This window comes from Coregonus lavaretus (genome assembly GCF_964263955.1).
Source record: "Coregonus lavaretus genome assembly, chromosome: 4".
Lineage (NCBI taxonomy): Eukaryota > Metazoa > Chordata > Actinopteri > Salmoniformes > Salmonidae > Coregonus > Coregonus lavaretus.
The window spans coordinates 49,407,286-49,479,374 of record NC_139991.1 but is presented as its reverse complement, the minus strand read 5'-3'; the positions used below and the strand labels follow the sequence as shown (position 1 = coordinate 49,479,374).

The window sequence follows — 72,089 nt, the reverse complement described above, 5'->3', positions numbered from 1 at the left end:
CTCTGACATGCATTGTCAACTGTGGGACCTTATATAGACAGATGAGTGCCTTTCAAAATTATGTCCAATGAATTGAATTTACCACAGGTGGACTCCAAACAAGTTGTAGAAACATCTCAAGGATGTTCAGTGGAAACAGGATGCACCTTAGCTCAATTTCGAGTCTCATAGCAATGGGTCTGAATACTTATGTATGGGCCCATAAATGACAAACACTAGCAAATCAGTTCCAAGTGATTTTTATTTTGGAAATCTGTTCCACAGTATTTCCACACATAATATATAATATATATTCAGTCATAATACATTTCTAAAAACCAGTTTTCGCTTGATCATTATGAGGTATTGTGTGTAGATTGATGAGGAAAACAATTAATTGAATCCATTTTAGAATAAGGCTGTAACGTAACAATATATGGAAAAATAAATATTATGCGTGGGAATACTGTGGAACAGATTTCCAAAATAAAAATCTATTGGAAATTATTTGCTAGGGTTTTTAGTCTTTTATGGGCCCCTACTTTTTTTCATGGGCCTAATAATAAAGACGTAATTTAATAGTAAAAATGAATTACCATTTCATGTGGCATGAACACAAACAGCCATGATGCTTTAATCTGATTGTCAAACAAATCACTTCAAAAGTAGGCTACTTGTTTATGTTTGTCCACTCCAAAATAATCCAAGCAGTGCAATGCATGTACACTCGTGCCATTTGATGAATGAATGGAAATAGACATCTATTTACAAAACACCAAAACATATGCCTAATGACATTCGGCTATTAGGCCTACATTAATTGATGCGTCTTGCTGACAAATTGACCTTTTTTGTAGCCTGAAAAGTCGGGACAACTGAAATGGGGCTCAAACTGTCTCGGGGAAAATAGGATGGTCACCCTAACATGCACAGTCAATTTACTAGACTAGGCTACAATGTGATACCATGAACTTTAAAAAGGCCTACCGGTAGCCAGTGATGTAGTGGTAAAATAAATAGGTGGGTAAACTCTGATTGCCGGTCGCGGTGAAAAAAGTAACGCTCCCTATACTTTCAATGCATTTTATTGAAAAAGGTGAGTAAACTGCGTTTAGTTGCATTTACCCTCCACTAGGCCTATACCACTGACAGTAGCCTCCCCTCTCAGCCGAGGTAATTTTCCAACACATGAACAAATCAGAACGGGTAGCCTACATTCAATATGATACAAGAGTTGAAGCAAAACATGTTTAAAGGTGGTTTACATCCTAGTTCATGAGTTGTCCATAATTCATGAATTGAATGCTTGGAGTCTTCACAGATCGTGTGACATAAAACACAACCTTTCTTTCCTTACATTAATTATAATTATGACAGTGTTATTTGTAATTATTAAGCATTTAACAATTGAATTAGAATGTTGAACTTAAACCCTTTATGATTCCTGGATTTTGGAGATATCGGAAAAAGCACTGTAAGTTTAACTATGCCTACGTAACATTTAATTATGTTTCGCCATGAAAACAGTTCTCATGGGCACACAAATGCAAAATAATGTAGGGGTATGCCATTGCAAAATCAAATGCTTCTTATCAAAATAGTCAACTTATAGGCCTACTGTCATTCATGTTGGATGGATTCCGTGGCATGTATTCATGGATGCTAAAGAAAGCCATGCTTCCCCAAATATTTGACCAACACAAAAATAGAAGTTATAAAATAATGTATCTTTTGTCTTTTTATTTTCATAATTTTCCTTCAATTCGAAAGTGGCTGAATCTCACTGGAGAAATCATCCGAGAGAGGGAAACAGCGTCCCTCTGTTTCAGATATGTGTATCGGATTCTGTCTGAAACAAAATTGTATGACATGTCCCACCGTAGCATTTGATTGATTGATGCCAGCAAGTATTTGGCCTCCCTTGATAAAAATGTGTATAAAATAATTAGCCAATCAGCATTGAGCTGAGCTCAACTGTGGGTTGTCCTGGCGCAGCAAAACGCCCCCCAAGGAAGGCCAGTTTTGGATTTGGCTTCACACCAATCAAATCACATCCTAAGTAAAACGTCATCATTGTCAGAAAAACTTGTACGTTTCTAGTCTGCTTGTGTTGATGTCCTGCAGTAGCTAGCTTGCTAAATCGACCCTTTCCTAAGCCATGTATGGAGATGGGGATTTAGACTTGTGGTTTTGACTTAATTGTCTGTACAGGCCAATGATTATAAAGGTGATTCTGATCTAACCATGAATGTATATATTGTGCCACTGGCCTGAGAGACTGAAGTTCAATATGTAGCCTAGTAGGCTCATGTTACTAGCTAGCTAACTTAACTGGTTCATTTTTGCCCATGCGAGGAAGTTAGGTTAGCAAGCATTTTAGCTAGGTAGCATATGACAACAAAAACTAAAAGCGTACTGTATGACAGAGCCATAGACCGTTTTGCCAACATAAAAGAGAGGAGGATGGCATTGGCGCTCAACTAGTCTACAAGTAGGGTGAGTAAAAAATTAAAAATTAAACCTTGTGCACACACACACAGACAGAAATCAGTACCATGGACAGTCACATGATATTTAACAACACTAAATTGTTTTTGGTATCTTTAAGTTTGTTTTCAGTGTATTAAACTAAGCATTTTTTTTTTTTTTTTTTTTTTGGGGGGGGGATGGATCAGCATAATATTGCAGATAGATTGTATCTTCTATCAATGTAATTGTCTGCATCACTTCCAATCCCCCATGTTTTTTATATATATACTCCCCTTTATTACTTTTCAACCCCGCCATCCTTTCCCTACTTGGAGTAAATTAGTGAACAACAATGCCCAGGCCTCTACTTCCGGTCTATACTTACTATCTACACCTTATGGACACAGTTAATTTTACAATAATTCTATTATATATATATATATATATATATATATATATATATATAATTATTATTTATTTTTTTGCTCCTGAACTTCTCCTACTCTCAACCTCTCCGATCATTTTCATGATGTCCATCCGGTTTTCTTCTATATGCCATATCTTTCTAACTGTGCTCTTTCCCAAAAGCTCCCAACATACAACCTATATACTTATTATGGACACAGTATGCTTACATTATTAGCTATCTTTGTTATTATTTGTTATTAGTCCCATCCTTCAACTCTACTCAATACATCCCATCTATCTCTTAACACCATCCATATAGGATTTCTATGTGCCATATATATTTCAACCGTACTGTGATGTTTTACAAAAGTTCTGAACCTTTCTATTCTCATTGCTTCTACAGAAGCAAATACAGTGGGGAAAAAAAGTATTTAGTCAGCCACCAATTGTGCAAGTTCTCCCACTTAAAAAGATGAGAGAGGCCTGTAATTTTCATCATAGGTACACGTCAACTATGACAGACAAAATGAGAAAAAAAATATCCAGAAAATCACATTGTAGGATTTTTAATGAATGTATATGCAAATTATGGTGGAAAATAAGTATTTGGTCAATAACAAAAGTTTCTCAATATATATACAATATACCCTTTGTTGGCAATGACACAGGTCAAACGTTTTCTGTAAGTCTTCACAAGGTTTTCACACACTGTTGCTGGTATTTTGGCCCATTCCTCCATGCAGATCTCCTCTAGAGCAGTGATGTTTTGGGGCTGTCGCTGGGCAACACAGACTTTCAACTCCCTCCAAAGATTTTCTATGGGGTTGAGATCTGGAGACTGGCTAGGCCACTCCAGGACCTTGAAATGCTTCTTACGAAGCCACTCCTTCGTTGCCCGGGCGGTGTGTTTGGGATCATTGTCATGCTGAAAGACCCAGCCACGTTTCATCTTCAATGCCCTTGCTGATGGAAGGAGGTTTTCACTCAAAATCCCACGATACATGGCCCCATTCATTCTTTCCTTTACACAGATCAGTCGTCCTGGTCCCTTTGCAGAAAAACAGCCCCAAAGCAGAATGTTTCCACCCCCATGCTTCACAGTAGGTATGGTGTTCTTTGGATGCAACTCAGCATTCTTTGTCCTCCAAACACGACGAGTTGAGTTTTTACCAAAAAGTTATATTTTGGTTTCATCTGACCATATGACATTCTCCCAATCCTCTTCTTATCAGTGGTCTTGTATGTCTTCCATTTCCTAATAATTGCTCCCACAGTTGATTTCTTCAAACCAAGCTGCTTACCTATTGCAGATTCAGTCTTCCCAGCCTGGTGCAGGTCTACAATTTTGTTTCTGGTGTCCTTTGACAGCTCTTTGGTCTTGGCCATAGTGGAGTTTGGAGTGTGACTGTTTGAGGTTGTGGACAGGTGTCTTTTATACTGATAACAAGTTCAAACAGGTGCCATTAATACAGGTAACGAGTGGAGGACAGAGGAGCCTCTTAAAGAAGAAGTTACAGGTCTGTGAGAGCCAGAAATCTTGCTTGTTTGTAGGTGACCAAATACTTATTTTCCACCATAATTTGCAAATAAATTCATTAAAAATCCTACAATGTGATTTTCTGGATTTTTTTTTCTCAATTTGTCTGTCATAGTTGACGTGTACCTATGATGAAAATTACAGGCCTCTCTCATCTTTTTAAGTGGGAGAACTTGCACAATTGGTGGCTGACTAAATACTTTTTTCCCCCACTGTATAACCTTGTTGATTTGATGTTTCAATGTTTAAGTTGAAATGGTGCTGGAATAGCGGAGGCAGTGCTCCTGTTGTCTTTGTGCTGACTTGCGGTAACTCCGTGGTTCTAAATCAGTAGTTGTTTATTAAACTGTCGAAAACATGCTTGACCATGCTGCAGGTCATATACTATAACTGTTTGCTACATGCAATATTTGCTTTGTGGACTTCACCGAACAGATGTTGTTGTCTGGTTTTGTGATGAAACAAACGTATGTGTAGTTGAATTTGTTGTCACAGCCTTATTGTATATCACGGTGGCGTTTGAACGAATGGGTTATAGAGCAAACAACGCAATTATTACAACAGCAGGCTTTTTTTACTGGCTTGGCTTCCTTAGTGATTTTACTAGCTGTAGACTAGTTGTCTAGTGATATTGGCAACCATCATCAGCTGATCCAGGAAAGAAAACAAATATTGATAGAAAATAATAAAGCTAAATAAATAGTCTAATTCTTCTGGCCACGGACAGCACAGAGAACGCCAATATCTGCGCGCACCTGAAAAACAAAGCAATGAGCGCTCTAAACAGCTGACTGACAAAAGCAAACAATGATAAATCAATGGATAAATCTCATGCATTGGAATAAAGGCTATTTTTATCAAGGGTGCATGGCAAACAAATGGCGAAAATCTATGGTTTTAAGGAGCTCAGCTGAGGCCAAATTCAGCACTACTGAGTGGACAGGGAGACGGTTTGTGCAGCCACGTAGAAATACATGTTTTAAACCATGACAGAGGTGGGGGTGTTCGTTTCATTTGGAAGGTGTTATTTTCATATTTACCACTGTAAAATATATTCACCACTGCATTTTAAACAAATAGGATAATTGTTAAATAAGCATTATTTAGAGACTACCCCAAAGTTTGACTTTCATTTAAGGGAGCTAATGTCTCATTCAGAGAAGCTGAGCCCCCTCTTGCTCCCCCATAATTCGCACCCTGGTGGACGCCATAAATCAAAATGGCTTGCATTGAGCGGTAGTCCTGATTTTCACAGACACAGGAGTATGTCTCTTCTGTCTGTGTGAAGCAGGATGTCACTCCCACCATTTCATCTGCTCATGCGACTGTCCAACTCCTGGCTGAACCCTATGTCACAGCCACTACCATAATGTGTCTGGAATCTTTACATCATAACGCAGCAGAAGAGAGTGGTTTCGTCACTGTAGCACATTCAGAGATCGATTTATAGCCAGTAATCTAAAATAATTCATACACTTTGTTTGTCATAGCTGGACAAGATTAATATGAGATGAAAGGTGAGTTCCTAATGAGTTCATGAAGCCAAGCTAGAGCTCTGAGATATTCACCGTGATGGGGGCAGACGTTTTGATCAAGAGAGACCTTTAGAAAATATTCACATTTTCTCTAACCCTAAATATACAAATACGTATTTTACAGTTATAAGGAAGGTGAAATCTTATAGTTAGTCATTTTATAAACTGATTATTATATTTAGCCTTATTCATACAGTTTTGTTGAATAGGAAATACAATATTAAAATATTTAATTTTCATATTTTTATCATATTTGTACTGTGTACTTGAGCTTGTGTCCTCAAAAGTGACAGCACCTCAGCAATTTATTTAAAAAATACCAGAAAGGTGAGATTTTAGCCTTTCTTGGAGTATGCAGCATTACTAGTTATTGTTTATGGCCCTCTCATGATAAATAATTACTTTTGGGGATTACGTAGATTACATTTTCGATTACATTTAGTTACATTTAAGAGGTTTTAAAGGATTACCCCAACCCCAGTTATGGGTATGCGTGTGTGTTTGTGTGCGCACACTTCTTGTATTTGTGGGCATGCATGCATCTGTGTTTGTACACGTGCATGCACGTGCGTTCGTCTGTATACTGTTTGTACACAAGCTCAAAGTGAGTAAACAACCTTGTCTGCACTAGAGTGCCTCAGGGTGTGAAAGTATTGGGGAGAGGCAGCTTAGCCAGCAGGGGAAGTAGCGGCAGCCATGCTTACATCTAGCTTATAGAATCTAAAGTGGCCTGGAGGATTGCCAGGCTACGCACGTCAGGATCAATCATATATTTGATAACCCCCTCCCCAGACCACTGCTTGGAAATGTAGAGCTACTGTACAGTTTGAAAAGAATTGGTTGGATACCTTTGATCTTGCAGGACTCTCTGCTCCACTGCTTTTGATTCGTGAAAGTGCGAAGTGCTCTCCCAAAACAACATGAAGCATCTTGATTGATTACCTCTATAAAGCCTGTTCAGAACAAACTGAGTCAGATGTTTACAGCATTTCCAGACACTTATACTGCACTTAGTGTTCATATGCACCCCAGTAAGTTACTTACTGAGACTCCAGCAGAAGTAGGATCTCTGACATCATCTCTCTTCTTGGTACGTCTCAGCGGCAAAACATCCCCTGACATCTTCAGTTGAGAGAAGTGATGGGATTTATTTGGAATCTGCTATCCACTTTTACTTTAGCTAATTCCACTCACTCAGTTGTATAGCTAGTTTGTTTGTTTGCGTTGGTGTGGACTAGCTTGCTAGCATTCACGCCAGGCTGGTCATTAGCTTCACAGTTGTACTAGCTACAGATGACAGAGGCGTCATGCCCATAGGGGGCACAGGGGCACGTGCCCCCTCAGATTTATAAAATAATATTTTTCAATGTTCTTTTTTTATTTTTTGCTGTTGTTTCTCTGTAATACTACTAGCCACCTAGCAATTTTATGAAGTTGCGTTTAACTAGCCCAAAGGTTCCCAATCTCCCCATGACTAGCTAGCAAGAAGCCATTTCAGGCTATCAATCATGTTAGAGTAGCTAGCTTGTCTAACTACAGTGCATTCAAAAAGTATTCATACCCCTTTAATTCATCTACCAGTGTCCGTTGGAAATCAGACTGAACCAGGTTTTCCTCTAGGATTTTGCCTGTACTTAGCTCTTTTACGTTTATTTTTATCCTAAAAAAAACTCCCTAGTCCTTGCCGCTGACAAGCATACACAGCCACTACCACGTTTGAAAATATGAAGAGAAGTACTCAGTGATGTGTTGTGCTGGATTTGCCACAAACCTCACGCTTTGTATTCAGGACATAAAGTTAATTTCTTTGCCACATTTTTTGAAGTTTTACGTTAGTGCCTTGTTGCAAACAGGATGCATGTTTTGGAATATTAGTATTCTGTACAGGCTTTCTTCTTTTCATTCCGTAATTTAGGTTAGTATTGTGGAGTAACTAGAATGTTGATCCAGCCTCAGTTTTCTCCTATAACAGCCATTAAACTTAAAGTCACCATTGGCCTCATGGTGAAATCCCTGAGCGGTTTCCTTCCTCTCTGAGAGGAAGTGTAATAATAACTCACCCTGCTCAAAGGGATATTCAAAATCTGCTTTTTTATTTTTACCCATCTACCAATAGGTGCCTTTCTTTGCAAGGCATTGGAAAACCTCCCTGGTCTTTGTTGTTGAATCTGTGTTTGAAATTCACTGCTCGACTGAGGGACCTTACAGATAATTCTATGTGTGGGGTACAGAGATGAGATAGTCAAAATCATGTTAAACACCATTTTTGCACACAGTGAGTCCATGCAACTTATTATGTGACTTGTTGAGAATATTTTTACTCCTGCACTTATTTAGGCTTGCCATAACAAAAAGGGTTGACTCAACACATTTTAGTTTTCATTTTGTATTAATTTGTAAAAATAAAAATCTAAAACCAAATTCCATTTTGACATTATGGGGTATTGTGTGTAGGCCAGTGACAAAAAAAAACTTCATTTAATCCATTTTAAATTCAAGCTGTAACACAACAAAATGTGGAAAAAGTCAAGGGGTGTGAATACTTTCTGAAGGCACTGTATCTTAGCTGGCTGGCAAGGTTGGCAAAAAAAAGAAAAGTTTAGCAGAGATGCAGAGAAGCATATTTATTTCTTTAAAATTAAAAAACACCATTCAGGAGGATACAGACAGCTCAAGAGGTATGCTTAGATACAGTATGTGGAACAATATACATTTGTTTGTTTTTTACATAGAATTAAGCATAATGATTATGGCTTTAGATTACAGGAAAAAGCTGTTTCAGGTGTTTGAAAAATGCGAGCACCCCTCCAGACCATCAATCAGCCATCCTCATGTACTTTGTGCCCCCTCAGATTTTTGGGGTGCATGACGCCCCTGTATAGCTGGCTAGCTAATTTCAGCCGGTAGCTGCTTACCGCTATTGTGCAAAACGGCACACAAAGTTTGTAATTTCCTAAGGGAAACTGAAAAATTACATGAGCCGAACATCTCTCTTCGAAGATGAATATTTGATATCCAACTTCTAGCTTCACATAACAAACATTTACGGGTGAAATATCCCCTACCTGGGCTGTATTCATTAGGAAACAAATGTAAGCAAACGGGTCAAACCTCTCTTTCCCTCCACCCCTTCGCCTTCCTCGCAGGTGAGTGACATCACTGAATAAAAATGTGAAAATGCCCAAAACAGGATCGTTGCTTTTCAAGCCAGTAAGAGCAAAAAGTTGGCAGAATGGAGAAGAAGTCTCATGAATTGCTGTGTGTCTCCCTAAATTGTGGGGGTTTATTTAACAACATAAGCATTGAAATGGACAGTAAGCAACCTAACATTGTAGCTAGCTAGCTAACTGCCCGCTCCATGTAGTTTACAGTTAGCGAGCTAGCTAAATCAGAATTGAAATTAGTATTAGTTCATTAAAAGTCACCCTGATAATTTTAGCAACAAATCCAGCAAAACCTAGACGCTTCAAAGACAACACTGGAACATGCATGAAATCCAATAAACTTTTCCCCAGGTCAAGTATGAATGTGATTAGCCCTCTCCCATGGTGAGGAGATAATTGCAGTATATCACCCTTCTACACCTTTACTAAAATATATAATATGAATTTACATTGTATTTATGTTTTCCACCACAGCTCATGCAATCTGTTGAGAGAAACGCATTCAAATCAAATCAAATGTTATTTGTCACCTGCGGTAATACAACGTGTAGATTTTACCTTCAAATGCTTATTTACAAGTCCTTCCCAACGATGCAGAGTTAAACATACGTAAAATACAAATATTAACACGAGGAATAAAAAAAAAAATGAATGAAGCTACACTGAACATGCCCCCTGCCCTTTCCCATGTTAAATGAGCTGAAATAAAAGATCCCATACATTTTCCATAGGCACAAAAAAATTACGTTTTTCTCATTCTGTGGACACATTTGTTTATATCCCTGTTAGTGAGCATTTCTCCTTTGCCAAGATAATCCATCCACCTGACAGGTGTGGCATATCAAGAAGCTGATCAAACAGTGTGATATATTACACAGGTGCCCCTTGTGCTGGGGACAGTAAAAGGCCACTCTAAAATGTGCAGTTTTGTCACACAACACAATGCCACAGATGTCTCAAGTTTTGGGGAGCGTGCAAAGGGCAAACAATGCCACCCCACCCCACCCCACCCCACCCCCAGGTGGTAAGGATAGGTAACAACACATCTGCCACGCTGATCCTCAACACAGGGGCCCCTCAGGGGTGCATGCTCAGTCCCCTCCTGTACTCCCTGTTCACCCATGACCCACTGCATGGCCAGGCACGACACCAACACCATCATTAAGTTTGCCGACGACACAACAGTGGTAGGCCAACAGTCGAGAGAATCCTGACTGGTTGCATCACCGCCTGGTATGGCAACTCCTCGGCCTACGACCGCAAGGCACTACAGAGGGTAGTGCGTGTGGCCCAGTACATCACTGGGGCAAAGCTTCCTGCCATCCAGGACCTCTATACCAGGCGGTGTCAGAGGAAGGCCCTAAAAATGGTCAAAGACTCCAGCCACTGTTCTCTCTGCTACCGCATGGCAAGTGGTACCGGAGCGCCAATTCCAGGTCCAAAAGGTTTCTTAACAGCTTCTACCCCCAAGCCATCAGACTCCTGAACAGCCAATCAAATGGCTACCCGGACTATTTGCTGCTACACTGTTTATTATCCATGCATAGTCACTTTAACTCTACCCACATGTACATATTACCTCAATTATCTTGACTATCCAGTGCCCCCGCACATTGACTCTGTACCGGTACCCCCTGTATATAGCCCCCCTACTGTTATTTTATTTTACTGCTGCTCTTTAATTTTTTTTTTTTTTTGCTTATCTATTTTTTACTGCATTGTTGTTGAAGGCTTGTAAGTAAGCATTTCACTGTAAGGTATACACCTGTTGTATTCGGCGCATGTGGCAAATAAAATTTGATTTGATTAAAGTGACTAGGCATCAGGATGTAAAATAAAGAACAGAGTAGAAGCAGAATATGATGAGTGTGAAAGCTATTCGCTGGTGCAAGTGGGGACAATTCAGGCTGAGGTGTAAGTTTAACACATCCCCATGTGCTACATTCACCCCTCAAACTTACTCAACAGTGAAAAGCTAGCTATTTGCTGGAGCAAGAGGGGACACTTCAGGCTGAGGAGTAAGTGTCACACTGCCTGGTATAGAGGTTCTGGATGGCAGTGAGCACGGCCCCAGTGATGTACTGGGCTGAACGCACTAACCTCTGTAGTGCCTTGTGTTCAGATGCCAAGCAGTTTCCATACCAAGCGGTGATGCGTCAAGATGCTCTTAATTGGGCAGCTGTAGACATTTTTGAGGATCTGAGGGACAATGCAGAATCATTTTTGCCTCCTGAGGGGGAAGAGGCATTGTCATTCCCTCTTTACGAATGAGTTGGTGTGTGTGGACCATGATAATTCCTTAGTGATGTGCACACCAAGGAACTTGAAGGTCTCGACCTGTTCCACTACAACCCCGTCGATGTGGATGGGGTCTGCTTGGTCCTTTGAAAGGTTGTTCAATGCTCACATCAACATCATCATCAGACACCCTGGACCCACTCCAATTTGCATACCGCCCCAACAGATCCACAGATGGTCCTCCATTTCAATGGTCCATCTGTGGATCTGTTGGGGCGGTATGCAAATTGGAGTGGGTCCAGGGTGTCTGATGATGGTGTTGATGTGAGCATTGACCAACCTTTCAAAGCATTTCATGGCTACAGATGTGAGTGCTACGGGGCTATAGTCATTTAGACAGGTTACCTTGGCATCCTTGGGCACTGGGATTATGGTGGTCTGCTTGAAACAAGGTATTACAGACTGGGTCAGGGAGAGGAAGAAAATATCAGTGAAGACACTTGCCAGCTGGTCAGCGCATGCTCTGAGTATGCGTCCTGGTAATCCGTCTGGTCCTACAGCCTTGCGAGTGTTAACCTGTTAAAATGTCTTACTCACATCGGCCACGGAACACACAGTCATCTGGAACAACAGGGGCTTTCATGCAAGACTCAGTGTTGTTTTCCTCAAAGCGCGCATAAAAGGCATTTAGCTCGTTTGGGAGTTCTGTGTCACTGGTGTAATAGGATTGCACCTTCCTCCTATATTGTCCTTTTTCAAGTTTGATTGATCGTCGGAGTTCAAAGCAGGCTTTTTTGAATGAGTCTATGTTCGTTCTTGTAAGCGGAAGCTCTAGCCTTTAGCCCAGCATGGATACTGCCTTTAGTCCATGGTTTTTGGTTTGGATACATTCGCATAGTCACTTTGGGGACGACGACGTCATCTTTGCACTTATTGATGAAGCTCTTGACTGATGTGGTAAACTCCTCAATGCTATCGTATGAATCCCAGAACATATCCCAGTCTGTACTAGCAACACAGTCTTGTAGCCTCGCGTCTTCTCAATATGATATTGGTAACAGAACATTTCAAGAGAAATCTTGGGAACTTCTCTACTTTTGGACTATGTTTCCAACCTTTATACACAGCTTTGTCAACTGTACATGTTTTTCTCACTAAATAGTAGGTGATGTGTGTCTGTCCATGACATCACATTGTAACCCCAAGGGTTGGGGAATAACTGATTACTGTAATGTGATCTGATTACAAAAAAACTAACTGTAATACATTACGTTAGCAGCAAAAATATTGTAACATGGTTAGAAATACTTTTGAAAACTAGATGATTACTTCTTCGATTAATTTTAAATTCAGAAAGGATGTTTGTGAAAAAATACATTATGAAACCTTTGTTTTCTCAATGACATTCAATTCAGCATTGAAAACAGACACAAGCTTTAGTTTGTTCCACCCGAGCTAGCGACCACAAGTCTGAAACCACTATGATGACACACCAATTACTGATTACAATTTTGGACAGGTAACTAGTAACTGTTACATTTTAGAAAGTCACCTACCCAACCCTGGTAACCCCTGACAACAACATCCATTGATGAACATCCTGTACTGTTTCCTCATGCATTCCTCTCCATGTTGTCGTCTTCAGAGACCCACTGGAAGATACTGGCACATGGGACAATCTGGCAGCATCTGGTGGTTGTCAGGGAAAACTGCATTCATACAGTTTCCGCTGAAATAAAATATTTTATACTCAGTAATAGCCATCTTTATTTGACCCTTTCTTTATTGACCGCTTATCTAAAAGGACAAAGTATGTGAATGTCATATGGGGAAACCCTATCCAATCCTTTCATCTATGATGAATCACAAGGGAATGTAAACCATGAACTAGGCCTATCCATGTAAGAGCATAGGACAGATGACCAATGACGGGACCAATCTTCGTATAATTCAGGTGCACTCAGACAAATGACAGGTCAATAGACACTGTGAACGTACACTGACCTTTTCCATAAATGACAAGGTCAACATTACCTTCAGATATCATTTCCTGCTTTGTCTGCCCTACTCAAATGTAATAGCTTCAACCATGTCATATGAACTTGGAAGTAATATTATAATGGAAATACTGTAATGTATAGCGCATCAGAATAGGAATATTGCTATGAACCCTCTAATAAAGGAACAGGGTTGTGAAAATACCTGGAATAATGCTAACGTGATAGAAGGCTACAAAAGGCAATTGGGAAAATTACATTTCTAAGCACATTTCATATAGATTTCCAAGTTTCAAGTCAAAGGAAACTAGTAATGGGTAGGTGAATGGGATACCAAGCCTTGTGGTACATTTTAAATGAGCATTAACTGTCTCCTGGGACTGAACATACATTAAGCTCAACACTGTTCTGGAAAAGCCATGGGTTTCTCTATGGTCTACTGCTATGGGCTAATCATGAACTAGACTGTAGGCAGCTGCACCTTCCCTGGGGCTAGAACCAGTCAGTGTTTCCCAATAATAGAGTACAGTAGCTGTCTTTAGTTGATATGTACTGGAATGTATGTTTCAGTGGAAGTACTGAGCAGCACAATGGAGTCCAGAGAAACATCCCAGGAGTGACAATGATGAACCTTAAACACTCGGACTCCTACATTACTGAATGTACCAACTGCAATGATGTTGTCATTTATACAAAAATTCAACAAACTTATTTTTACGCACTTAATTACAATTCTTGAATTAGATGGGTTCAGTTATAAGTCAACCTCTAATATGGTTTGCCCTGTTGAAGCACACCATGCAAGCACTCAAACAGTGTTACTGCAGATGTAAGACCTAAAACATTTCACACCCGATTGGCTGATATGAATTTAACAGACCATTTTCACCATCGAGTGCAGGTGCCCAATTTTAAATGAAAACCAATCAACTTAAAATAATTTAAGGCAGATGTTTAGATCATTAACTACATGTTTGTCAACATCCACAGACAACTTTCAACAGCTAATGTGAAAGCTTGAGTCAGAGAGAACTAAGTGTTTGTGTGTCAACTGCCTCAAAATACAGTGGGGAAAAAAAGTATTTAGTCAGCCACCAATTGTGCAAGTTCTCCCACTTAAAAAGATGAGAGAGGCCTGTAATTTTCATCATAGGTACACGTCAACTATGACAGACAAAATGAGAAAAAAAATCCAGAAAATCACATTGTAGGATTTTTTATGAATTTATTTGCAAATTATGGTGGAAAATAAGTATTTGGTCAATAACCAACGTTTCTCAATACTTTGTTATACAGTGGGGAAAAAAAGTATTTAGTCAGCCACCAATTGTGCAAGTTCTCCCACTTAAAAAGATGAGAGAGGCCTGTAATTTTCATCAAAGGTACACGTCAACTATGACAGACAAAATGAGAAAAAAAAATCCAGAAAATCCCATTGTAGGATTTTTAATGAATTTATTGGCAAATTATGGTGGAAAATAAGTATTTGGTCAATAACAAAAGTTTCTCAATACTTTGTTGTATACCCTTTGTTGGCAATGACACAGGTCAAATGTTTTCTGTAAGTCTTCACAAGGTTTTCACACACTGTTGCTGGTATTTTGGCCCATTCCTCCATGCAGATCTCCTCTAGAGCAGTGATGTTTTGGGGCTGTCGCTGGGCAACACGGACTTTCAACTCCCTCCAAAGATTTTCTATGGGGTTGAGATCTGGAGACTGGCTAGGCCACTCCAGGACCTTGAAATGCTTCTTACGAAGCCACTCCTTCGTTGCCCGGACGGTGTGTTTGGGATCATTGTCATGCTGAAAGACCCAGCCACGTTTCATCTTCAATGCCCTTGCTGATGGAAGGAGGTTTTCACTCAAAATCTCACAATACCTGGCCCCATTCATTCTTTCCTTTACACGGATCAGTCGTCCTGGTCCCTATGCAGAAAAGCTGCCCCAAAGCATGATGTTTCCACCCCCATGCTTCACAGTAGGTATGGTGTTCTTTGGATGCAACTCAGCATTCTTTGTCCTCCAAACACGACGAGTTGAGTTTTTACCAAAAAGTTATATTTTGGTTTCATCTGACCATATGACATTCTCCCAATCCTCTTCTGGATCATCCAAATGCACTCTAGCAAACTTCAGACGGGCCTGGACATGTACTGGCTTAAGCAGGGGGACACGTCTGACACTGCGGGATTTGAGTCCCTGGCGGCGTAGTGTGTTACTGATGGTAGGCTTTGTTACTTTGGTCCCAGCTCTCTGCAGGTCATTCACTAGGTCCCCCTGTGTGGTTCTGGGATTTTTGCTCACCGTTCTTGTGATCATTTTGACTCCACAGGGTGAGATCTTGCGTGGAGCCCCAGATCGAGGGAGATTATCAGTGGTCTTGTATGTCTTCCATTTCCTAATAATTGTTCCCACAGTTGATTTCTTCAAACCAAGCTGCTTACCTATTGCAGATTCAGTCTTCCCAGCCTGGTGCAGGTCTACAATTTTTTTTTCTGGTGTCCTTTGACAGCTCTTTGGTCTTGGCCATAGTGGAGTTTGGAGTGTGACTGTTTGAGGTTGTGGACAGGTGTCTTTTATACTGATAACAAGTTCAAACAGGTGCCATTAATACAGGTAACGAGTGGAGGACAGAGGAGCCTCTTAAAGAAGAAGTCAAAGGTCTGTGAGAGCCAGAAATCTTGCTTGTTTGTAGGTGACCAAATACTTATTTTCCACCATAATTTGCAAATAAAATCATTAAAAATCCTACAATGTGATTTTCTGGATTTTTTTTTCTCAATTTGTCTGTCATAGTTGACGTGTACCTACGATGAAAATTACAGGCCTCTCTCATCTTTTTAAGTGGGAGAACTTGCACAATTGGTGGCTGACTAAATACTTTTTTTCCCCACTGTATGTCTCAAAGTATTCAGACACCTTGACTTTCTCCACATTTTGTTACGTTACAGCCTCATTCTAAAATGGATTAAAAAAAATAAAAAATTCATCAATCTACACACAATACCCCATAATGACAAAGTAAAAACAGATATTTTTTTTTGCAAATGCATATAAAATAAACGGAAATGTCACGTTTACATAAGTATTCAGACCCTTTACTCAGTACTTTGTTGAAGCACCTTTGGCAGCGATTACAGCCTCTAGTTTTTTGGTACCCTTCCCCCAGATCTGTGCCTCGACACAATCCTGTCTCGGAGCTCTACAGACAATTCCTTCGACCTCATGGCTTGGTTTTTTTTCAAGGATGATCAATGGAAACCGGGTGCACCTGAGCTCAATTTCGATCCTCATAGTAAAGGGTCTGAATACTTATGTAAATAACGTATTTCCGTTTCTTATTTTTAATAAATACGTAAAACTTCTAAAAATCTGTTTTCATTTTGTCATTATGGGGTATTGTGTGTAGACTGATGTTGAATAAATGTATTTAATCAATTTTAGAATAAGGCTGTAACGTAACCAAATGTGGAAAAAGGGAAGGGGTCTGAATACTTTCTGAAGGCACTGTATATTATAGGCAGTTAATCCGTCCATAGACATGCAGTATGAATGTATACTTTGACATACAGTAATAAGGGTGTGCTATATCCCATGTAATGCTGACATTCAACAGCACGGGAGTGGAAAAGTCAACTTTGCAATTTACAGAGAGCACGAATCCTTGAAGACCAAATTAATAATTGTGTGCTACTTAAGAATACACAATTTCCAACTGCTCTAGTTTAAAAACACATAATTGTTCCTTTCTTCCCATCATGATCTGAAGTGATTTAATTGAAGTCTAAAAGCATGCCGCTGCTGGCTTCATGTGTGATGCTCCCTGCCTTGCCTGTGAAAGTGCTCGGCCCAGCTTGCTAGCCTATATTATAATTGCTCTCTGATACTGTGTGTCTAACATTGTGGGAGACCCAATGTATAGCAGCGGCTTGAGTCTCACAGCAGCTATGTTCTGCAGTGCTAACTCCCCTGTGTCTTCAACCCTGCTCTTACATGTAATGCAGCAAGGGAATCATAATACTGTAGTTCTGAAGATATCACAATAAGAGTCACAAACAATTCCTTTGGTTTATTCATTTTATTAAGACGGTTGATACACAAATAAAACATACATTTTTCAAAAGACAACATACAAATGCATATGGTATAATTTGAGTTTGGTCAGTGCGCCATAAAAGGAATTATGGAATTCCCTATGCCACGACAACACTGCATTTTTTCGTTTAGAATTGGAGCAGCCATTTTGTTAAGATGACAGACTCTAACAACTTTAACAATCCTGAGGGGTGACATCCTGTATAGAGAGACACATTATACCCAGGTGCAACCAAGCCCTGTTATCTAAGGCCTTATTTCTAACACAGCAGCCCAGTACAGATCACTATGAATAAGGACTTTATTTCGCTGCTTTCGTTTCAGAAAAAAGTTGATAACATAAAAAGGTATTCCTGTGGAGGGAACTGTGTGGGGTGACTTAATAGTTAGCTAGAGTTTAGATACTTGGCCACTTTATTCTTCCTGTCTCTCCAGGGGAGTTGTAATGAATTCAGGTTGTATGTACTCTATTAGTTGCAAAATATTTGACCGACTACCTCGATTCGATCTTATGTAGTAACATTTGAAATTGTGTTTTTTACATTGGATAAAAGTAGAGACCCAGAGGTACAAAACTGAATATCATACACTGCAGTTGAGGAACAATGGGAAAGTAATTATTTGAAAGTTGATAAACTTGTAAACCCACTTTTAAGAAAAAGGCCCTTGAATGTTTTGATACACCTACTGGAGAGCTCTTCTTTGATTACACCTATGTAGCATCATTCACACCTTCTTAAGCCTTAGGCCCACCCATCTCTTTAAAGATTCACATGTGAGGCCATGTGCTTAACAGAGTGAGTAAGGTAGTGTAGTAAACAACCAAAGATTTCAAGACTAAAAGTGGTTAAAGGAGTAGCATACAATAACGAAAAACTCCAGGTAAAAATACACTTTATCTAGTCCTTGGCCTATATCCTAATCTGACTTTGGTGCAGGTCATTGTTCTTCACATTACACACACTATATAAAATCAAAAGTTGATTTGTCACATGCACAGGATACAGGTGTAAACAGTAGAGTGAAATGGTTATTTGCATACTTGAATAATAGCAATTTAAAAAATAGAAAGGGTCCAGAAAAGTATTTATACATATTTTATTATTATTAAATGACACACTTGTCTAAATTGATGGGTCATCTGAAAGAAATGCTATAACCACCCCCCAGCCACATCTAGCTAAGTGGATGGGTCACTATTGTCTAGACGTACACATGTTCATGAAATACAATAGATGGCCATAATCACCCCCAGACACACCTGGCTAACTTGATGGGTCATGTAATCATCTGGCGAAGTGAAGTATTTTGTTTAGACATGTAGCTAGCTAGCTAAACAATGAACCATAATCCCAACCCATACTACTAGCAATACAAACTGATTGTCATAATGCATAAAAAAGTGATCAGCTTGTTTGAATGACTCCCATTGCATGTGATTACAAAAATACTGGATTACATTTTGCTTCCCCACGTAGACCTTGTATATTTGGGAGCATCCCATCTCGAGAGCTGCGTTGAGTTGATCACTCAATAACAAAGAGTCCCTCTCCTTTCTGGATTGAAATAGACACCTTTCGAATACACACACTCTCAGATGCACATACACTGTCTTAAACACACATACTCTATCTGCTTGCCTCACTTTGCGAGTGTCTATTATTGTGAGAACAGGAAAACATGCAGTGTGTGGAAGATTGCTTGGCATGTGTGCATCTCTGAGCAGAGGAAGTCAGAGCCAGAGGTCATGCAGGAATCTGCTGGGTTAACAACTGGATTAACTGACAGCCCATCTGATTTACTCTGTGTTCTGTCAGTACTCACAAAGAGCCTAGCTGTCACTGACTGTCTGATACTACAACTCTCCCTCAATCCACTGCTGCTTGCCTGTTTGGAGGTTCAGCTCAGGGGGACGCCACACATTCACTGACTGTTGTGAGTTAAAGGTTTTAGCTCACAATGGCTGCTTTGCATCAGGTGGGTGTTGCATATTGGTGGTGGATGAGGTTAGTTTCTGTACCCCCAACAAAATTAAGTGCTGCTGGGACCTGGTCCACAGTATTACAAATGGAATGCATCAGCCTATCACACCAGCAGCAGGCAATATAACAAACAGAGGGTGATTCTGTACACGGTATCTCGAATCAGAGAAGATAGCTTTTGTTATTGTATGGAAGGGGGTTTAGGGTGAGGGAAAAGTTGAACAGAATAAGTTAGGGCAACAACAAATGTTAACATAACACCAGTAATGTGGGCTCTGAAGTTTGGCTTTAGCTACTTGATGGTAGTTTTAATGATGTTTATTGAAATTAATAAGAACAAAACTAATCATAGGATTTAAACTGGAATATAAAAAGTATAAATCTATGGCCATCTGGTTACAAATTAATACAAGTAAAAAACTGTGCATTCAATAAGTGCCACAATAGGGAATAGTCCCAGTTCTTTGGAAAATATAGAAAATAACACAGAAGCTATAGAATTGATAAAATAAGAATATATAAAACAACACTTCTACAAAATAAACTGCATGGACATTACATACAGAATTAACTCATCATATTGCACAAATACTCAGGTGGCAATTTCTATTGTTTTCCTCTGAGTGTACACATCTTAAAGTACATTCACACACACATGCACACACGCCTGTATGCACAAACACACACACATATGCACACTTGCATGCATGCACTCACTCGCACATACGCACAGAAACACTCACACAATGCATTATTAGCTACATCATTTTTCAGATGAAAACAAAAACACGTTGGGCCATTAAAAACACAGTGCTGGGTTGAGGAGCTCACTTGGTTTTAAGATTGCTGCTTTTGGTGATGGTATCAAAACAAATTAATTACAAATTAATTATTAACTGCTTAACAAATATACATTAGACTCTTTGTCTCTGTACATTGGCATATTGAACTATAAAATACCTAGTACAATCATTACAATAAAAACATTACATTTTATATAAATACTGTATACTTTTGGTACAGTATTGCTGTTTCTTTAAGAGACATGGCTGAATGGAATGTTTGAAGGGAATGTCTTTATACCCACCAGGTCATAACCACAAGGTTTTACTTTGTATTGTGAGAGCAATTTCAAAGAGGTAAAAAAAGGCATACAATCAAAATACATTTACATTTGTACATTTACACATAGAATGGATTTACACTTACGGTTCAAAGATTTATCACATCTGATTTCCATTTTTCTTGGCACTTGACATAAATAATTTCACCCTAAATTACAATAATGCCACATAGTTATTCTTGAGTTCAATCATTTTGACTTTCAATCTTTTTTTCATCTTTACAAATTTCTCGCAATTTCTTTGGTAACAACTTTTGCTTTGGTGTTGACTTTGATTTGCATTGAGGACAGTGAAATGTGTCTCTAGACATAATGCAATTTCAGATAATTATTATATTTTTTTAAATTACTATAAAACCAACTCATTTCTAAGTCTCCAAAGTACACTACATGACAAAGTATGTGGACACCTGCTCGATTAATATCTCATTCCAAATTCATAAGAATTAATATGGAGTTGGTCCCCCCTTTGCTACTATAACATCCTCCACTCTTCTGGGAAGGCTTTCCACTAGATGTTGGAACATTGCTGTGGGGACTTGCTTCCATTCAGCCACAAGAGCATTAGTGAGGTCGGATACTGATGTTGGGCGATTAGGCCTGGCTCACAGTCGGCGTTCCAATTGATCTAAAAGGTATTCGATGGGGTTGAGGGTCAGGGCTCTGTGCAGGCCAGTCAAGTTCTTCCACACCGATCTTGACAAACCATTTCTGTATGGACCTCACTTTGTGCACAGGGACATTGTCAAACTGTTGCCACAAAGTTGGAAGCACAGAATCGTTTAGAATGTCACTGTATGCTGTAGTGTTAAGATGTCCCTTCACTGGAACTAAAGGGCGTAGCCCGAACCATAAAAAACAGCCCCAGACCATTATTCCTCCTCCACCAAACTTTACAGTTGGCACTATGCATTGGGGCAGGTAGCGTTCTCCTGGCATCCGCCAAACCCAGATTTGTCCGTCAGACTGCCATGGTGAAGCGTGATTCATCACTCCAGAGAACGCGTTTCCACTGCTCCAGAATCCAATGGCGGCGAGCTTTACACCCCTCCAGCTGACACTTGGCATTGCGCATGATGAGCTTAGGCTTGTGTGCGGCTGCTCGACCCTTTCATGAAGCTCCCGACGAACAGTTATTGCTTCCAGAGGCAGTTTGGAACTCGGTAGTGAGTGTTGCAACCGAGGACAGACGATTTTTACGCGCTACGCACTTCAGCACTCAACGTTCCCATTCTGTGCGCTTGTGTGGCCTACTACTGCGTGGCTGAGCCGTTGTTACTCCTAGACATTTCCACTTCACAATAACAGCACTTACAGTTGACCGGGGCAGCTCTAGCATGGCAGAAATTTGACTAACTGCCACGTTGAAAGTCACTGAGCTCTTCAGTACTGCCAATGTTTGTCTATGGAGATTGCATGGCTGTGTGCTTGATTTTATACACCGGTCAGCAACAGGTGTGGCTAAAATAGCCGAATCCACTAATTAGAAGGGGTGTCCACATACTTTTGTATATATAGTGTAACATTGAAAATAAATATAAATTCTGCTTGTATGTAAGACACGCCTCGGAGGAAAACAATATGATGTAACTCAAGTGAAATGGAATGAAAGAGAGAAACAAAAACAATTATCTCACTAGCTCATCAGAAGAACCCATTGTCAAGCTTATGCTTAACAATCCGACATCTACATAAATTAAGAGGTAGCCTTTTCCCAATCTTTCCTAAATCATATGAAGACAGATACCCCTTGGTGTTGGTAGAGAACATTGGATATTCTAGCTTTTTACTGTCTGAAATCTTTAAATCTGACATGGTGTCTTCCAGCCACCCGTATACAGTAATACACCTTTTTATTCAAACTACAGTCAATGTGAAAGAACGGATGTCAGTCCAGAATCTATCTCTAAATTGCCTGGAAAAAGGGGCCTTGACATTTCCTATCACAACAATTGTGGATGTTGAGAGGCAAAACAGTTTATCTAATAATGTTTTTAAAAGTCAATCTTTTGTCTCTTTTTTCCCCCCTGACTGACTCTTATTGTGCCGCTATCAGAGAGGCACAATTCATTGAAAAGAATGCAGTGAATTTCCTGTTAGTTCTTGGGGATATGCTTTGTTTTTCCTGTTGCTTGGAGCCGGGGCCGTGATTGTGGTGTGACTAAAGAGAGGGGGGTGATGCTTTCTTAAGCATGGTGAAAGAGCGACCAAATAGCATGGAGCCCCCTCAGTATGACGGAGAGGGGAGACAGTGGTGCTGATGGTGTCATGCCATGCTGCTGGTTGGCGTGCTCTGAGTGCTGCCAATGCTGGCGTTGGCACTACTGTTCTCAGAGGGGGAGGGGTTGTTGGAGACAGGTTGCCGTTTGCTGGTCAGAGAGCAAGGACATCCTGGGGAGAAAGGATTTTTATTTTATTTATGTTAACCAATTGTTTTAACCAATTTGTCAAACTCAATTTCAGCTTGCAAACCAATTGCCTCTGGGATAATAAAGACTGATTGACTGATTGGTTGGTTGATTAAGGGATAGTGATCATGAGAAAGAACAGCAAAGGAGGAGGAGACAGGTTTACCTCATCCATATGGTTTGCCTACTTTACTATTCCCCCTTCAAGGAAAATAGAACTCAGAAACAGTGACTAGCATCTTACCCGAGAGGTTTGCAGCAGTCGACCCTACATCCAGTCCGGTGGGGTATCCTAGATCCCATAAAACAAAATAATACAGTTTTAAAATGACGTTTAAATGAAAAGGGACCTCAAATCAAGAGAAAGAGACCTTTAAAAACACTTTTGTATGGTATGTAAATGTAACACCACAAAAGAGATAGGCGGACTACGCCTCACCTGTGCGGATCTTGATTAACCACAGAGCTCCGATGAGCAGAACTCCGATCAGGAAGCCTCCGAAGGCGATGCCCAGCACAGCTGACAGACCAAAGTCAATCCACGCCACTAGAACACACAGGAGAAACACATGAATGCATGTCTCACATTGGGGTGTTTAGTAGAGTCGTTGGATATCCATGGATATCAGTGTTTCTCAGCACACAATCAGTTAACATTACAAGCTCATGCATTTTTCTCTGTCTCAAGCACATTGCACAATTGAGGCCAAATCTGTTTGTGGAAACAAATGGTTATCACTGTTGTGATGAATTTCTGGCTCTCTCAACATGCGATGTGAATTTAAGTTTGTGACCACACTGCTTGGCCCTGCCAGTGCCCCCTGGGCAGCCTGTGTGTGGCATTGTCCCACACAAGCCATTCCAGCAATTACAGACGTAGGAGCAAACAAAACAACTCTTGAGCCAACGGCTGAGACAAAATTGCTCTCCCTCGAAGGAACTCTCAAATCAGCTTTGCTTTGCTGAAAACAGGCTCTGGCACTGACACAGGCCTCTGACACACACACACACACACACACACACACACACAGACAGACACACACACAAACAAACACGTGTGCATCGAAGCACGTGATCATACGTGCACAAACGTACACACACAAAGACACACACACAAGTTCCCCAACATCTGCTTCTTCCCAAATTGAAATCTCCAACATGGATCCTGAGAATTTGGGAGGAAGCTAATCATCAGTCCTCTGGGCAGAAGCCATCCTGTGTCTTAACAATGACTGTATATATGAATGGACAAAGCCATCAGTCACGTGACACCATTCATTCCTATGTGAAGACTCAATAGCTCATTGAAGCCAAATTAAGTCAGTTAAGATGGCATCTCATGGAGACATAACATGTGCAGTTTGAGCTACTCCAGGAAGCGTCCGTGCAATCCAGTATCCCTACCCCGTTGATATTTAAAATGGTTAAGGTAAGTGTTAAGGTTAGGTTATGGTTATGGTTAAGGTTAGGGTTAGTGTAAAGGTTAGGAGGGTAGGGACGTCACAAGGATCCCCGATATCACTGACCCTCCAGGAAGTGACTTTGCAGGCTGGCTCAGTGCTGCCACCTCTCATTGAGTAATTCAAGTTGAAGGCTGACCGGGGTACTGCAGGCTGCCATTAGCAACTAAATTATCCTTAAGTTCTTCTGCGTGCGGTTTTAAAATAATTGGTTCAAGGAAGTTCAAGGACATACATTTGGTGTATTTGAATCAATTATTGGTACCATGATTGTCTTCAAATTTCTATTTTATTTACACAAACATTGACCATTTTCTTGAAGGACAGGAAAGACAGGATGCAGGAAGGATGAGGAACTGCATTCTGTTTGTTTGGCTGCACCTCTTGCCACCATCCTGCAAGCCTGTTAATATTGTTATTGATGGTTTCCATGCATTAGTCTATAAGAATAATAAAGATAATTTATCCCCTCAACCTATTAAAATCCATCACTGCTCTGCTGTCACAACATAATGAAACGCTTGTGTGGCATCGTAATGAATCTAATGTGGAGGCTACATCCAATAAAATCTCATGAATTAGATTGTAAGTGATTAAAGTTATCTTTATAGGAGGGGAATTATCTACTACAGCATTACAGACTCAAAGGCCCTGTCCCAGTCCATGTGTAAACAGAAGCCTGTTATAAAGTATTCTTTACATTTGTTTTCCAGAATGGGCCGAAAAGCAAACGGGGACAGGAAGTAGAAGCTGTGTCGCAGTTGGGGAGGAGGTGGATGGGGACGAACAGCAGCAGGCCTGCACTACGACACTACGACTCCCAAGAGTCCTCTGGGGGACAGCTACCAAACAGGAAGGACAGCCGAGGGGGAGCCATATCCTGGCCAATCAAAGCAGGCGAGGCCCCCAGCAGCAGCTAGCATTACTCAGCCTGCCTCAACTGAGCTCCAATTCTCTGGCCAGAATTCTGAAGAAGAACTGAGCGGAACTGACTACATGACCGTAGGCAACCAAGAGTCAGAGAGTTGGTTGGCTCCAGTTGTTTTGTGTGGGCAGGCATGGATGAAAGGAGCGCTGAGGTCAATGAGGAGTTGCCTGCAGTTTAATGGGAGGAAACGTTGATCCCTTGCCACGGATTCCCATTCATCCTCCATCACAGCAAGTCCCTGAGTCCCTCCACGTACTCACATTACCTTTCCATGACATAGGGACCATGATGGGTTGGCTGACAAAACAGGGACACAATAACAAAAATGAGCAGTGAGGGCCTGGCAGCATCAGCCTAAAACACCATCAACATGAGCTGATGATCCAACCTGTATCCTCTTCCTCTAAGGAAATTGCAGGAAAAAATAACTTGTTGGCCAAATTTGGGGAGCTATGTGGTAAGCCAAAACATGATTATGGGCTTCCCTTCTGGGCATACAGCGGTTGAGGAATGCGATATTTGTTCCTGACTCATCTGCCCGGAGATTGTCCTCCCTTTGAAGAGTAACACCTTCCCCCCTTTGTGTTCGGGGCCTCTGTCTCTGACAATAGCGCCAGGCCCGGGGCCCATGTTTGGACAGACGGCCCAGCGGCCAGACCTCGGACACAATGGATCCCCCCAAGGGTCATTACTGGCTGATTGTGGCCACAAGGTCAGGCTGCAGGCCTTCCTAAGGAGGAGGCCCCACCTCACATCCCCTCCACGACCCGTCTCTCTCTGTATATCCTGACCTCATCATCGCCATGATGACGGGCCCAATGTTGGAGTGGAGCTCGATGCTAGGCAGTACAACCGAGATGGACAGACAGACTGGCCAGCCTCTGCTGTGGCCGGAATGAAATGGATGATGGAATGTTCCGATAGAGGAATTCTTGAGGGTTGAGGAGGACAATGCGGTGGCTCTCCTATTGTTGCATTTGACAGCAGTGTTAGTGCTGATTTCATTTGACTATCTTGTTTGTTTTTTTTCTAAATGAAAAACGATTGCACAGTATAGGGGAAGTTGGGGGTCATCTCAATGACAGAGAAGAGTCATGTTTTAAAATATACCCAAATATGAATTTATGAATCCTGTTTAGGGCTAACAATGGGATTATCATTTGTACTGTAAATGTTGCCTGATGCCAAAGCTGATAAGAGAAAATATAAGGACGGGGTTGCCAGAAGGACAAATTACACTACAACAACAAAGCTGGAAGGCTTTAAAACTTTGTAGTTAAAACTAAACTCACTTGGTGGTGGGATGTATGTCTGGGTGACCTCCAAGTTCCTCTTCACTCTTCCTCCATCTCCACATTTCTACAATACATTACCAAAAGAGAGAGTGATACATACAGATCATTAAGTGTGCTTTGTTGCCAAAGATACTAAAAACTACTAAAGTAAACTCAAAACACCAAAAATGCCTTGATGATGAAGTGAAAGTTCACTGGAGATTTGGTTTGTTGACTAAGCTACAGCTTAGAATTAACATTGTTTAGTGAAACATGCTGGCACACACTATTACTTTAAGAATCAACTCTGTTTATGATATTTCATATTCAGTCTAACTATAAAAGTACACTTACTAGAAGCATAGCTACTGTTATGCTGTTGAAATAAATATGTCAGACAAAAACTTAATCAAGATTTAATGAATAAATGCTCAATGGAAAAATGTATTTGGAAGATACAAAAAGAAATTACAGAAAAATATTTTGTCACAGAAGTCAATAAAGCAATACCCCTCTTTCCCCCCACCACCCATATCTCCTCTACCTACATACCTCGCTGAAGCAGAGTTTGACGGAGCACTCCAGGTCCCAGCTAGTGGAGGCCAGGTCTTGGAGCAGCTCTAAGGAGAAGCTAACCCTGGTACTGTTGGGGCACACAGTGGAGGAGCATGCCTCTGGCCTGAAGGGCATGTCCCTCACCACCGGGCAAGAGCCCTTGGAGCGCACCGAGCAGTTGATCACCTTGATGGTCAGGACAATCTCCCCCAGTGTCCGCCCTGAGATCTGGAGAGGAGAGGGATGAAAGTGAAGATAGGAATGATTGGAGTCCTGGAAGTGTTTGAATACACTACAGTATGGGTGTTGTTTTGTAGCCTAGAGCAGGCCTGGTGGGAGATGTTGGTGGATGTATTTTCTGGTGGATGTATTTGCTGGTGGATGTATTTGTTGGTGGATGTATTTTCTGGTGGATGTATTTGCTGGTGGTTGTATTTGTTGATGGATGTATTTGCTCCGATAACTGTATATGGTCACGCTCTAACGTGCATGTTGTTATATACATACAGTGGGGGAAAAAAGTATTTAGTCAGCCACCAATTGTGCAAGTTCTCCCACTTAAAAAGATGAGAGAGGCCTGTAATTTTCATCATAGGTACACGTCAACTATGACAGACAAATTGAGAATTTTTTTTCCAGAAAATCACATTGTAGGATTTTTAATGAATTTATTTGCAAATTATGGTGGAAAATAAGTATTTGGTCACCTACAAACAAGCAAGATTTCTGGCTCTCACAGACCTGTAACTTCTTCTTTAAGAGGCTCCTCTGTCCTCCACTCGTTACCTGTATTAATGGCACCTGTTTGAACTTGTTATCAGTATAAAAGACACCTGTCCACAACCTCAAACAGTCACACTCCAAACTCCACTATGGCCAAGACCAAAGAGCTGTCAAAGGACACCAGAAACAAAATTGTAGACCTGCACCAGGCTGGGAAGACTGAATCTGCAATAGGTAAGCGGCTTGGTTTGAAGAAATCAACTGTGGGAGTAATTATTAGGAAATGGAAGACATACAAGACCACTGATAATCTCCCTCGATCTGGGGCTCCACGCAAGATCTCACCCCGTGGGGTCAAAATGATCACAAGAACGGTGAGCAAAAATCCCAGAACCACACGGGGGGACCTAGTGAATGACCTGCAGAGAGCTGGGACCAAAGTAACAAAGCCTACCATCAGTAACACACTACGTCGCCAGAGACTCAAATCCTGCAGTGCCAGACGTGTCCCCCTGCTTAAGCCAGTACATGTCCAGGCCCGTCTGAAGTTTGCTAGAGTGCATTTGGATGATCCAGAAGAGGATTGGGAGAATGTCATATGGTCAGATGAAACCAAAATATAACTTTTTGGTAAAAACTCAACTCGTCGTGTTTGGAGGACAAAGAATGCTGAGTTGCATCCAAAGAACACCATACCTACTGTGAAGCATGGGGGTGGAAACATTCTGCTTTGGGGCTGTTTTTCTGCAAAGGGACCAGGACGACTGATCTGTGTAAAGGAAAGAATGAATGGGGCCATGTATCGTGAGATTTTGAGTGAAAACCTCCTTCCATCAGCAAGGGCATTGAAGATGAAACGTGGCTGGGTCTTTCAGCATTACAATGATCCCAAACACACCGCCCGGGCAACGAAGGAGTGGCTTCGTAAGAAGCATTTCAAGGTCCTGGAGTGGCCTAGCCAGTCTTCAGATCTCAACTCCATAGAAAATCTTTGGAGGGAGTTGAAAGTACGTGTTGCCCAGCGACAGCCCCACAACGTCACTGCTCTAGAGGAGATCTGCATGGAGGAATGGGCCAAAATACCAGCAACAGTGTGTGAAAACCTTGTGAAGACTTACAGAAAACGTTTGACCTGTGTCATTGCCAACAAAGGGTATATAACAAAGTATTGAGAAACTTTTGTTATTGACCAAATACTTATTTTCCACCATAATTTGCAAATAAATTCATTAAAAATCCTACAATGTGATTTTCTGGAGAAAAAAAATCTCATTTTGTCTGTCATAGTTGACGTGTACCTATGATGAAAATTACAGGCCTCTCTCATCTTTTTAAGTGGGAGAACTTGCACAATTGGTGGCTGACTAAATACTTTTTTCCCCCACTGTAAGTAGTACGATACTATCAAAATTATTCTCTAAAAAGTCCTCTCCCAAACATTAATACCTGTCTAGATTGCCATACTATTAAAGAGATGTTTGTTCTCTGTGTTAGGAGTCGTGCAGTTGTGAAGGTGTGGGCTTAGGGGGTGAGATGTTTATTATCTATGCATAGTCACTTTACAAATTACCTCGACTAACCTGTACACCCCCCCCCCCACATTGACTCGGTACCGGTACCCCCTGTATATAGCCTCGTTATTGTTATGTCATTTTCTTGTTATTTTTTACTTTAGTTTATTTACTAAAAAAAACTATATTTCTTGAACTGCACTGTTGGTTAAGGGCTTATAAGTAAGCATTTCACGGTAAGGTCTACACCTGTTGTATTCGGCGCATGTGACAAATAAAATGTGATTTGATTTGAATGTGGGACGGCTGAGGAACTGGGAGCGGATTACTAAGAGCGGGAGGGTGCTGGAGTGAAATAAATAAAAGGTCTCTCACCTCTGCGTAGATCCTCTTGTCGCTCTGCACCTTGGTGTTGGGGTCCATAGGGGAGCGGTAGTCTGGAGAGGTGTACAGCTGCATGAGCAGAGGCATCTGAGGAGGGCTGGGGGGCGATGGGGTGGTCTCGGTTGGTGCAGCCTCTGTGACTGAGACAGCAAGACACAAAAATCACCCGACAGTGAGAATCCATTTGTACAGGATACTACAGGATAGGTGCACCATATAGATTAGTTGAACTGATGAGTTAATAAAAACCCTAACCCTAAATAATAATAATAATAATAATAATAATGTTGGCCAGTCTAGTACAGGGCTATTCTAGTACAGGGCTGGTCTAGTACAAGGCTATTCTAGTACAGGGCTATTCTAGTACAGGGCTAGTCTAGTACAGGGCTAGTCTAGTACAGGGCTAGTCTAGTACAGGAGCTAGCTGGCAACAATGTCATAGTGTTCGCTACCAATTACTGAGAAAGCTTACTAAAGCATATTTTTATTGCAGTTTTGCACCATTTATACCAAACAACAGTATGAGCATTTATGCTTGTAGAACTGGTCACTCTACATCTGAATTTGCATTTACTGTTTACATTATCAAAAAATATGGTCAAGAGTACAGAAAACTGACAGGAACGGTGTCTAAACACAACTCCCTAGTCATTCTATCCTTGTTAGATACTAATAGTACTGTGCTTACTGTGACTCTAGCTGTATCTTACCTGGAGTGTGGTCCTTATTCCCCAGGACCAGTGTGACCATGGTGCCCTCGGTTCGGATCTCAGAGTAGCTGGTGATGGTACTGGCTCTGAAATGGTCCAAGGCCTTCTTCTGTACAGCATCAGCATTGTCTGTGGAGATGGTGACCGTGGGAGGGATCCTATGCATCATGCTGGTGGCAGCAAGCAAGATCACGTTGTTGGACTGAGCGAGAGAGAGAGAGAGAGAGAGAGAGAGAGAGAGAGAGAGAGAGAGAGAGAGAGAGAGAGAGAGAGAGAGAGAGAGAGAGAGAGAGAGAGAGAGAGAGAGAGAGAGAGAGAGAGAGAGAGAGAGAGAGAGAGAGAGAGAGAGAGAGAGAGAGAGAGAGAGAGAGAGAGAGAGAGAGAGAGAGAAGAGATCAAATTAACCATTTATAGTAGAGAGGACAACTTTATAGGACAACTTTGTCAGTCATAGAGAATAATCCCAGTTATGCATGCATACTGAACTGGGCATGAAATGAACACCAGAAAAATGCAGGTAAAATATCTGAGTCATTGGTGATTCAGTTTCAGACATTGATACTACAATTTAGCCAACTGTAGATGTTGTCCAGTGCTTACAGAGAAGCTGGTGTGCTGTGGGTCATGGATGCTCCACATGGTACCCTGAGGTCCTCTTAGGAACAGACTGATCTGCCTCTCACTGATGACGTGCACAGAGACATTGCTGGAACAACAAAATAGTATGTTACTTTACAGTTCAAGAGCACCAACACACATTACAATCACCTATATAATGCCACTATCATGGAAAGTGTTGCTAATGTTTTCTGCCAAGAGACTCTTCGGTGTCTTACCGAATGCTGACATCCTCAGGGATGTTGACGATGTACAGTTCTTTCTCAGTGTGGCTGTCGGGAGGCTGGTTCGAGCAGGATTTGAGCAAGCGTATGTTTGATTCTAACTTCAGATAGTGCTTGAGCGCCTGCCATTCGTTTTCAAGAGTACAGTTGTTGGAGCCAGTTGGAAGGAGTTTTGTTCCTGTAAAATCATTACGATGTATTATTCAGATGTGTTACGTTATCTGTCATTCTTCCACCATAGTTTATCTTAACAAAACAGACTTGTGAATTGTGTACGTTTGAGGTACGTTGTATGTATCTGACTGTCTCACCCTCTCTCCCTGTGGAAGCGATGCTACTTGGGTTCTGGACGGTGGTGAAAGACGTCACCCCACCAAACTTCTCGGTGGCCCACCTCACTATATCTTCATTGTCTGTGGGAAGGGCTTTTTTCTGGATGTTGACATTTAGACCAATCAATCTCATTTTGGAGTCATCGGCCACCTGGTGAGTAAAGGAAAATACATTAGACATTTAATTTCAAGACTCTTTGACCATCTATCTATTATTGCATGCCAAATTCTGATACTATGGGTTAAATTCAATTGAACCTGTATTGCAATAATGATACACAGTAGCTCTTTGACCCCTGGCCAAACTAAATCATAGAATAGTATTGGGGAGGCTGCTGTAAAATGTACAAACTACTTATTAACTACTATTCTCAGGTTATTCTCACAAGTAGATTCTTCCAGTTTTCTTAAAGAGGTGTGTGCTTAGGCAGTAGTTTATAAACAAATACACTACATGTACAAGGCAAGTTTGATTGAATCTGTCTGTTAACATGATCCACTCCATTCTTTTTCATTTCCTTTATGTACATGGAGGGATTCTTTTTTATATATGACCCTAAGTCATTAAGCTACTATACGTCTAGGAGGGCCAGACAACTCTGTTTGTCTGCTCATTGTTACCGTAGAATCGGGTGTGTCAGCGCCTTATTTAGAGCCTGCTACCTCATGTTTGCCCAATGTGTCTGACAACAGCCACATTAAAGCATGCCCCCCTCCCTCTTCCTCACCCTCCTCCCTCTCTCCCTCTTTCTGTCTGTCTATTGATCTCTCTCCTTCCCACTCTCTTTTTTTCTCTCTCTCTCCATCTCTCTCTCTCCCTCCATCTCTCTCTCTCTCCCTCTCTTTATTCTCTGAGCAGAGCAGGGCCATTTGAAAAGGAATGTTTATTATGGTAAAGTGTCCACGAGCCTGGTTGCACAACCCCGTTGGAGCCAAGGTCTTTCCTTTGCTTCCTGAGTGGGGCTGGGAAATGGGACCTTTTTAACTCTGTGCGTCAGTGGAGTCGGCTGGAATTTGGCTCCATACGGGTATAAATATATACATCCAGCCTAGCGCATACACACCACAGCACACATTCCCCTGTTCCCCGGCCAGGCCAGGGGAATAATGGACTGTAGATGAATCACTCAAGTAGGGGGTCTACTGTAATGGGGCAGTTACGTGACGTTTCAGTGTAACCTAAGAGTCGCGCAAGGGTTAGGATCAATTCATAATTTCTTAATTCAATTCAACCCATTCATTGACATTTTAATTTTAATTGGACACACCCCACAGGAAGCAGACTTTGAAATGAAAGGGAGCATAATTTAATTTAAAACAATTCAAAGAAATTCAACTGAGACATTAAGCATGAAAGTCTAATTCCTTTGACACATTTTTTACCAAAAACATCTGCCACTTATTACTGCAAAGAATACAGATACCATTTCAAATATTATTGTCACAGTCTTTTTTTCTTTTTTCTCATTAGATTAGGTTGATCCCTTCCATTCTGTAGTGTTTGATACATTCTGGTTATTTTTAATAATATGTAAGTGAATTATGAATTATTATAAACCTACAAAAGGATCTTAGAATATTTCCAGACTACTGTCATTCTTTAAAATGCATGTAAGGAGAGTGAGTCTTTAGAAATCTAATGTTTCATCCATATGTTTTACATAGTATTGGTCACCATATGTCAAAATAAACATATGTATAGTGATAAATTAGCCATTTGAATTTCATTGAATTAAATTCTACTTCCTTTAATTCAAATTCAAATTCTGCTTCCTGTGGGGTGTGGCCAATTGAAATTCAATTCAAATTCAAGAATTGAATTGGAATTAAAGAGAAATTCGGACTCAATTCAGAATTGATCCCAACCCTGAGTCGTAAAAAGACAACCATACTTCTAAAAGCATTTTTTTTTTTTATAGCCCAAGAGACTAGTCAATTTATATACTATACAGAGCAGATGGATGGATGGAGCAGATATCTATTTCCCTTTGGATCCTGTCTCAACAATTGTTTCATTTTCTCCCCCATCAATGTTCTCATAGCTATTCCCGTTGCATTCCAGTTACTGTAGCACACAGATGGACATCTTGTTCTGGAATGGGAGGACTTAAATAGGTCTGCTGTGTTACTACAATTAATTTCATGATAATGGATATCATGAAAACAACAACAAACACAATTAGCTATGCTGCATTGCACAAACTCACAAGAGGTATGTGCTCAGTGTTTTGCCAAGAAGAGGCTAGGGGAGGGGGAGAGAGCAGCAGCCATTGAGTTTGCAATGAGTTTGGAGTTGGAGGAACAAAGTCCATGTATTTCCTGGTGATCTAGGTGTTAGGTTGAAAACTGAGGGCTGGAAAAAAGACCACTGATTGTTTTCTCTCTGGACCTCCATGTTAACGGTCAGTGTGTGTGTGTGTGTGTGTGAAGGCCTGCCGGCTGCAGCCAGACCCCAAACAACCAGCCAGAATGCTCTGCTGAAAGACAAGAAAACCTGTGTGATTGATTGGTCCTTCTCATGTGTGTATATTTGGTTTAGGTTGGATCGAAATACAAAGACGAGAAACTACGAGGACGAGAAAATAAAACACATCACAATTGAGGTAGAGGAGGGGGAGCGGAGAAGGGAGTAAATCAGGAAGAGAGAAAAAGAGTGAGAGGGATCAATGAATGAGAGAAGGAACTATATTGACAGGAATTTTGTCCTTGGGGTCAGAGTTCGACATGGCACAGAACCAGGGACATATCACACGACCGGAAGTAGTCAGAGCAAGGAGTGGCTCCGTCTACTGGCGCTTCCAGAAACTTCTCAGATTAGACTTCCTTCCCATGGCCTGATCCAGAGGGGCTGAATGAGCAAGGAGTCGGGGGGATATACGTCTCTGTCAGAGAGAGCTATCTGGTGGGCTGTTTAGAACAGGCACCCATCCAACAGAGATTAGGTTCGGGTCAAGGCCACTCGCCTGTCTGTCCGTCTGTCTGTCTCTGTCCCTTTGGCTCCAAAGACGCATCCTGAACTGTCTCCACGATGGCATTCGGGGGACAATTCCAGAGGGGTCATTAACTCTTACATAACATAGTAGGGAGAGAGACCACTGTGTATTATGACTTGATGTAATGGTAAACCACCCCATATTAGATAGGGAACTAACGTCAAGTTCTAAAACAGTGAGGATTTGATGAGGGACAATTGAGGTTGAGAGACCTTAAACCTTGATGTTGAACCCACAGGTTGGTGGCTTTTTGTGAATGTACGCAAATGTACTCAGTCCCATCTGAGTGTGTGTGGTGACTTGTCCCTGTCCCAGTCACAGCTGGATATAACACTAGGCAAGTACCCAGCAGATCTGTCAGCCTCGTGACGCACTTCCTCAGACACACAGATGCTATTTTCTTCCATTAAAATGGTAACACTCCCCAGTGATCCACTACACACTATCCCATCCTTCCATCCCACAAAAACATCCCCTCTTCATGTGCAATGTTCTCCCTCTCTGCAGGACATGAAAGGCTATACCCATACACAAAAATGTATGCACGCATGACTGTAAGTCGCTTTGGATAAAAGCGTCTGCTAAATGGCATATTATTATTATTATTATTATTATACCACAGACTGCTGACAGTGTTGTAAACATCCTATTATCATGGAAGGTTATTGAGAAGTTGATATGGCCAACTTAAACAGAGACTAGAGGGTCGAAATAGATAAAAGATAAAGTTATTTATTTTACCCCTTGTGTGAGAAGCAGAGCTCAATAGGAGGATGCTTGGGCTGTGGACTTTGTCTGAACTCTCAGCTTGGTACTTATGTTCATTGTGATGAAAAGCAAGAGTTCTGTTTTAAGAGTATGGATGCCTGCAGACAAGGGGTGGTTAAATTCCCAGGCAGGGATCCCAAATCACTAACAATATAATTTACTCAAACTTCCAAACAAAACATCCTATCAGTCCTAGAGATGCACACTTTCCCTTCTGCTTAATTTCCAAAATTCTATTGACAAGACGAAAGCCTTTGAGATGTACAATCTCTCCTCTGGAGTCCTCTCTTTCTGGGTTGATTGAACAACACAATACTCAAGTTAATGTCTCCACTATAACACTATACATCCCCAGTATGACTGAGACTACCCACTGGGCACACTACGTCATTTAAACGTGGAAATGTGGGTAATATTTTGTTGAGATGTTTATTCACCTACTCAAAATGACAGCCAGAAGTTTGTTGAATTCCCAATGTGTTATCACTATGCTTTCAATCATTTAAAAGCACAACAAAGTTCAAATGGGTATACAATGTCAGATATTTTGTATTTATACAATTTGATGTGTTATCAATGTTCTTCATCTAATGACCAAACAACCTGGATTGCAGTTGAGATTACATTAAAAGCACGTAGTGCAAGTGATCAATGCCGTTCGAGATTCTGCACAGACTATTATAGCAATTGTGAAGATCTCCACAGACCTGCCGACCTTTGCATGCTATCATCTTGAACAAGCACGCGTTCTATGATTACATAAGAAGACATTCATAGTTACAGTAGGCTAACCTCAATGTGGCCATGGATGTTACTCAATTTAAGTTTGAATAAATACTGTAACATTAGATTGTAAGATAGCCTTAGCTTTAGGCTATTTACTGTATTACAAAAGTATTATTGAATTGTGTTTGGTTGACAACTCAACAATATATCAACATTTGAAGGAGATGTATATATAGTCTGGCTTTAATTCCAGTTTGACTACAATAATTGATATGTTGGATTCACGTCTACATCTCAACCAAACATTGAAGTTAAAGAATATATTATTTAAAGTGTATTTAAAGTTTGATTTGACTTAATCATATTCTTTAACTTTGATTTTTGTTTGAGATGGAGACTTGAATCCAACATATCAGATTATTAATTTGTAGACAAATTTGAAATCAACCAAAGCTTGAAACCCTAGGCCTATATGTATTGTCTATTTTTAGTTTAACCCTGGATTGAATTGAAACAATGTTGTTGACTTTGCAAATGCTATTGATGATATATGATTGATAAAGTATGGTTACATTTCATTTGCTCTGTTAAACCTACCCTTTGGAATGACTTTGATAGCAACAGTGAATATATTTTGTTATTAAGAGATCTCTCAATAATCATTCTCACGATAGCACATTGGTAGGAGTCAGTGACAATGTTTTGTCGAAGCTAAGCACGGCTGGACTTTGCGAAAAGCATGGATGGGAGACCAAATTAATAGCTGTAGATAGACTTCAGTAGGAGGTGCTACTTAGCGTATTGTTTTTTTCTGATAGTGGATGCAACGTTGAAGATCTGACATTGTTTCAAAGGTACAAATTCAACATAATTTATACAAGGTTTGTCTATTTTGAAAATTGGTTACAATGATGACAGAATCCTGTGGTAGAAATTTCACCCTAAAAACAACAATTTACATTGGTGACTTTTTTTCAAATCCAATGATTTTTCCACGTAGATTCCACGTCCCAATACATTGACAAATTATTTTGAAACAACGTTGATTCAATCAGTTTGTTCCCAGTGGGTATTAGCTTGTTCTGATCACTCCCTACTCCAACACACTCTAAGACCCTTTTTATTATGTTTTCCATATATAAAATACACACAGGTCCAGAAAACTAACAAGGGTAATTGCTTCTCCAAACTGGCCCGGGGGGTTGCACAGCAGTGGCTGGTTCTTTGTCATACAGCTGGCCAATCTGGGCCTGCAGGAAAGCATTTCTCTCCTGGTTAACTATGGAAGTAGGGAGGCCTGGCAGTGAGGCTCTACCCCCCCCCCCCCCCCCCCCCCCAACCCCCCTCCCTCCCAGGCTCCAAACACTAGAGCTACACAGAGCAGAGCAGCTCAGCTGGCAGGAACAGGACAAATGCCAGGCTAGACTCCCAGCCCTCACCAAGCTCCCATTAGCCAGCTATCAGTTTCAATGCAATCATACCTACTGAGATCCTTCTCTATTGCAACAGAGGCTATCGGGCATTTAGGTTTAAGTCTAATAGCCTAAGACGTTGAAGTCAGCATCTACTTTCCTCCCAGCTAGTGTAATATTTCTGGAATAATAATTTGCATAGATATTTTCATGTACTCTTTATACACTGACTTAAAGTATTGCTCTTACACTAACAGATGCAAACCCCTAAGGAAACAAGTAGGAGGCAAAAGGCAACAATTACATAAGGAGAGGTGGTACTTACGTAAAAGCTGACATCCGTGTTAGCATGGGCCGCAGTGTATGTGATCTGCTCTGAGTCTGTGGTGATGATGAGGTGCATTGGCTGGGCAGTGGTCATGTTCAAATCAAACATGGTGGGAGCCTAGAGAAGACAGATTAATCAAGTTAAACTTCAGGAAAAATGTGATGATGACTGTAACACAAAGTAAATGTTTGTCACAATTCACAATTTGAGTTTGTTAGCTTCAGAAAAACAAGTTTAACCCCCCTCCACCATCTGAGTGTACAGTACACATCAACATCATCACCACATCAACAATGGCTGTACATTCAAAACAGCGGCATGCATAATATGTACAGTCAATATAGCATAAACAACATGTATGGCTGGCAGGGGAAGTAGTGGTGGCGTAAATTCCCACAGGAACTTTGTTGTGATTAGGAAGAAAAGAAATCAAGCGGCATAAACATTTGTTTTGTCCTCTGGCGCTTTTTGGACAGGGTCACACTGGGGAAGGCAATGTCTACTGTAGGATTCTGAGACCTAATCTGTTCTCATTTTGGTCACCCTATAGACCTTCCATAAGGGGCAATGTCTTTGTTCATGACTGTCTCTTGATAAGTGGTATAAAATGTACTATGACAGATAAGATAAGGCTTACTGGAATGCTACCATGTTTGCCTGACTGACTAGTACATACTGTACACACACACACACACAAGCACACAAAACCTGGTTCCCAATCTATTCCTCTCATTCGTATATGGATTCCACACTTCCATGTTGAAAAATCGACTTCTCCTTCAACAGTGTTATTCCATTTCACAGAGTCAGCGCACAGCATCATTTAAAATACAATGACTCCACACTGCAATGTAATGATCGTATGGTGGGGTAACACATGGTGTTCTCGGGACACAAATTTAATCTAACACCTTTAATTTATTTTGAAAGGACCGGGTTTGGGATTGGAATGTTGCCTGACAGCTCAACACAAGGGTTTCTATTGTGTTCTGTCTCTCCCACAGAGAAAGTCATTGAGAGAAGCCCATTTCTGTTCCCTTCACTTCAGGACAATACATGAAAAATCGAAGGACGGCCCGCATGCTAAATTATGTACCGCTTTCCTCACTTCTTCAATTCCAGAGACAACAAGATGCGAAAGATTCCGTTGATGGTAGGTGTCATTTGTGTGATTTGATAGCATCAGCTAATATGAGACACAAAACATTACGTAGTCTCTCTAGTAATGGGAAAGTTAGCTACTATAAATCACTGTGTAATGTGGAAATATGACATATTCATCCCAAGTGGCAGGTGTTGGCTGACCGTTTTGATGGCTAGGGCTGCCAAGGAGTTTATAGCAGAGGAACAGTCTACAGCAAAACCTGTCCAATACTACAGACAAACCAGCACAACACTGGTGGGACCAGCTCATTCATCCAATCCAACACCAGTGATCCCAGTCCAGCACCAGTTCTTGCTGTGAGGCTTGGGGTACTATGAGGAGTGGATGTGAGAGGCTTGGGGTACCAGGAGGAGTGGAGGTGAGAGGCTTGGGGTACCAGGAGGAGTGAAGGTGAGAGGCTTGGGGTAGCAGGAGGAGTGGAGGTGAGAGGCTTGGGGTACCAGGAGGAGTGGAGGTGAGAGGCTTGGGGTACCAGGAGGAGTGAAGGTGAGAGGCTTGGGGTACCAGGAGGAGTGGAGGTGAGAGGCTTGGGGTACCAGCATAGGCCCTGAGCAATGGAGCAAACGGAGCAGCTGCATCCCCAATTTCAAAATAGGGGTGCAAACGCATGTTTTTGTATTAAAATATATAAGTCAATTTTATATATGATATAATAATTAACAGATTGTATTTTGCACCCCGTCGCCTCAAGATGAATGGTTTTGACCACTCAAGTATTTATTCGCTCCTGTGCGCCACTGTTTTGGTTCAGTGCAATTAGAAAGCACTAGTTGCACCACTGGTGTTTAAAATGAAAAGGCACCTGCAAAAGAAAATTGTTTATCTACATTTGTATCGTTGTTTCATGTCCAATGGCTCTGAGTAGCCTTCACATCAGCCTACCAAAGGTTCCACCTTAGTAGAAAATTGCATGTCCGGTAGCTCGTGGGCTGTCAATGAGTAGCTCGCAAGTAGATACCCACTGGGCACACACTGGTATGCCTAATATTACATGATTAAATCTGGGACATCATTTTTGTCCCCAAGGCATTTAACACTATTCTGCATTTTTGGAGTGGAGGTGAGGCTTGGAGTACCAGGAGGAGTGGAGGTGAGGCTTGGAGTACCAGGAGGAGTGGAGGTGAGGCTTGGAGTACCAGGAGGAGTGGAGGTGAGGCTTGGAGTACCAGGAGGAGTGGAGGTGAGGCTTGGAGTACCAGGAGGAGTGGAGGTGAGGCTTGGAGTACCAGGAGGAGTGGAGGTGAGGCTTGGAGTACCAGGAGGAGTGGAGGTGAGGCTTGGAGTACCAGTAGGAACAGAGGTGAGAGGCTTAGCCATATCCTCTCCACTAATCTCTTCTCCCCTCTCCGGTGACAGCAGAGTCAACATGTCCACCTTGCCAGCCCCCTGCAGTTGACTCCAAGCCCTGACAGAGAGAGGACAAGACGTGCATCAATGCCCTCCTGTACACTATCTGCCTCAGTGGTCCTAGAGGAGATTAGACAGTCTCTATCTGAGTGGCAGTGGCCCCGACACACGCTTAGCGCACAAAGCACAGCTCCACTAGGCTGCATCAGGATTCAGCAGGCTGGTAGTCAGATAAGCATATTCTAGTTCACAGTTCATACCACAGTGGACAACAGGTGAACAGTGTTGGGCTTCAGCTTTAGGTAAGTCAAATATGTTCTTGCAATATTTACCTGGTAAGTGAAGAATGCATTGTAAGCCAGTGAAGTTTACAAAGAGCAACAAAGAAGAAAAAGAAAAGAGGAAGAAAGGATATTTATATTCTGTTTTCAACTTGCCAATGAATTACCTTAATTTAATCAGTTTTTACTTTGTGAATCCCATTTTGTTGTTAAAATACTGAAGTGGACGACAGTACTTAAATACCTCCAAAATACAGTTCTGAAGAGGAGCTTTTGGGGAATTAACTATTAATATGAACAAAAAGCCGCTTTTATCCCGTCTTAAAGCCTCTCAAAGGGATTTTTATAAAAATCTCTGAACGCTTGCTTGTTTGGAGCTAGATTCTCTTGGCTGCTGGCCTTGGTTCTTTGCGTGGAGAGTACTGTGCGAGGGTGCTGAGGAACACGGTGTCTTTCTGTTTGTCTATGCTCGCTCTTATTAAATTGATCGTCTGCTGCCTGCTGTTGACAGCGTGCATTCTGACAGGGCCACGCTGAGCTGAGGCAAGGGGCCTAGGTGGAAAAGTTGGACCCCTGATGTTTGGAGCTGGTGGGAGGAGCCCCCCAGTGTATTGTCTGAGGCCTACCACTGGGCTAATACACAAGGCCTCCGCAAGGGCCATGTTCAACACACACACACACACACACACACACACACACACAAACAGACAGACAACACACCACGATAGCTGCTGTAAACAGGCCAGGCAGGACCAGCAGTGTGTTGTGGATGTAAGAGAGCAACAGATGCTGTGTCCATGTATGCACACTCACTCACACACACACACACACACACACACACACACACACTCATTTAGTGTGACCAATAGGCAGTTTGATATCATCTCCCCTCTGTCCACCTTAATTGACTCACTCCTCTTTTCTATTAATCATCTTCACAGAACACACCTGTGATCATCTCCGATCCACAGACAAACCTTCGTCAAAGATTATGGATATACTGACAAGATACATGTCTCTCCGCCCTAACAATGGGAGTCCTTGTCTACAAAGCGGCACGGCAGGCTGTCTAGCTCCCGCCTATCCTTTCTTTGGATTGGTGGATCAATTTAATTATTTAATTTTTTGAATATTCTATGAGGGTTGTTGACGTCAACTGCCTGTATTCAATGGAGAGAGATGCTATGCTACTAGCCTCATGCCATGAATATGCATAGCCATCTTGAGAAAACTGATACAAAGTGTTTTTCTCAAAGTTGCCGGGATGTCACGTGTCCTACTTATATCAGTACACTCCTAAGCATTACGAGAAAAAAAATGTGTTGACCAAATTCGACACTCACTCATCAAACAAAATCTACTTGCGGATTGTGTGTGTGTGTGCATGCGTGTGTGAATTACTGACAAGGAGTCAGACCAAGCTGCAGGCAAACAGTCTAACTGATTAAATTATCCGTTTCCCTTGCCACTGTCTATCATCTCAGAGCATTAAAGTACGCCGCTTGCCTAGTCTTTTCAATAGTGTCAGTATATGTTTATCATCGAAACTCAGAGAATGCCTCCTGAAATACCTTGAAGAAGCAGGATTACTCAATAACCAGTCAGCTGAGAGATACATGTTCTCTTCTTCTGCTGTTCATTATATAAATTGGCCTCTTGTTGCCTCCAACAAGTGAAGTGGCCATTGTTTAGACTATGTACTTTGCTGACAACTAGACTTTACACTTCCCTTTCAATGAAACATAGTAGGGTCTTAGATGAGCTGTTATCCTGGTTGGAAATAGTTTGGGGTTGAGAATCCTATTGCTATGAATCCTATCGTTATTCCATGAGTGTTCTAGCAAATCACACCGTATACAGTAAATGTGTGACTCATTTTCCCAGTTGTCTGACAGTGTATCAGTCTGGTATGGACAACTTATTCACTATTCACTCAGTTTGAGTCAATAGAGTCAAGGATGTGTCTGTGACTAATATACTGTATGAGTCAACAGGATTTACGCAAGCAAATCAGTTGGGAAAAAACTGTAATTTCACTTTTAACCAAAACTCAATGGTCTTTATAAAATAACTGTCATTGCTTCTTCTTCTTACTTTCTCCATCACTCTCTCCAACATACTCTATAAGTTGGAACAATGCACGTTGTCGTCTCTGGTCGCTCGCCCTTGCTATTTTTGTTCCTGTGCTTTCAAGATACAATTGTTTTCCTCCTCAGACTTTTTTTTTCTCTCGAGGGCTTTTGCTGGTGCATAACAGCTTCCCGTTATTCTTTGTCTCTCTCCCCTAACCCGAGCTGGCTCCGACGGTCCAGTCTAGGCTGTGAGCCAATGCCCGTGCCAGAATGTGACATCATTGGGGTCTGGACAAGCGCCTCCCCTCCTGCCCTGTCCAGCCCTCCTGCCTTCCATCTTCCCTTCTCTCCCTCTTGTCCTTCCATCCCCCTCCCATGCTGAACCCATACACAAGCCGCCAGGCAGCCACACTTCCCATATGACCCCTCCCTTCCACAAACACCTTTGTCCCCACCTCCCTTCTTTAGGTGGCCTAATATTCCATCATAGTTGTTTACAGTGGAAATTGAGGAATGGTCAGGGTTGAATCCTGGCAGGGGGTGAGGGGAGTTCAGGGGTGATGGGGAGCTGGGAGGGGGGAAGGCCACGTGAACTCTTTTGCTTAGGGAGGAGTGATTTGTTTTTCTGTCTGTGTGGAGTGCATGCAGGTGAGCAGTGAACTACTCTATAAAACCCTAAATCAAACTGCTAAAAACAGAGGAGAGAGAGAGCGAGAGAGAGAATAACAACTCTCCTTTCCATCCACTGGTAATTTTGCCTTCAGCCAAGGACATACCCCTGCTTTGTGTCTGAGGATAAACAAAGCCTCCAAGCCTTCCAAATCGTACATTTTCAGCACTGCCCCAAACTGATGCAGTAAAGGGAGTGATAAGGCTGTGTGTGTTGAGAAATGGCATGAACCCTCACTCTCCAATTCCAAACATTCAGCCTGGTCCCACAGGAGAACAGGATATGTTTGCTCTGTGGAATGTCCACGGGATCACACGGCACCCTCCAGCTCCAGACAAACTACAGCCTTTGTGTTCATCCTCTCCAATCTTTTCGTGTTTCATAAAACCTGGCAGTAAAGAGCTAACACTTCTTCTACACCACATTTCTCTTTCTTGATCCACTCTAAGACCATTCTTGGAAGAAATCTGTCTTTGTTTAGCTGTGTACATAAAAACATGGTTAAGAAAAAGTTTGCATGTTCTAGTTGTTTTCTAGGACGTCTGCCAGAGAGAGAAGCAGAGGAAAACAGGAAGAGATTTCCAGTATTTTTCGATTTAGTGCAGGCAGGCCGAGGGCCTCCTTTAGCCTTCATTAAGGTGAGGAATCCAGGCAGGCATCCTCAGATACTGTATCATTCTGTGATGGCGTCTCATCCGATGCACAACCACACACTCATTTACTCACCCCCTGTAACTTATGGGTAATTTATACCACACAGACCTACTCCTGGGTGAGCCCCCTTTAATTCATATTAAATAGGGAATGAGAGAGAGAGAGAGAAATGTAGTGCGTGTGTGTGTGTGCCGAGTATGTGTGTGCGAGTGTGTGTGTGTGTGTGTGCGCGTGTGTGTGTGCGTGAGTGTGTTTGATAGAGAAAGATAGAGACAGAGACGGAGAGAGAAAGAGAGACAGAGAGAGAGACAGAGAGTGAAGGACGAGAGAGAGAGAGCACTTATAAAGAAATTACTAATATGTGCTGACCAGACACTGTCAGAAAATGAAAAATGAAGTCTGCGTAGGAAATAGCAGTGTAGGATTACATTCGTCCTCCTAAGCACTGATCTAGGGTCAGTTTCCTCAATTTATTTCCAATTGATCCTACTGCAATTTATGGTACAACTTTTTGACATCAACCTCTACTCCACACACGTAGCCCCATTCCCCATGCAGGCTGTTGGATGCAGTGGTGTGTTTTCACACTACTGTGTATGTAGTGTAAGCCTGTAAGGAACACCATTCACCTCAGGGGCGACCCCAGCTCCATGCTATGTTTGGCATGTGTTTGCACTTATCAGGCTAACCAGAGGAGGTGTCCCTAATGTTGACTCTCAGCCACATGGGAAAACTAGCTAACCTAGCACGCTAACGCTCATCTGGTATCAATCTCATGAGAAAGCTAGCGTAGTGTGCTAACTCTCATCTGGCATCAATCTCATGAGAAAGCTAGCCTGGTGTGCTAAAGCTCATCTGGTATCAATCTCACACAGACACTCTCCCAGAACAATGTTTCCCCCAGGAATGGGACAAACATTCCAGCTATATTGAGCTACAGTAGCTATCTACTATATGGACTCCAGATATTACAGAATGTAATCTAACAATGCAGAACATTTTGAAAAGTTAATGCTATGGTGTTATTTGAAAAACTATGGCTACAGTCATTTGAAAAAATATGACTACAGTAAAATCCTATTACCTCACATATCAGTGTACTGCATATTGGAACCTGTGTCTTAATCCTGGACATCTTCAGACTGAGCATACTGGTCGATTGAAATGCAGTGGAAGCCTTCCACAGTAGTTTAGGACAGACAAACTGTATACAGTAGATTGCCTTACCCCAGTAGTATAGTGCAGGCTGAGGATGTGAACCTCTTTGCTGTCCTGAGTGGTGTAGTTGGTCCAGCAGCCTGGAAGCATCTCTCTCACCCTGATCCAGGCATTCTGGTTTTCAGGGACCGCCACTGGCTCACACGTCTGCTGGGATGCTGGGGGAGAGAAGGGGAAAACCTGATTAAACAGAGTAGAGGTCACATGTTCTAGAACCATACATTTTATTGAACCTTTATTTAACCAGTCTAGAACAAAATTCTTGATTTCAATGATGGCCAATAATGTGGAAAGGATTCTGCATGCAACCGAAAAGGGTTCTACCTTGAGCCAAAAACAGTTCTTCAAAGGGTTCTCCTATGGGGACAGCAGAAGAACCCATTTTAGGTTCTAGATAGCACCTTTTTTTCTAAGAGTGTACAAGACGAGAGGTACAATAAAAAGAGAACACCAAGGAGAGCTGACAGAGCTCTATTATGACCATATGAATAATTCATTCTGAATTTCCTCGTAATGTTTTATGCATAACCCTTAAATACAGTAAAACCCAATATACAGTATCATTAGCAAGATATATTCATAGACATGTTAGGCAACATACAAAGAGCTCGGTAGAATAGCGCTATAATGCATGATCTGAAACACATATTCAATCACCCTCTTGGTTACAGACTAGCCTAGCCTATGGAGGGTGTTGTTTTCCTGTTCTATTCATCTCTGATTCCTCCACATGCACTCCACCACTTGTGCTTCAGTGACTGCCTATGGAAGAGAAGGAGGGGATGAGGTTTGCATGGCGGGTCATTAGGAAGCAGCGCTGCCGTGTGTTATAATCAGGAGATAAAGTAAGGAGTATGGATGCTAAATGTGTGGGAGGGGCTGCCGGTCTGACTGGCACGGCTGATAGGTCGAGTTTATCTGGGACCTCACGGCCTCTGCTATCCCTCACTCCATGACTGCACCACGCCGCACCACAGGGAGTTTCCTCCCCAACCTCTGTTCTCTGTCACACAGACACAGGGGCAGCTGATGTACTACTGTGTGTGTGTGTGTGTGTGTGTGTGTGTGATAGGAGGGAGTGAGTCAGAGAGACTGGCATTGTGTGGAGACCTCAGAGGGAACAGTTAAAAAAATAATGTATTTGCTTTCTCTGTTCCTAATACTTTGTCCACTGGGGGAGTGTCCTTTTGGTGCTTAATAAATTATCCCACCATTAAACCGCCTCCTTCCTCAGGAAGAGCAGGGTCAGGTGTCGCTTCCGACCCAATCAACAGTCAGCACTAGGACCAAGTCCCGCCCAGCCCGGTGAGATCTGATTGGGGCTTTATCGGCACCCTGCGGGGTCATTGGGTGGCAGGCGTCACGGTTGCGGCACGTTCAGATCTGGATTGGCTGTGCTGGGGGCTGGGCCCTGATGCCCCCCAGCTCAGACTGTCTGTCTCCTTACCCAGATATGATCACAGGACAGATACGACAGAGACGACCCTGGTCTGAGTCTCTGAGTCCCAATCAGTAGACGCGTATCTAAACAGGATATCATATTACCACTGACACCCATTATGGAAAGGGCTGATATTATTGAGCGCAGAGGACAATGCTCCATTGGAAAATGTATGAGGATTTTCAGCTCGTTCTGTGTGATTGATCTTTAAATTCCTCTGATGATTCGAATGCCTCGCCATTTTCTAGAAAGATCAGTTATCATTCAGCTGATACGTTTCACAGTGGCAGAATTTAATGATCGGATTTAGACACGTTTAATGGTTTATTCTGAGAACTTATTACGAGAGATCAAAACTGCAATGAACACCTAAGAGACAATCATAGCTTTTCAGTTCCAGGGCCTGTTCATATTCACAAAGCATATCAGAATACCAGTGCTGATCTAGGATCAGCTCACCCCTGTCTATATAACCTTATTCATTATGATCTAAAAGGCTAAACTGATCCTATATCAGCGCTCCTGCAGACCTAGGCTTTCCCTACTATAACTACAAGGTGCAAGGTCTATGGGGGAGGGGGTTTATGGTTGATCAGCGCCATGGAAGGATGGAGGGAGAGAGAGGGGGGTTGAACAGGAAACAACAATGTTCGTGAGGGCAACAGGAAATGCCCTGTTTAGACAGCTGGCCTGATGATGACGGAGAGCCCAGGCAGAGGACATTGTCATCACTACGAGGGGGAGGGATGGAGGGAGAGAAGGGAGAGAGAGAAGGGGCATGAGTAAAGTCAAGCCAATACCCACCACACAAACAGCTCTTTCTTTCCAGCCTCTCATCTTTTCGTTAATGAACTGTGGCTTTCTTTCTTTCCCCACTGTTCAGTGAGCGAGATCCTCCCTCTCTTTTCTCATCATCCCTCTTCTCCTGCCCTAGTCAAGACCCAGCATCCTGTTATTCTGCCCCTGTGCCTTCATAATGTCCACTCAATATCCAGATTACCTCCCATAAAGAAACGCTGTCTCATGTGACAGAGTCAACAGCCTGTGACTGCACAGGCTGGGGGGGGGACTACTTTACGTAAATCACCCCTTGGTGTCTGCCACCACTGAGCAAAGCACACACACACACAGAGAGAGATCCTCCGCTTATCCTATTTACCGGTCACAAAGAATATAAACCATAGTCACACTGACCCCTCTGCCTGACCCGGAAATGCCAACGGCCTCACTAAGCGGTTTGCTGGTAAATGAGCTATAGAGAAGTGCCGTTCCATTCCTCCTCTGTCTTTATCTATTTTTATCAGCAGCGCCTTACATTTTATTTTCCATGAGAAGAAGAGATGTTGAGGAACGATGGTGGTGATTCCCATTTAGATGTGAGTTAGATGTGAGTCAGGGTTGAAGGAATGCATCATGATTTTAGATGCAAGAGGATGTAGCCTTTATGAGATGTATGATATGATCTGGATGATAGGATAAGATAATAGAGGATGTTAAGGAAATGATGATGAGGCTCATGCTTCACAGTGTGTCACAGTGTTTATCCGAGTATTTAGGTCTTTGGCTTGAATCGTGTCTAGCCATCTTGCTGAATCTGCCATTAATACCTCTCCTCCTCCCTTATCATTTTCTGCCTGTCTGTGTCTGTCTCTTCACTGTCCCTTCTAGTCTTATTGTTCTGGTCAACTCCCAGACCTAAACACCGCGACAAAACAACAAACAAAACGAAACGTGAAGTCCAAGGCAGCACAGCACAACATACCTTAACTGGAACAAGATCCCACAACTAACTAGTGCCAAAAGGCTGCCTAAGTATGGTCCCCAATCAGAGACAATGAGCGACAGCTGCCTCTGATTGGGAACCACACCGGCCAACATAGAAATAGACATACTAGAACACCAACAGAAATATATAACATAGAACATACACACCCTGACTCAACATATACGAGTCCCCTGAGTCAGGGCGTGACAGTACCCCCCCCCCAAAGGTGCGGACTCCGACCGCGCCACATAAACATAACAGGGTAGGGGCCGGGTGGGCATTCCGCCTCGGAGGCGGATCCGGCTCCGGGCGTGACCACCACCTATTCTCCGCCTCCCTGTTGCGCCCCTGGTCTGGTCTGGACCTCGGCGCGCTGCTTCCCCTCTCCTTCCTCCCACGAAGTACCAAGCCCTGTCTGGACCCTGGTGTGGGAGACCCCGAACCTGGAGAGGGGCTGACTGGTGCTGGACCAGGCACCGGTGGAACGGGCACGGGCCGTGCCGGACTGGACACACTCACCACTGGTCTGGTGCGAGGAGCAGGCGCGGGCCGAACCGGACTAGGAACATGCACCACTGGCTTGGTGCGAGGAGCAGGAACAGGCCGGGCCGGGCTGGGAACACGCACCACTGGCTTGGTGCGAGGAGCAGGAACAGGCCGGGCCGGGCTGGCGACGCGCAACACTGGCTTGGTGCGAGGAGCAGGAACAGGCCGGACCGGGCTGGCGACGCGCACCACTGGCTTGGTGCGAGGAGCAGGAACAGGCCGGACCGGGCTGGCGACGCGCAACACTGGCTTGGTGCGAGGAGCAGGAACAGGCCGGGCCGGGCTGGCATCGCGCACCACTGGCTTGGTGCAAGGAGCAGGAACAGGCCGGGCCGGGCCGGGCTGGCGACGCGCACCACTGGCTTGGTGCGAGGAGCAGGAACAGGCCGGACCGGGCTGGCGACGCGCACCACTGGCTTGGTGCGAGGAGCAGGAACAGGCCGGGCCGGGCTGGGAACACGCACCACTGGCTTGGTGCGAGGAGCAGGAACAGGCCGGGCTGGGCTGGGAACACGCACCACTGGCTTGGTGCGAGGAGCAGGAACAGGCCGGGCTGGCGACGCTCACCACTGGCTTGGTGCGAGGAGCAGGAACAGGCCGGGCCGGGCTGGCGACGCACACCACTGGCTTGGTGCGAGGAGCAGGAACAGGCCGGACCGGGCTGGCGACGCGCACCACTGGCTTGGTGCGAGGAGCAGGAACAGGCCGGGCCGGGCTGGGAACACGCACCACTGGTTTGGTGCGAGGAGCAGGAACAGGCCGGGCCGGGCTGGGAACACGCACCACTGGCTTGGTGCGAGGAGCAGGAACAGGCCGGACCGGGCTGGCGACGCGCAACACTGGCTTGGTGCGAGGAGCAGGAACAGGCCGGGCCGGGCTGGCGACGCGCACCACTGGCTTGGTGCGAGGAGCAGGAACAGGCCGGGCCGGGCTGGGAACACGCACCACTGGCTTGGTGCGAGGAGCAGGAACAGGCCGGGCCGGGCTGGGAACACGCACCACTGGCTTGGTGCGAGGAGCAGGAACAGGCCAGGCCGGGCTGGGAACACGCACCACTGGCTTGGTGCGAGGAGCAGGAACAGGCCGGGCTGGCGACGCGCACCACTGGCTTGGTGCGAGGAGCAGGAACAGGCCGGGCCGGGCTGGCGACGCGCACCACTGGCTTGGTGCGAGGAGCAGGAACAGGCCGGACCGGGCTGGCGACGCGCACCACTGGCTTGGTGCGAGGAGCAGGAACAGGCCGGGCCGGGCTGGGAACACGCACCACTGGTTTGGTGCGAGGAGCAGGAACGGGCCGGACGAGACTGCGAAGGCGGACTGGAGGTCTGGAGCGGAGAGCTGGCACAACCCGTCCTGGCTGGCTGCCCACTTTCGCACTACACATGCGGGGCGCTGGCACAGGACGCACTGGGCTGTGCACGCGCACTGGCGATACATCTCGTAGAACAGCCGCAGGATATGCGGGACCGAGGAGGCGTACTGGAGACCAGGAGCGTTGAGCCGGCACACCCCGTCCTGGCTGAATGCCCATCTTCGCACGACACGTGCGTGGTGCTAGCACAGGACGTACAGGACTGTGCCGGCACACTGGTGACACAGTACGTAGCTCCGCATAACACGGAGCCTGCCCAGTCACACGCTTCCTCCCATGAGTACGGGGAGTTGGCTCTGTCTCTAACACTAGGCTCCGCCAACCACCCTTTTAGCCCCCCCCAACATTTTATTGGGGCTGTCTCTCGGGCTTCTTCCTCGGCCGGCACCTTCTGCGTTGCCGCTGCTCCTCTCTATACCGCGCCTCCACTGTCTCCTCCCAAGGACGGCGATCCATCCCGGCCTGAATCTCCTCCCATGTCCAGGAACCCTTTCCTTCCAGGATCTCCTCCCATGTCCAGGCTGTCTGCTCCTGGACACGCTGCTTGGTCCTCGTTTGGTGGGAGCTTCTGTCACGTTCGTTTATAGATGGGACGGACCAAGGCGCAGCGTGATATGCGTGCATGTTTATTGAATATTAAACACCGCGACAAAACAACAAACAAAACGAAACGTGAAGTCCAAGGCAGCACAGCACAACATACCTTAACTGGAACAAGATCCCACAACTAACTAGTGCCAAAAGGCTGCCTAAGTATGGTCCCCAATCAGAGACAACGAGCGACAGCTGCCTCTGATTGGGAACCACACCGGCCAACATAGAAATAGACATACTAGAACACCAACATAGAAATATATAACATAGAACATACACACCCTGACTCAACATATACGAGTCCCCTGAGTCAGGGCGTGACAATTTCACTTCACATGTCCACTAGGCACATGACGCATGGTGGGTGTGGAAACAAATCGCTTCACTTTAGCGCATAGTCAATCATAATTAATCACAGATGTACATATGGTCATTAAGGATTATATTTACATTTTTACATTTTAGTCATTTAGCAGACGTTCTTCTCCAGAGCGACTTACAGTTAGTGAGTGCATAAATGTTTTATACAAATCGGTCCAAGTTAAAACCTAAGCAACAGAAAAAGAATATTACATTGGAAACTGTTGAAATACCCGCCCATTTGACCATTACGCGCAGGATGCGCGGTGGCCGTAGATATAATTACAGTGACCTATTTCAAAAACTCTAATAATAATTTGATATCAATGAGATGGGCACATGTTGTAGTTACAGAAAATCGAATATACTGTATACTGTATGTACAACATTACCAAGTGGAGACCTGGATGGCAGGACAAATCAATGTGACATATTCATGTAAGAAATGGTCTGTTATCAAACTCTTGGTTAAGATCTTTTGGAGACATGACGGACAAACGGTGAATCCAATACAATTCTCTTCTCAGTAATACATTATCAGTATCTCCCCTGCTCCTAGGACTCTTAACATGTTCGATACCAATGTATCTCAGAGACCTGATGTTGTGACGAGCCTCCATGAAATGCGCAGCCACAGGGTTTCTCTGGTTAAGAGTCCTGATATTACTCCTGTGTTCTGCTATCCTTATTTTCAGAGCTTGTTTTGTTTTACCTACATAGCATAGACCACAAATACACTTGATCAGATATACCCAATTTTTGGTGGAACATGTAATGATGCCCTTAATCTTAATGGCCTTGCCCGTGATAGGGTGATTGAACATTGTGCATTTGTTTGTAAAGTTACACATAATAATTCATATTTCCTGTTGCTGCTGTAGCAAACTGGCTCAAATTAAGATCCTACATCTGTACGTGTATTGTGAACAATGACATCATGTAGCGGAAAAAGCCAGTATGGCTCCTTCCTCTCAACAGTTGTCGGAAAGCAGAAATACTAAACGCATTACTTTATCATCAGCCTCATCTGACTTGGATCAGACTATCAGTTCTTATTTCGGGGGGAGGGGGTGAAAGGTCCAACGTCAGTATTCTGTGGGGTGGATCTCCCGACTCAGCAGAAAGAGGACCTTTGCTAGAAATAAAAACCCACACAACTCTGACATTAAGGGTAATATATTCAAGAGAGGCAATGTGACCCTGCCCGCAACAAGCCATATCCTGGAAACAGTGACTTCCTTTATTGAGTCTCCTCACAGAGTCAAAGGATCAAACCACTATTCACTTCGACAGGGAGGAACAGCAAAATGCAGATGAAGCAGTTTTGACTTGTACTATCCTACATTCACCTATATTTGAGATAGGATATTCATTATTTTACATCAAGACCTGAGAATTTGATTTAAAAAGGTAGTCTGGGGAATCAAGAGAGTATTCTTTATTTGTATTTATTTTTTCATGAATACAGTAGTCTGCTAAAAGCCACAGATTTGTAGCCCCCTTACAACAGGACCCTAACAATATGTATTTTGTCATTTGTATTACACAGGGCTGAACTACAATCCAATGTATTTCGTAACAACATACTTTCGAGAGCTGTAATTTGTATTTTCTAAATACAAAATACTTTTCTATACAATTTTTTTTATAGTGGTTGACCATTTTGTGGCCCCCTTCAACCCTGCATTGGTATCAGAACTCTGATGACACTATGGTGTGAGCGTCTGCTAAATGAACTGAATACGAATGCATTTGGAAAGTATTCAGACCCCTTGACCTTTTCCACATTTTGCTAGGTTACAGCCATATTCTAAAATTGATTCAATTGTTTTTTTCCACATCAATCTACACACGATACCCCATAATGACAAAGCAAAAACAGCTTTGTAGAAATTTTTGCTAATTTGAAGAAGATTTTTTTTTATATATATAGAAATATACAATTTACATAAGTATTCAGACCCTTTACTCAGTACTTTGTTGAAGCACCTTTGGCAACCTTGAGTCTTCCTGGGTATGACACTACAAGCTTGGCACACCTGTAATTGGGGAGTTTCTCCCATTCTTCTCTGCAGATCCTCTCAAGCTCTATCAGGTTGGATGGGGAGCGTTGCTGCACAGCTATTTTCAGGTCTCTCCAGAGATGTTCAAGTCCGGGCTCTGGCTGAGCCACTCAAGGACATTCAGAGACTTGTCCCGAAGCCACTCCTGCATTGTCTTGGCTGTGTACTTAGGGTTGTTTTCCTGTTGGAAGGTGAACCTTTGCCCCAGTCTGAGGTCCTGAGCGCTCTGGAACAGGTTTTCATCAAGGATCTCTCTGTGCTCCGTTCATCTTTGCCTTGATCCTGACTAGACTCTCAGTCCCTGCCGCTGAAGAATACCCCCACAGCATAATGTGCCACCACCATGCTTCACCGTAGTGATGGTGCAAGGTTTCCTCCAGACGTGACGCTTGGCATTCAGGCCAAAGAGTTCAATCTTGGTTTCATCAGACCAGAGAATCTTGTTTCTCATCGTCTGAGAGCTTTTTCTGAAGAGTGGATTCCTTCTGGCCACTCTACCATAAAGGCCTGATAGGTGGAGTGCTGCAGAGATGGTTGTCCTTCTGGAAGGTTCTCCCATCTCCACAGAGGAACTCTAGAGCTCTGTCAGAGTGACCATCAGGTTATTGGTCACCTCCCTGACCAAGGCCCTTCTCCCCCGATTGCTCAGTTTGGCCGGGCGGCCAGCTCTAGGAAGAATCTTGGTGGTTCCAAACTTCTTCCATTTAAGAATGATGGAGGCCACTGTGTTCTTAGGGACCTTCAATACTGCAGACATTTTTTGGTACCCTTCCCCAGATCTGTGCCTCGACACAATCCTGTCTCGGAGCTCTACGGACAATTCCTTCGAATTCATGGTTTGGTTTTTGCTCTGACATGCACTGTCAACTGTGGGACCTTATATAGACAGGTGCGTGCCTTTCCAAATCATGTCCAATCAATTGAATTTACCACAAGTGGACTCCAATCAAGTTGTAGAAACATTTCAAGGATGATCAATGGAAACAGGATGCACCTGAGCTCAATTTCGAGTCTCATAGCAAAGGGTATGAATACTTATGTAAATAAGGTATTTTTTTTGTGGTTATATTTTTTTTAATATGCAAACATTTTAAAAACCTGTTTTCGCTTAGTCATTATGGGGTATTGTGTGTAGATTGCTGAGGATTTTTATTTTATTTTATCCATTTTAGAATAAGGCTGTAACGTAACAAAATGTGGTAAAAGTCAAGGGGTCTGAATACTTTCCGAAGCATGCTGAGTATTATTCTAATAAGCTCCACCCCGAAAAAAGGCCAATAATAATATCCAGTGTGCTTTGCAGTTCATTTTCACATATACAGTACATATACATTTTGGTAATTTAGAAGACACTCTTATCCAGAGTGACTTACAGTCAGTGCATTCAACTATGGTGGATAAACAACAACATATCACAGTCATAGCCAGTAGAAAGTTTCTGTAACCATCACTTAGAATGTTGTTGCTGTTCGGGCCTGCTACTTGCAAATGTATTTCTGTATTTTAAAATAAAAAAAACACATATTTTTACGAAATACATATTAAAATACAACTATTTTGTAGTTTATTTGGATACATTGATCTTTATGGTGTTTTGTAATAGTATTTTGTATTCGTATTTTGTAATTGTGTTTTGTAATTTTTGCCCATCCTTGATGTCTATCAACTGGTTCCAATAATGGTGTTTGCAGCCCTGAACCATTAATCTAAAGCCTAACCCCGCCTTATCAGGAAATCTTGGGGAAACCCTGGCAAACACAGAGCACCGTCAGGAGCTACTGCCTCCCTGAGGCAGAGTAAGCTATTTGTGTCCCGAGTCTGGTCAGAGGAGCCATGATGGTGAAGAGGGGAGGTAGGGGGGGTGTTCTGTCAGGGGCGGGTGGTTGGAGCACAGAGAGGGGAGGGGATGGGGGTCAGGCCTGCTCCCTCCTCTCCAGCTCTACACACCTATTGTCCCGCTGTTTCCGCAGCCGCAGACTGAGGCCTGACCATCCACAGTAAGGTAAACAAGCTCTTATCAGTGCTCTGCAGGGGCTCACAGTGTCCCCTGGCCTCTCACCCCTATACTGCACAACACTGCACTGCACAGTGCCTTAACTCTCTCCCTATATCTCCCCAGGCCATACAAATCTCGCTAGTCTATCAATAAGTCCCTGATTATCACTGTCACTTTCACTACTACTGTGTATGTGGTAGTGGGTTGGGGGGGGGGGGGGTTATTTGTGTGTTATTTAGGGATGTTATGTGGTACTGGCATTGGGGATGTGAAAGCTGGTCTGGATACAGCTTGTCTTCATATACAGTAGCTCTGTTTACACCTCTAGGAGCCATTTGTCAGACGTCTCCTTTTGTCGGAAGTAGACGCAACAACAAATCCAATGACATTTGGAGGGCCTATGGCTCACTCAAACACACACACAACACATACCTATCTCTTAGAGGCTTGATAGTTGTTTCCCAATTAGTGTTCATGGACTGTCTGTCTGCTGCTGTTCCAATCTGACGTTTTGATGTAGACAAACTGTGTGTGCTCTTGTCATTCACTACACTAGCAGTTATTTCCTAGAACGGTGATGCAAGAAACTTTAGATATACGTTAAATACATTGCCGTTCTGTTGATACAGGCTCTCCCTCTTTCTCCATATCTCTCTCTGTTTCTCTCTGTCACACACACACACACACACACACATACAGAAACATATATCTGTCATATTCGAGGCAGCATCAGAGAGGGCAATGTTTTTGTTTCATTGGTTCGGTTGCCTCTTCCCTTAAATTGACAAGGTGTTCCATAAACAATTTATTAGCTCTCAGTCTTCAGGTTGGTCCCAGTGTGAAGAAATTAATTCATTGCAAAACGATGAGACATTTTGAATTTCCACTATAGCGAGAGTCTATTAATCTTCCAGGCGTTAATTAGCAAACGTGGCTTTTAAAGGGAAAAACTAATTTAGCGGTTGCTGTGCTTACACTGTTCCACCGAGCAGATGGAAGTAGCAGAGACGCATTGCATACTGGGTGCTTCCAATCATTCAAGATTGATATTGCTTTGCACAGCATATGTTTATCATAGACCAACAGACATTACCCTGTTTTCTCCACTGATTTCCCAGAAAATATTAACGAGCCCACTTTTGGTTGGTCGCATAGGGGATAGCATAACAATAAAGGTTTTGAAGAGCCTTGCGGCCCGTGGCGATGGAGTTGCCATACCAGGCTGTGATGCAGCCTGACCGTATGCTCTCGATGGTGCTCCTGTAGGACACTGTGAGGGCCCTCGGGGACACGCCAAATTTCATCAGTATCCTGAGGTTGAAGAGTTGCTGTCGTGCCTTCTTCACTATGGTGTCAGTGTATTTGTATTTGTATTTATTATGGATCCCCATTAGCTGCTGCCAGGCAGTTATACATTTTAAAAACATTACAATAAATTCATAACAGATTTCACAACATATTAAGTGTGTGCCCTCAGGCCTCTACTCTACTACCATATATCTATAACACAAAATCCATGTGTACATGTGTGTATAGTGCGTATGTTATTGTGTGTTTGTATGCATGTGTCTATGTTTGTGTTGCTTCACAGTCCCCGCTGTTCCATAAGGTGTATTTGTATCTGTTTTTTAAATCTAATTTTACTGCTAGCATGAGTTACTTGATGTGCAATAGACTTCCATGTAGTCATGGCTCTATGTAGTACTGTGCGCCTCCCATAATCTGTTTTTGACTTGGGGACTGTGAAGAGACCTCTGGTGTCATGTCTTGTGGGGTATGCATGGTTGTCCAAGCTGTGTGCCAGTAGTTCAAACAGACAGCCAAGTTGTCAGACCCCGGTGGCTTGTCATTGTTGTTCCACGCTTACTTTACGGAATTCAAAATTACAATGCTTGTCTTTCATAATTTGGTCAGATATACTTGGATGTGTAGTGTCAGCGTTTGTTGCTGGCATGTCATACCTAAATTTGCTAATCTTGCCAATGAAAAAATCATTAAAGTAGTAGGTAATATCAGTGGGTTTTGCAATGAATGAGCCATCTGATTCAATGAATGATGGAGCGGAGTTAGCTTTTAAGGTGCTCCAAAGCTTTTTACTATCATTCTTTATGTCATTTATCTTTGTTTCATAGTGTAGTTTCTTCTTCTTTTTATTCAGTTTAGTCACATGATTTCTCAATTTGCAGTACATTTGCCAATCAGTTGTACAGCCAGACCTATTTGCCATCTCTTTTGCCTCATTTGGTCTTTTACCAAATAGGGCTATCTTCTGTATACCACCCCTACCTTGTCACAACACAACTGATTGGCTCAAATGCATTAAGAAGGAAAGAAATTCCACAAATTAACTTTTAAGAAGGCACACCTGTTAATTGAAATGCATTCCAGGTGACTACCTCATGAAGCTGGTTGAGAGAATGCCAAGAGTGTGCAAAGCTCTCTTCAAGGCAAAGGGTGGATATTTTGAAGAATCTCAAATATAAAATATATTTAGATTTGTTTAACACTTTTTTGGTTACTACATGATTCCATATGTGTTATTTCATAGTTTTGATGTCTTCACTATTATTATACAATGTAGAAAATAGTAAAAATAAAGAAAAGCCCTGGAATGAGTAGGTGTGTCCCCTGTAGCTCAGTTGGTAGAGCATGGCGCCTGCAACGCCAGGGTTATGGGTTCGTTTCCCACGGGGGGCCAGTATGAAAATGTATGCACTCACTAACTGTAAGTCGCTCTGGATAAGAGTGTCTGCTAAATGACTAAAATGTAAAATGTGAAATGTGTATCCAAACTTTTGACTGGTACTGTTTATATATATACAGTACCTCACATGTGACCCGAGATAAGACTATGAACAAAGTCTATTAAAACTGAATATCTGACTCCATAAATAGTATAGTAAAACCATGTGCAATCATGTATTATGAGTTTAGATCAAGGAATGGTATTATTTGATCATTTTGAAAAATGAATGATTCACATACAAGGCATAAAGCTTAAGTTACAAGACAATACTAACATTAACATAACATTAAGTATCTAAGCATGATCAGAGAGGGAGAGAGAGAGACAAATAAACCATGGGAGAGAGAGAGAGAGAAAGAGAGAGAGTAGTGTTGTCACAATACCAGAATTCTGACTTCGATACCAGGTTCAGTACACGATACTCGATACCATCATGATACTCGATACCAAAACGATTACCAAAACGATATCAAAACGATACCACGGCAAAAAAAGGTGTATTAGCCAAAGTCACAGAATGGCACTTGAGCCTGACAGATAAACTCAGCTACTGCTCTGTTCAATCGTTGGGCATCTTTTGAGTTCAATATCATTACATTAGACATTTTATGTCAACATTTTTCAGAGACAGCCATGTAGGTATAAATGAATCAATTATACAATCATACAATTAATTTGACATTGTTTGTATCAATCTAACTACAATGCATAACATCATAATGGTCATAATTTATTTGAATGGTAAATCTCTGTTGATAAACTGGGTAAATCAAGATGTAGCCAAAATGTATGCACTAACTGTAAGTCGCTCTGGATAAGAGTGTCTGCTAAATGACTAAAATGTAAAACGCCTATCCCCAATACTGGTGAATTCATATTCAATAGTTATTGAGCTTGTTCTCGATGATTTCATGTGGCTACAGATGACAAACAATCTGTTTCCCTTTCATTTGGGACTTATTATATGGTACTGATCAATAACATTTGCATAGAAGTAGCAATCTCTTCTTTTATAAAAGTGCGTGCTGTCTCTTTAAACCTCGTAATGACTTCATTCATGACGAGCCACACGTCCACTAGTTGTGCACGAATCTAGGATTTTTGCTCGACTCCCAAAACATGCTGAAACGGATGCGCATACACGTACACAACACGTCATTATTGCAGAGTCCTACTCGGAAGACTACATTTTAATTCTAGAAGACTGATCAATTTGCTCAACAACTTAGCCTATAAAAGGCCTATTTGGTTTGAATATGTTAGGTGATGTGTAGGAACTAGAATATTTCAGTCATATTAATGCTGTGCGCAGCCTTGACGATGGAATGATGCGGCGCACTATACGCTAATAAGCCTATTCTTTGCCATGGTATAGCCCTATTCGGATCGATATCACTAGAGACGTTGGGTTATGTAATTATTTTAAGATTATTCTATTGATTTTTAAATCAGTCCACGATTGTGCACCCCAATACATGTCAGAAATGCTTTTAAATTATGTACCCGGTAGGTCCCTCAGGTCCTCTGGCACTGGCCTTTTAACTATCCCAAAGCCTAGGACCAAGAGGCATGGAGAGGCAGCCTTTAGTTATTATGCCCCCAGCCTCTGGAATAGCCTGCCAGAGAAACTGAGGGCGACCGAAACTCTGGACATATTTAAAAGAGATCTTAAAACACATATTTTTAGCTTTGCTTTTCCTTGGGGTGTTTTTTAGTCATTCAGTTTTTGTCAGTCTTTTGTTTTTAATCTTATGTTTGTTGTGTAGTAAATATTTCAGCTTTTAGTTTAATTGATTCTATATTTTTTCCTGTGATGCACATGGCGTTGCATTCCATGTCTTAAATGTGCTGTATAAATAAAGCTTGATTTGATAATTATACAAGCATGTGCGTTATTCCAGAGGATGATTCACACAGGATTAGTTTTTCCAAATTGCCCCCTGTAATTCTGATTTTTTTCCACATTAAATTGACTCTTATGACGGAAGCCTGGAGGTTTTTATTCTAGGCGTGAAGATATTTCAACGTCATGTCTAGACGATAATAACATACACTGATAACTTGTACTTGGTGTATAGGTGTAATATTTAAATGGATTTAAGTTAGATCAGGTTAGTTACAACTGGGGTTGGAGCGAAAACCTACAGGAAGGTTGCTCTCCAGGAACAGGGTTGGAGAGCCCTGACCTAGGTCATCAACAGCCCGCCAGGGTTTCATTAAATAAACTATAGGCACAATACTTTTTATTGCACAATTAGGCTTTATTAAACTGATGCATTTGGCTATGTTCAACTTAAATTCACTGGCACTATGAAGAATAGCTTAGCCATACTCATTGATAGCCTAATATATACTTTAACATACTTTCGGTGAATTTACGAGGCATTGCAAGACAATACATTGCGAGATTACCTAGATATAGCCTATGCGCACGAATCCAACTGTATGTCTGCCTGCCTGCCCCGATCCTCTCCCTCCCTCGCCGCTCGCCTGCTCTTTCTCTTCGCTATGCAAAACGCTAGTGTGTGTTTGGTCTTCAGTCTGTTGTGTGTAGAATAGCTCAGCCTACTCATTGATAGCCCCTCCTTGAGTGAACTTGCGCGACACATTTAAATGTTTTACATTTTAGTCATTTAGCAGACGCTCTTATCCAGAGCGACGTACACATTGCAAGCCAAGAAATTGCGAGATACAGCATTGCGATAGCCTATACATCTTTTGAATACCGATGCACGGTTCTGGGCAGACATGCCTACCTATGCCTGGCTGTGCCCCTCCCCTCTCTCTCCGCTCTATTTAGCTCGCTCTTTCTTTGCTGTCAAAGATGCAAGAGTTTGTGTTTTCGGATGTAGCTTACTGCAAGTAGTTTCCTCCATTGCAAAAATACTGAATCTTAGGAGTCGAGGAAGTTTGACACCCAGAAATGGTAATCGACGGACAAGGAGTTGAGGAATCAATTATTTTGGAGTCAACTCCCCACCACTAAGGCCAACACGGTCAGTTGAGTTCGGTGAGAAATAGACGTGACAGACGAAGGGGGGAAGTATGTTTGAACATGATGGAAGGACGATTAAGTTTATTAATACAGTTTTTGTTGACAATCAGCTTTAAAATTAGCACATTTTACCTTATGGTTTGGTATCACAAACAAAGTACTAGTGTAGTGAATTGATGTTAGCTTCAGCTGTGAGCTAGCAATGAAAGTTAGACTACAAAACTGGAAGCTACCGGTATCTTCTTGCATTGTAAAGTGTTCTAGCCTGAATGGACATTGTTTTGCGAACAGTAATTAACAGTTTGAACATTTCTACATGCCATGTTGCATTATTCAGGTGTGTTAACTTCTGTGCAGCATGAGTGGAGAGCAGTGGAGGCTGGTGGGATGAGCTATAGGAGGACAGGCTCATTGTAATGGCTGAAATGGAATCAATGGAAGGGAGTCAAACGTGGTTTCCATATGTTTAATATGTTTGATACAGTTCCATTTAGTCCATTCAAGTCATTACATTGAGCCTGTCCTCCTATAGCTCCTCCCACCAGCCTCCTCTGGTGGGGAGCTAACATGTTGCAGCCCAGACTCCCAGTGCTCTATCAATGAGTAAGTGGAGCAGGCAAGAGGCATGAACGGTGCACTCGCGCTGTAAGGGGACATCGGCTGCGCTGATAGACAGACTTTATGACGTGAGACACATTTGACAGAAGTACCTAAAGTAACCAAAATTCTAGTACTGAACCGTTTTTCATGTTCTAGTGTCAAACAAGTTTCAGTATACTATACAACACTTAGAGAGTGTATCTGACCATGGCAGGTCAGGAACAAAGAGAAAGAGACAATTAATATAAGTCCCTTTTATAATATCTGAGTTGTTTGGATTTAAAATTTGAGTTGTTGACCAATAGCATTACTGTTGAGTTAACCCCCAATCAGACATGAGACCTACAGGATATAAAGACAACAGCACCTACTGCTTCACAAAACTGTGACTTAATGGGGAATGTGGAGAGCAGCAAAGAGAAGGCTGAATTCCTGAGGAGACAATAACACCTTTTGCATAGTTGATAAGTCACTTCGGGGGCCGCCCTACAGGAGCACTAATCAAAAGCATTTGATCATATTCAGAGGCACACTCTATAACCCTAAAAGTGGCCCCTACACAAACACACCAACACACACAAGAGCATACAGGCGTGCAGACACACAAACAGGCACCCACACACACACAAGCCCCCGAACACACCAATTTTGGCATAAATCAAAGAGAAATGTTCAGCACTTTACCACATGAATCCAGAGAAAGCAGCATGACACCTGAATCAACAGGAAGGTTCCACGTTATACACCCAGTCCATGAGACACATTGCAACAAGCTTCAATTAAAGCCTATGACACCCATCATAGCTTCAAAGCATCAACTGTTCAATAATAATTTCCTGTCTTTTAAAAGTTTAGCTGACAACACTCTCTGCATACTCTTTGATCAAATCAGCACACCAACAGAGCACACTAAATACTTTATGAATTTGCATAGTGGGAAATGCAAAATAGGTACCAAACAACCAAAATATAAAAAACAAACAGTCAACCAAGCACTTTGCCTGAGTTTTCTTTTTTTAAAGAGACAGGTACAAGTCCCCTTTCAACACTTCTGATTGGGCAGACATTTGGCTGAGCAAGGGCAGACTCGCCAGAGATAGGAGCTGCACAGCGCCATGCCTTATCTGTCCATAGTGTGCAGGCGCCCACCACTGGCATGAGCACAAGGAGATTGCCATTTTGATGAAGAGTTTATATCAGCGTCCGCTACTAATGAGGCATTCAAGGCTCACACCACAGCCAGCCGACGGACCCATGCCATACCGAGCCCCAGGGACGGTGCACTACCGATGGGGAAGACAGGAAGGCGAGGCCCAGGCCTTGGCCAGAAACAGTGACTGAAATGAGTGGACACTGAAATATCAATGACGGTGGTTTTTGTTTGCCATACAGTACTTACGCATCAAAGTGATGCATAAGTACTCCATGTTTAAATGTGTCTTTGTTATAGTGCTCTCTCTCTTTGCCTCATGGCCAAGTTATAGCAGTACTACTGGGGCTGAAGGCCCGAAAGATCGTCAAGGACTCCAGTCACCCGAGTCAGCTTCTACCACCAGGCCATCAGACTGCTGAAAAGCTAAACCTGGCTGTCTCCCTGAACAAACCTACACCTTAGAGACTATTTGCACCGGAGAGACTATACTGTCATTTTTACAGTAAATAACTAGCAGCACAGAAGCCAGTAAATTACTGTAGATTTACAGGCCTTTACTGAAACACTAATTTACAGCTTATTGCTGTAACACCTGACTACATCAACATGCTGTATTTCTAGAATTTACAGTGCATTACTGGAAGCACAGTGGTTAGTAAACTGTTGCAGATTCACAGTGCAGCCAGCTAGTGCCAACGATGGGCAGTATGTATTTGATATAGCTATTTCAATAGTTTCAATAACTATTTTGTAATTTGTATTTCACTAGCCTGAAGTACTATTAATGTATTTTGTAACAGTTTAATTAGAATACATTTATTTTTTATTTTCTAATACAAAAATAAAATTGCAAGTAGCCCGCTTAACTACAACAACATTCTAGGTAACATAATCTTTTTACTTGCTATGATTGTGATATGTTCTTGTTTATCTACATTAGTTTAATGCACTGATTGTAAATCGCTCTGGATGAGAGCGTCTGCTAAATGACCAAAATGTAAATGTGAAATGAACACTGCACACTGCTGGGTATTATTCTAATGAGCTCCGCCCCAAACAAGGCCATATTTGATCAAAATACAAATAGTTTGAGGGCGGAGCTTATTAGAATAATACCCAGCAATGTGCCTTGCGAGTTCATTTTAACATTTACATTTTGGTCATTTAGAAGACGCTTTTGTCCAGAGCGACTTAAACTAAGGTTGATTTTTCTTTACACATGTCACAGCAATTAAAACGTTTCTGTAACCGTTATTGAGAATGTTGTTGTAGTTAAGGAAACATTGGTTTTCAAGATATTTTGCAATTGTAACTAGATACCTTTTGATGTATCTTTGCCCATCTCTGGCTAGTGCTGAGTTCGTTACTGTAGTTTTCACAGTAACTTGCCACCAGCTTCCTGTAAGTTACTGTAATATCAGAGCAACGATACAGTACAATACTGTAAAATTAGCCTACTAGACTGTAAGAAAGTAAATGCTACAGTAATTACTTGGGATTTGTGCAAGCAGGTTGGCTGCTAGGTATTTGTATATTACAGCATATTTACTAATATTTGGTGTTTTATATCACTTGCTCTTCTAGAGGTAGGTATTCTCGAGTGGCACAGTGGTCTAAGGCACTGCATTGCAGTGCTAGCTGTGCCACTAGAGATCCTGGTTCGAATCCAGGCTCTGTCGTAGCCGGCCGCGACCGGGAGACCCATGGGGCGGCGCACAATTGGCCCAGCGTCGTCCAGGGTAGGGGAGGGAATGGCCGGCAGGGATGTAGTTCAGTTGGTAGAGCATGGCGTTTGTAACGCCAGGGTTGTGGGTTAGATTCCCACGGGGGGCCAGTATGAAAAAATATAAATAATGTATGCACTCACTAACTGTAAGTCGCTCTGGATAAGAGCGTCTGCTAAATGACTAAAATGTAAATGTAAATGTAGAGGCCTAAACAAAGGCTTCCAAACTGGCTGTGACTACAGGGCAAAACAGACAAAAAAGGACATGGCAAAACACTCAAACAGTAAAGATGTAAGACTTGCTGGCACTACCACATATCAGTTCAATTGGTACAGCATTTTCACTAACGGGTGCAACAAATACAGTGCATTCGGAAAGTATTCAGACCCCTTGACTTTTTCCACATTTTGTTGTGTTACAGCCTTATTCTAAATTCATGGTGTGTGCCTTTCCAAATCATGTCCAATGAATTGAATTTACCACAGGTGGACTCCAATCAAGTTGTAGAAACATCTCAAGGATGATAAATGGAAACAGGATGCACCTGAGCTCAATTTCGTATAGCGGAATGCCATTGAGCATTGCTCTTTACAGTACCGTACTGTAATACAGATTTCTTTGCTGTAAATTTACAGCAATTTGTTAGTGATATGCACCTTAGAAATGATTTGCACTGACTAACCACAAATCCAACCCTTACACACAAACTTACACACACACACACACAAACACCCATAAACAAACACACACACAAGCAAACATACACTCAGAACTCATACACACACACACACACACTGACACACACAAGGCTGCTGTTCTATTATATACTATTGATTCCAGTACCCACTTTATATTTGTAAATACAGTGTAAATACAGTCCATTACCTCTTCTATTACTTCAACTACTTGTTATTTTTGACTTGACTCGACTCTTTTCATTGTTATTATTGATTATTGATTAATGTACTGTATTGTTGAAGGACCTAGCACATAAGCATTTTGCTGCACCTTTTTTACCTGCTGTAAACAGTGTATGTGATGAATACATTTGACTTTATTTGAAGCATCTCCTTGCAGATGAGAAACAAACTATTGTAAATGTTAGCCGCAAAATATGTTTCCTAGATATAAAATATTAAATAGGTTTAAATTAAATGGTTTCCTAGATGAAAGAGTGCCTACATTAACATTAGGTTATGCATAGCCTATATTAGAGTGGGCTAGATGTGTTTTACAGTGCTTTGATATGCTGTATGTCTTGTCGCATGAGGGGAATGACTTGTTAACAACTTACTTCAAGAAAAACACAACTTGCGAGCTGGAAAGAATCCTTTGGCTCTCTAAATGTTTTACATGACACTGCTGCCCTGATTTACTCCAGAGATAAAGTGAATCATCACACATCTACAAACAGGAACATTTCTCCGGCTGCAAACATTATCATAACCCATCAAACGCTTTCTCTTCCTTCCAGGGATGAGCGAGAGAGAGGAGAGAGAGGGGGGGGGGGGGGGGGGGGGGGAGAGAGGAGAGGGAGGGAGAGAGGGAGAGAGAGAGAGAGAGAGGAGCTGTAGCATAGCTAGTCCCACTCAGCGCTGCTAGAGTCAAAGAGAGGAAAAGAGAGGAAATTAATTGTTAATTGCAACAGTGAGATAGAAATCAGTCTGTGGTCGCGTCACTATGTCTCCCTGGTCCTGCCACCCAGTCTGGCTGCAGTCTGCAGGGCTGGCTCTGCTGCGGTGTGGGGAAGTGAGCTATTTAGACTCCCAGCGCCATTTTTAACAGAGGCAGCCGGGGGTTTCTTTTGGTTTGTAATTTCCCTCTATAAGGCCCTACTAAGGAGCTGTCTGTCATCTCTTTCTATCCCTCTCTCCCTCTCTTTCTCTCTCTCTGCATCTTGCCATAGTTTATTTCTCTATCTCTCTCACTCTCTTTAGTCCCTCCCCTCTTTCTGTCTCTCCCTCTCCTTCGCGTCATCTCTTATCTCAGTCTCTCCATCTCTCTGCCTCATCCCTCAACGTATCCTCTCTCTCTCTCTCTGTGCACCCCTTTCCCGATCGCCCCCCCACTGTGCCACTGATATGTTCTTGGAGAGTTACATAACCCTCCCACCACCACCACCACCATCATCTGCACCCCTCCCCACCCCTCCGCCTCCAGCATGGCTTCCTGAGGATGTGGGTCCCAGTGGCTCCCCTGCCTGCTGTTCAGCTACTCACCCTCCCTTCCATCTACCTCCCTCCATATGTCTGTCAGCTTCCCCCAAGGTCCCCTCCAGGCTCCCCTCCCTCTCTGGTGGCTGCCTAATCGCTTTTGTACTTTTCATTCGGTCTGTGGAGAGGGACCCGGCTAGGCGGAGGTGCAGTGGGAGACCTAGAGTCGACAACCGTCACGTCAGGCTCCCACAGGGAACTAATTGCAGCTGGGAGCCGATATAGTCACTACAGCCCCCCTGAAAGAAGGAAGGAGGAACTGTGGCAGGCTCCTATGGAGAACTACAGCAGAAGGGGACATCAATCAATACATTGCCGCTTTAGGGGAAGAACAATTAAGAGTCTCCTATGGAGCTACTGCAAAGAAGAAGGCAAGAGTCAACAGAGCCCCCAATTGGAAATTACTGTCCTGAATGGGGCCTACAGTCGACACAGCCCCCCGTTGGGACACCCCCAGAGAGGGACTGTAAATCTGACAGCCCCCATGGAACTACAGAACAGAAGTCTGGAGCCCAACTACCGTCTGGACTGGAGCGCAAATGGAGACCCTCAACAGGGATTTAATCCAGTGAGACCCAGACAGGACACAGCTCCCCAACCAGGATCCACTGCAGAAGGCTACACTGTCAACAGACAGTTCAGCCACAACCTCTCACTAGTGACTGGAGTCAACAAAATGCTGTGTTCAGCAGCATTACTACATAGTATTCCCATTTTGAAGTCTTGAGGGGCTCATAGAATATTCCAGTAAGTGTTTTGGCATGTTTCAGTTATGTTTTTGGCTGATTTCTTTTTTCTTCTAGAGCCAAATACATCAAATGTGCATACTAAGTACAAAGTACCACTTGAGCACAGGGAGGATATCAGTGTATGAACCTGAAGGTCTTCTGGAATGGCCTGCACCACATCTGCTTCGTCTGACTACATAACCAACTGACAATAAGCATCACCCAAAGGATCCACCACACCTGTTAGCAGCCAAAGCATAATACAAGACCTGTCAGAGCATTACTGAACATTGCAGATACTTTTCCATTCCCTACATGACACTCCAGCTAGCTGCCAACTAGCAACTACAGCCATTTATCATACCTAAAAATATATGTTTTACTTGATAAAAATATACATGCAACGCAAGAAAGGTCTACCCTGCTTATAGCGTATACCAGCACAATAATTGACTGATGCACACATTTATCATTTAGTCCTTATCCTTTACAAGTTTTAAATGAATGAGGCTTCAGGAATTATTGTCAGTCAGACCCAAAATGAAACAAAATCTCTGTACCTAAACGATATCCTATTATATACAGACTCATCCGATCAACTTGAAATCCTAATGGTTTACAGAGAGAGAAAATAAAGCACTGGGTTGGTTTTTGAAAAAGAGACGAGTTTAGAATAACAAAGTCATGACAGGTCAAATGAAGGTTAATGGCTGTTTTTTTTACTTTGCTTACACAGAAGGAAAGACCCTCTAGGCTTCAATTCAATACCAGTCTCCAAGTCAAGTCTAGCACACTAGCTTTCAACCAAACAGCTCTTCACTAACACAACCATTTAGAAGAGATGGAAGTTGGAGGTTCAACCAAACATTGGTCTTACCTGAAGTGGCGATGGCAAGGCACAGTAGAAGCAGAGGTAAAAGCGACATGTTGCTGCTCTCCATCTCTAAGTCAGATATCTGCAGGAGTCTCAAAGAAGCACTAGCCAGTGTCTAGGTGCTTGGGCAGCGAGAGCAGTGTCCAATGGCAGCACGGCTGTGACTGTAGTGGCAGTGGTTCCGCTCCAGAGGGGTGACTACACAAATCCAGCCTTGATAGGTCAAAGGTCAGCTAGGAGAAAAGAGGCAGGGCATCAGTCGGAGATAGCCGACTGCCAAGCAAAGTCATAGGGAGAATCTCAATTGCATACTCCTCGCATCCTTTCTCCACTCTCCTCACCTCCTTCTCAAAACCCATTGGATGAGAAAGCCAGAGGTCCCTCCCCTCTGACCTTTTCCTCCAATGGGTTTTGAGAAGGAGGAGAGAGGATGCGAGGAGTATGCAATTGAGATTCTCCCATAGATGAGGTGATTCAAATAATACTGACACGGTACAATCAATAAGAAATAGTGTATACCTCTGATATAACTGATGTTTAATATTTATATCATCACATCACAGTATAATTAATATAATTTCAATGCACATACTGTCTCTTTGCCATAATTAAAAAATACTTAATTAATCCATTAATCAATGTGATAATCATCCTCTACAGTCAATGCTGGCAAGGTTTACAAATCCCCTCAAGGAACCTTTGCCATTGACAATGAAATGGTGAGATGGTGTTGCCAAGATTAACTGCATCACTTTATCTTTTATCTATTTTTCTGTCTTTTATCTTGGACAGTGCTATGCTATCTGAGCTTATTATAGGATTTCATTTTTTCTCCTGAGGGCCTGTTCCTAAACGGGCAGGATGAAATGCAGCACGCTGATTAACATCTTTTTTAGTGATGATTAACAAGGCCATTGCTAATAAATGTACCGCTCTCTACTGTACTGCTCTCTACTCAACTACCCCCCATTTGCTAGTAAGGTGCTTGATTACAACTGTTGCTATGATACCTAATCCAGATTCAAAATATGATAATCATTCAATACTGACCAACTACAGCACATGCAACAAGCAGTGGGCAGGTTATAATTTTAAGGGTATGGAATAACTATATAATAAATCAGCATGTGGATACAGAGAATCCTGAGGGGATATACTACTCTATTTATAAGGATGTAGCACAAAGTGAGTTGACATAACTTTTCCTTTTACGGTTTCACACAAAAAAGTATTGTTCCTCCAATGTTATGTGTTGCCATTTGAAATAAAACACAGGGGATGTATTGTGTTAACATGCATGCTAGAATAAGCTTGTACAATAACAAGCATGGAAATTCTTGATTATGAATCATCTGAAAACATTGTAATGATAGGTTACAAACGTATTAAGTTTATACTTCCAATAGGGCTATCTGTTCTTGCATAGCCCAGCTTTATTCACATTAGGGCGCAGAGCTCTATAAGTAATCCAGTTGTCAGTAACTAACTGCTGGCCCAGTCTGTCAGGAAATGGTACAGCGTCGCTTTCTTTAAATAATATTACAATGCAGAGATCTAATAAACGGGAGAGACTGCTCTTGCTATTCATATAGTGCGAGGGGAAAAATACTATAAACTGTCTATATGCAACCAAATCAAAACAAATGTAACTTTGGCTACTTCCTTAACCAGACAGACCCGAATTGTTGATGCCTAATAACGCTGACATTCGTAGCCTATGTATCGAGCATCAGACCCATAGCGGTCCATTTTTTCACTCTAACTATAGAAAATGGTCATTAGAAAGTAGTTGAATATTTCAGGCAAGCTGAAGACAGGCTATTAAAGTGAAACAAAAGCTAAATAGTTACTTTTTCATTTGACTGAGATAAATAGGATGAATAAGTGAAACTCATAGTTCTGATTTTCATATTTGGTTGCATATACGGCTATAGCCTAATATACGTTTTTCTGACAATAGCTCACAGTTCACAACTTTGTAATACTTGTTAAGAAGTTATCTTACGTAATTGTCACCTACCATTGGCTTCAAATAAACAACACAATAAGGGAATACATTGTATCAGTGACAACAACTAAAGCTGACAACAAATCATTGATACAACTCACATATCAATGGAGAATGGCCGTTTTAAATTGCGGGTATAGGCTAATCCACGAGCGCGAGAGAAGCGGTCAGTCATGTAAACTTTCAGAGACGTTCTAGTGTGGCCAGGCGGGCGGGCACAGTTTTACTTTAGTACCACTCCCACTGACCAGAGTCTCTCGCCCTGCTGCTAATGAGCGTCACTCACGTCAATGCCCGGAATACCGGTCAGCACCGTACATTGTGAAAGACAACCCAGGGATTTCTTTGAGATTTTGCAACTCAGGTGAATCGACAGCAATCATATATGGTCGACAGGTAGCAACCTAATGAATGAAAAGAAAGTCGAAAAAATACAAAGTATAAATGAGTTTGTTTTTTCCATTTTTTTTTTTTTTTTTTTAAACATAACACATTCAGCATTATTACATTGTAATACCATTGAAGTAACCCACAATGTTACGTAGCCTATTATCATGAGTAAAGGGCTTGTGTCCTTATAATCTCAGATGGAATGATGATGATAATGATGATGATGATGATGATCCCTGGGTTTCGAAGAATCTCACTTCAGTTATTACATCCAACTGGGTATCACACCGCCCTCTTGAGGACAATGTTGCTACAACAATCATTATTTGTCCCTCTATTGTGGAGTTGTAACTTGTGTACTCTCTCTCTCAATCCTTGAGACTGTTTTGTTTATAAGAACAAATTTAGATCTTGTAACCAGGGATGTAATTTCAGAGTCAAAATAAGACATTATAATGTATAAACATATTACTAATATAGAATGTTATGATGTTGTGATGCTGATATCCGGCAATTGTCCTCTTGTCAAATCTCATATTTGATAGGCTAATTAATAAATTCTCTGGTCAGTTGTATATTTGGGACCAACTCAGAAACACTTATGTGGTTGCTATGGTGTCATAGTCAGAGAAACAGACAGGGCATAACAGTAGACTGCAGTGAAGGACAAATTACACATTCATTATTTCATACTTTAACAATGGCTGCTGCCTTCATGGAGACATACAACAGGCTTTTTATTTTTTTAAACATATCACAGTACAAGACTATCATTGTCATGTGTTTGAGCTTTAAATATATATATATATATTTTTTTTTTTTCTTCTTCTGTATTCTGGTCATGAGTAGGCTAAGTCATTGGCGGTTCCACAATGTTTATAAGCCTGTGCCATATATTTTTACTTTATTTTTTATTTTTTATTTTTCACCTTTATTTAACCAGGTAAGCCAGTTGAGAACAAGTTCTCATTTACAACTGCGACCTGGCCAAGATGAAGCAAAGCAGTGCGATAAAAACAACAACACAGAGTTACATATGGGGTAAAAAAAACATAAAGTCAAAAAAAAATAACAAATAAAATATTTAAAATACAACAGAAAATATATATACAGTGTGTGCAAATGTAGCAAGTTATGGAGGTAAGGCAATAAATAGGCTATAGTGCAAAATATTTACAATTAGAATGCTAGATGTGCAAGAGATTATGTGCAAATAGAGATACTGGGGT

At 42.4% G+C, this 72,089-nt stretch overlaps 1 protein-coding gene across 1 annotated transcript; it reads right to left on the bottom strand.

Annotated features, from left to right (window-relative positions):
• Nucleotides 1-19,686: 19,686 nt before the first annotated feature.
• On the bottom strand, nt 19,687-70,674 carry LOC311127373 (endoglin-like). Its single transcript, XM_084159217.1, has 14 exons — nt 70,572-70,674; nt 68,466-68,695; nt 45,299-45,447; nt 37,880-37,999; nt 31,635-31,806; nt 31,318-31,501; nt 31,082-31,187; nt 30,482-30,683; nt 29,763-29,911; nt 27,151-27,381; nt 26,617-26,683; nt 23,376-23,483; nt 23,181-23,228; nt 19,687-22,919 (listed from the first exon to the last, which is right to left on the bottom strand). The coding sequence occupies exons 2-14, from the start codon at nt 68,527-68,529 to the stop codon at nt 22,795-22,797; spliced, it is 1,725 nt and encodes a 574-aa protein (XP_084015343.1). The 5' UTR covers nt 68,530-68,695; nt 70,572-70,674; the 3' UTR covers nt 19,687-22,794.
• Nucleotides 70,675-72,089: the final 1,415 nt, after the last annotated feature.

What these genes read in the sequence shown, in the direction of transcription:
- LOC311127373 (XM_084159217.1), bottom strand. Translation starts at nt 68,529, where the DNA reads ATGGAGAGCAGCAACATGTCGCTTTTACCTCTGCTTCTACTGTGCCTT. An exon ending in CCTTGCCATCGCCACTTCAG is followed by an intron (nt 45,448 to 68,465) that starts GTAAGACCAATG and finishes TCTCTCCCCCAG; the next exon opens with CATCCCAGCAGACGTGTGAG. An exon ending in GACTGCTGCAAACCTCTCGG is followed by an intron (nt 22,920 to 23,180) that starts GTAAGATGCTAG and finishes CTTTCTCCCCAG; the next exon opens with GATGTCCTTGCTCTCTGACC.